This window comes from Triticum aestivum, chromosome 3B, assembly GCF_018294505.1.
Source record: "Triticum aestivum cultivar Chinese Spring chromosome 3B, IWGSC CS RefSeq v2.1, whole genome shotgun sequence".
Classification (NCBI taxonomy): Eukaryota; Viridiplantae; Streptophyta; class Magnoliopsida; order Poales; family Poaceae; genus Triticum; species Triticum aestivum.
In genome coordinates, this window is record NC_057801.1 from 14,876,727 (window position 1) to 14,948,815 (window position 72,089).

At 47.2% G+C, this 72,089-nt stretch overlaps 2 protein-coding genes across 3 annotated transcripts; both read left to right on the plus strand.

Moving 5' to 3' along the window:
• The first annotated feature begins 20,643 nt into the window (after positions 1-20,643).
• LOC123068274 (glycine-rich domain-containing protein 1) lies at positions 20,644-26,012 on the plus strand. Of its 2 annotated transcripts, XM_044490804.1 has the most exons (10): positions 20,645-20,883; positions 20,993-21,178; positions 21,712-21,832; positions 22,033-22,287; positions 22,408-22,863; positions 23,104-23,651; positions 24,028-24,223; positions 24,364-24,519; positions 24,616-25,453; positions 25,556-26,012. In XM_044490804.1, the coding sequence occupies exons 2-10, from the start codon at positions 21,021-21,023 to the stop codon at positions 25,831-25,833; spliced, it is 3,006 nt and encodes a 1,001-aa protein (XP_044346739.1). In that variant the 5' UTR covers positions 20,645-20,883; positions 20,993-21,020; the 3' UTR covers positions 25,834-26,012. The 2 variants fall into 2 exon arrangements, with proteins under 2 accessions (XP_044346737.1, XP_044346739.1); XM_044490802.1 differs by having other exon boundaries at positions 20,644-20,883; positions 24,616-26,012.
• A 362-nt stretch (positions 26,013-26,374) lies between these two features.
• LOC123068275 (loricrin) lies at positions 26,375-28,057 on the plus strand. The gene is made up of 2 exons (XM_044490805.1): positions 26,375-26,699; positions 26,809-28,057. Exon 2 carries the CDS (start codon positions 26,905-26,907, stop codon positions 27,658-27,660), a length of 756 nt encoding a protein of 251 aa, XP_044346740.1. The 5' UTR covers positions 26,375-26,699; positions 26,809-26,904; the 3' UTR covers positions 27,661-28,057.
• Positions 28,058-72,089: the final 44,032 nt, after the last annotated feature.

The following is a 72,089-nucleotide window of genomic DNA, read 5'->3' on the forward strand; positions in this document are numbered from 1 at the left end:
GGCGTCAGGGATACCCAGTCAAAGGCAAAGAGATGAAGTCATCGGCCGAGAGGCTTAGTTACCGTGATGCCGTCGAGCTCGGCTAATGTCGAGGTACCGCCAACAGCGGGCGTGCAACTGACGGAGGGGGCGCTTGCTGGCGAGGTGCCGGCCGGCGTACACCCGGGTGCATTAAGCTCCAATGCCCGTGCCGGCGCCGGAGACACGAATACCGCCTCCGTCGGAGACACCAATGGCGCTGCCGCCGGAGACACCAATGGCGCTGCCTGCACGCTGTGCGAGTTGCTGGCCGTGAAGCTGGGAACAGGGGGAGGCCCCTGTTGGCCGCCCGCAATCCACTTCGTCAGCCCATGAATCAACGCAGGCACCATGGTGTTGAGCTTCGTTCCCAGTTGTTGTTCCACTTGCTCTTGGACAAGCTCCGGAATCCGCGCCACTTGTGCCTTGAGTTCTTCAACCTCGCGCGTCTGGCTTTCCGAGCTGGTCTTTTTCTCCTTTCGCACACCAGCGGTATAGTATGACCCCCATTTTGTGGACAAGCCTTTGCCGGCCACATGACCAGCTGACGTCGGCTTAGTGAGCTTATCCTTGTTTTTGATTATGTTCAACGCCCTATTTAAAGGGGTGTCGAAAGGGGAGCTCTGAGACGACCCCGCGCTACTGCTTTCAGTGTCCTGCGAAAGGAACGTGAACCATTTAGAAATATTGGGGATTAATTAGAGTGCAACCATATGGAGCTAATTACGTGGGGGTGTATTCCTTACCAGAACAAGCTCAAGCGCCCTGGTCTTCGGATCCGTGGTAAGCTCCTTTGTTATCGGGTCCTCCTTGTACCGGGCCCTGACATAGTTCCTAGTCTGCTTGTTACCGCTGTATTTCTCGAAGCGGGGCGGTAGGCCTTGCTCGGCACGCTCCGCGTCCTCCTTGTCCCATATAGGCTCTGCCACTCTGTAACCGTCGGGACCGAGTTTGTGTTCCCCTAAGTTCAACTCCCGCATTTCTTTCCCCCACTGACTTGATTCGGAGGTTGCACTGCTCTCGCACTTGATCTTGAACTCCATGTACTCATCTTCGCTCATCAAAGGATATTTCTCCTTGATCTTCTCATAACTATCACCTTTATCAATCATTCTCTTCACCACGCTTCTCCAAGTAGATAGGGCCGTGCTCATCTTCGTGAGGGCGGCACTGTTCACTTTATTCCTTGAGAGGCGTGTGTTTTCAAATATGGCGGGGAACTTGTATCGTTCGTGCAGCTTCGTGAAGAGGAGGTTGCGCAAATTCCCTCGGTCCTTATGCCTAAGGTTCTCGGTGTTGATTGAGACGGTGCTCCGAAGAATGCACCCGAGCTGAACCGAGTACCCCTTGACTATATGTTTGGGCTCCGTTGGATTCCCGTCGGAGTCCACTTGAGTGAATTCCTCCTTGAGGGTGCAGAGCGCATTCAGGCGCCGGTCCTTCCTTTGCTTCTTTGGTTGGCTGCCATCTGTGTGTGCGCCGCCATCATCAGTGGTGGCATCCTCGGCGGCACCATCAGTGGTGTCATCCCCGGCGCCACTAGGGGTTGTGTAATCAGGATCAGTGTCTTCCGCGGCGTCCTCATAGCGGTGAGGTTGTTCCTCCATCTCCTGGGACAGCTCCCAGAATTGCTTGCCGCCCGAACCACCGGCCTCATCGTTGTGGGCCATGTTTCGCTCTAAATAGGAAAAAAGTTTGGTCAAAAAGTTGGTTATTGTCAAGGAACAAGATCATGGTCTCATCATTTAGGGTTTGTCGACACCGAGGCACCCTAAAAGCCTAAGCTTTCATCATTTAGGGTTTGTCGACGCCGAGGCACCCTAAAAGCCTAAGCATACATCATTTAGGTTCTCATCGACACCGAGGCATCCGGGGCAGCCAAGTTAAGTTTTCATCATTTAGGGTTTATCGATGCCGAGGCACCCTAGGTTGGGCCTAATCACTTGGCACTAATCACTTGGCTCTATTGCCACCTATGTTGGGTTTATCATCTAGGGTTTATCGATGCTAAGGAGAATTCTAAGTTGGGCCTAATCACTTGGCTCTATTGCCACCTATGGTTTAATGCAGCAAGAATAAAGGGGCAGTTGATCCTACTTAATTAAGTACTAAGATACCCCGGCCCATGCATTAGTCGCAAGTACCCCATATGTCCTATTTTTAGCAAAGTCATGCTAAAATTCACGGAAAATTTCAGCATGACCTTTGCTGAAAATAGGACATATGGAGTACCCGAATTTGCCGGAACGGAAGTTAATCAACATTCCGGCAAACTCAAGGGCTCTCGGGGTACCTGCAAATTCATCACGACACGATGGTCGGAGACAAAACCCAGCAAACTAGCACCACAATGTGCCTCTACTTTCATATGGATGAAAAGGCCACAGACCATATGGTCCTCTACTTTCATATGGACAAAAATCAGCTCAACTTATGTGAGCTTCCATTCCAGATCTAATAGCAGCAAGTTGTTCACTTGTAGCTGAACTTATGTGAGCTGCCTTCAAGAAAAGAAATCTGCAGTGGCACATCTGCTCTCTGAATACATTGGCAAGAAACAAAACAACACCTAGTACCATCCATATGCTATGGCCGTATCATGCAGTTTAACTAAGTACTAACAGGTAATTATATAACAAAAAACTTGGCGCGTACGTGTCACTTAGCTTGGGTAAGCAACATACCTCATCCTCTTGGTTAGTCCAAACAAGCTGTATGCTGAGCCTCAACTCACCACCTGCACATTTTACAGCACCCATGAAATGGAAAACTAAACATAATTGTCAACCAACAAAACCAAAACACAAACTGGACTTCAAATTTTCACGACCAGGAAGAAAAACAGGGTTTTCAACTACTATATTCAGTTTCATGGCATCAGTTGAACAGTTGAAAAAGAACAAGCTTCATTTAAATATCTTGTTGCTAACAAACATAACTAATGCCAGTACTCAAAAAATAGAGTGACCACATAGGGAACAAACAAACTATTCACTTTTTATTTCTTTGGAATTGGACCAGACAGAGAACAACTCCTTGGAAGCAAACTGAAACCATGCTGAAACTATACTAAAACCATGCTGAAACTTTACTGAAACTACTCCTTGCAAGCAAACTGAAACTACTCCTTGGAAGCAAATTGTCTTGGAAGGAGTATTGTGTGCACAAATCTACTCCAACTAGTTGCTTTCACTTAGAGATTGTTAGCACAAACAGCATGTGTCATTCTTCAGACCGTTACAAATAGAAACAATGGCAACCAAGGTTAAAAACCAACAATCCTATATATTATTCTGAAACTTGATATATTGAAATCACTTAGCACTCTCTTTATTGGCACACTATGGGTGACCCTATATGCACTAAAACCAACAAAATTTCAATATATCAACAATGCACTAAAACTGACAGCCACATACATAGTTTACTCAATATATCAACAATTCTATATGTTATTCTGAAACTTGATATATTTAAAACCAACAATGCACTAAAACTAATTCAAATAATTTCAATATATCAACAACCCTATATGCACTAAAACCAACAAAATTTCAATATATCAACAATGCACTAAAACTGACAGCCACATACATAGTTTATTCAATATATCAACAATCCTATATATTATTCTGAAACTTGATATATTTAAAACCAACAATGCACTAAAACTAATTCAACAAAATTTCAATATATCAACAATCCTATATATTATTCTGAAACTTGATATATTTAAAACCAACAATGCACTAAAACTAATTCAAATAATTTTTATAAAATTGCCACAAATTTTTTGGGAGACCCTATAATTCCTATAAATCATTTTTGAACAAAGAGGGTTGAGGCAGCCACATACATAGCAAGGCAAGTTAGTAAGTAGTAGCAGGTGATTAGCTGAAAAACACACTATGGGTGCTTTGTAAGGATAACAAATGTAGCATGGTTTTAAATTGACAGAGGTGCATTGCACAGGCACAGAGAGGGTTGTGGAAAGAAGGGGGGCGACTGAGCTTGGTCGTTGGAGAGCAGGGCGAGGATCCTATCGACGAGCTCCTACAACAACAAACAAATACCCTCGGAAAACTGATTAAACTGTTCCCTCGGAAAACTTAAAATCACGCTGCAAGCAAGAAATAACTATCATTATATTCCCATAGTATCGAATCTACATCAAGTACTCATCCACTAAAAAAATCAGGAAAAAAATTGAACAAAGGATGCAAGAGGAAGGAGGGAGGGGGGATGAGGGAAGAGGGAGGGGGGAGTGGTGGCTACCTGCCTACGGACTGGTCGCCGGCGTAGCTCCGGGCGGCAGCGTTGCTGGGCAGGAGCGCCTGCTCCAGGGAGGGGGCACCGCTGGTGGGAGCGGCGGGCCGGCAGCGGTGGCGGCGGCTAGGAACCCTAGCTGTCGCGCTCGGGAGGGAGGTTGACGCAGGCGGGGCCGCGGGGGGAGGGGGACGGCGAGGGCGCGGGCGCGGGGGGAGGGGGATGGTGAGGGAGGTGGCGCTCGGCTCGAGGAGGGGGGACGGTGAGGGAGGACAGTGAGCACGTCGAGGGCGCACGCGGGGCCACGGGGGGAGGGGGCGCTTGGGCGGGAGGACGTCGAGGGCACTCGGCTCGGGGACGGCGAGGGAGGCGGCGCTCGGCTCGGGGACGGTGAAGGAGGCGAGGGGGACGGCGAACACGGGGGGCAGCGAGTGAGATCGATGAGGCAGGGGAGAGATTAGAGAGATTGGGGATTTAGTGTGGGGGGGAAGCTTTCTAATGGCGCACCACCCTCTCGTGCGCCATAAGTACGACTATTCTAATGGCGCACCAGCGCTCGGTGCGCCATTAGAATTTTGTTTTAATCTAGCCCACTAGCCCTATCTACCACCTAACCCTATCTACAACATAACCCACCCACTAGCCCGACTGGTCAGCACGCAGCACACACACCAGGAGGTCCTGGGTTCGATTCCCAGGCTCCCCAATATTTTTTTATGCATTTTAAATGCTGTTTTTTATATTTATTTGTGTTTAAATATGTTCAAACTTGTTTAAATCATAACAGTAATATTTTTTTATAAAAATAGTAATAATTTTTTAAAAAATATGTTCAAATTTGTTACTTGAAAATATCATCGGCGGCGGCGGTGGAGCGGGGGAGGGTGCGGGGGGTGCCCGTTGGCGGCGGTGGAGCGGGGGAGGGTGCGGGGGGCCGGGTGCTCGTCGGCGGTGGTGGAGCGGGGGAGGGTTGCGGTGGGTCGTCGGCGGTGGTGGAGCTAGCGGGGGAGGGTGCGGGTGGGATCGAAATGGAGGGGGATCGAGATTGAGATGGAGGGGGAATCGAGATCGAGATGGAGGGGGATCGAGATCAAGTGTCCTCATGAATTCAAAAAGTGCCCATGAAATTTAAAAATATTCATGATATCAGAAAGTGCCCATGAAATACAATCGAGAAATGAAGACTACGATTTAAATACAATCGATCTTAGCTAGCTATCTATTCACAATCTTCTTGCGCTTCTTTTTCGCAAATGGAGTTCTTCTGTGGAAGGACGTCCTTTAGGTAGGGTGGTCCTGCTTCTTCTTGTGGTGTGTGCTGCTACTTCATCGTCGTCGTCATGTTCGATCTTCGGGTCGCCGTACTTGTCAAAGTCTTGCTCATTGGCTACTCCATCCATTCCAATGATCTTCCTTTTACCTCTCCTCACGACAACACGACTGGGCTTTGGCGGGTCGGTAATGAAGAAGCATTGGTCCACTTGGGAAGCCAGTACCCATGGCTCATTTTTCGCGGTGACGTTTGCGCCCGCGGTCGATTTGGCTTCGGGTATAACCATGGTGGTGAAATACCAGTCTTCTTTTAGGACGCTCTTGGCCCATCTGACACGGAACATCGGGGCCTGCTCTCCAGCGTAGCTCAGCTCCCAGATCTCCCCGATCCTTCCGTAGTATCTGTCCTTGTCGTTGCCGGTGTAGGATTCCATCGTTACCCCGGAGTTCTGATAACCATCGCTCTTCATGTCCTTGTTCTCGGTGTAGAATGTGTAGTCGTTGATATCGTACGCCTCATAGGTCATCAGGTTGTGCTCGGCGCCCTGTGACAAGGCGAATATGAGTTGTTCTTCCGCGGAAGAATCCTCATGTAAAGGGTACGACAGAAGCTTCTGCTTGAACCAACGCGTGAAACATGAGTTGTGCTCTTTGATTATATCTCCGTCCGTCCTCTGTTGGCCTCGGTCATTGTACGTCTTCTCAATAAAGGTTTTGTGCTCTACCACCCAAGGATCGACCACGTCTATGTGTTGTAGCGCGACTAGGTTTGCTCTTTCAAAGTCGGCGAGTCGACCCTCGAAGTCGACATGCATTTCGCGGCGACCCTCACGGTGACCCCATCCAGCGAGCCTGCCGAGGTGCCTGTTGACGGGAAGACCAACGGGGTTCTCGATGCCTAGATAATTCGTGCAGTAGGAGATGCACTCTTCGGTCAGAAAGCCCCTGGCTATACTTCCCTCTGGACGTGACATGTTTCGAACGTATCCTTTGATGACACCATTCATCCTTTCGAACGGCATCATGCTGTGCAGGAACGTCGGCCCGAGTTGGATGATATCCTCCACGATATGGACCAGCAGATGCACCATAACGTCAAAGAAGGCGGGCCGGAAGTACATCTCAAGCTCGCATAGTATCACCACGATCTCTTCCTGTAGCCTTCTAAGTTGCCTCACGCCAATGGACTTCCGAGAGATTACGTCGAAAAAGTTGCATAGGCCAAATAGCGTTTCACGGACGTGTGCATCCATGATCCCACGGATTGCAATTGGAAGTATCTGCGTCATCAGCACGTGACAGTCGTGAGACTTCATCCCGCTGAACTTCTGCTTCGCTGGGTCTAGGTATCTGCTTATCTTCCATGCGTAACCGTAAGGAAGTTTTACTCCTAGGAGGCAGGTGAAAAACTGCTCGATCTCCTCCTGACTTAGGTGAAGCACGCGGGAGGGTAGTCATTTCCGGTCTTCTTGGCCTTTTTGCCTTTGCGACGACTTTCTGTGTCCTGCTTCGCCTCATCATCATCATCATCATCATCATTAGCGTGAAGCTCCTGCCTGATGCCCATTGATTTCAAGTCTGCCCTTGCTTTCGGCCCATCTTTGGTCCTCTCTGGCATGTTGAGCAGGGTACCAAGCAGACTCTCGCACACGTTCTTCGTGATATGCATGACATCAAGGCTGTGAGGCACACGGTGGATCTTCCAGTACGGCAAGTCCCAGAAAACAGACCTCGTTTTCCATACCTTCAGCAGTGGCTCTGGCACCTTTCGCTTCTTTCCCGGCTCTGGCGCCTTTTGCTTCTTTCCCGGCAGTGGGCAGTCTTTCCAATTTTTCAACAGCTCGTCTATTTCCTCGCCGCTCCTCGTACATGGGCGTTTTCAGGGTTCGGTTTCACCATCGAACAGATCCTTGCGTTTCCTCCACGGGTCATTGTCGCGAAGCCACCTTCGATGTCCCATGAACATGGTTTTCGAAGACCCGGGATCTCTATCTAGCTGGTGATACGTTGTGTCATCCATGCACCTTACGCATCCAGAAAATCCGTGGACTACCTGCCCCGCGAGATATCCGTAACCGAGATAGTCGTGCACCGTCGTGAGCAGTGCGGCTCTCATAGGGAAATATTCTTTCTCTGCGGCGTCCCACGTATTGGCTGGCGTTTTCCACAGCGTGTATAGCTCCTCCCTCAGCAGCCCCAGATACATATTGATGTCGTTCCCTGGTTGTTTCGGCCCTTCAATTAGCATACTCATGTGAATGTACTTCCTCTTCATGCACAACCAGGGGGGAAGGTTATACATCCACACAAACACAGGCCAGGTGCTATGTGTGCTTCTCTGGCTGCCAAACGGATTGAATCCATCGGTGCTCGCGCCCAGCACGATGTTCCTTGGATCCTTCCCAAATTCTAGGTATTCGAAGTTCAACGCTTGCCACTGGCTCGCATCCTTAGGATGACTCGGCATCTTGTCTTTTTTATTTATCTCCGGATCATTTCCGTCATCTTCCCGCTTCTTCTCCTCCCTATCCGCGTGCCAACGTAGGAGCTTTGCTACCTTAGGGTCTGCGAAATACCGCTGCAGACAAGGAGTGATCGGAAAGTACCACACCGATTTTCGAGGAGCTTTCTTCCTCTTCTTGTATCGAGTGACGCTGCACACCGGACATATGGTGGACTTCGCGTGCTCGTCCCGATAAATGATGCAATTGTTCATGCACACATGGTATTTCACGTGCGATAAATCCAGAGGACACACGATTTTCTTCGCCTCCTCGTAACTGGTCGGGCACTTGTTCCCCTTGGGAAAACGTTCGTGCCAGAATGACATGTTCTCGTCGAAGCATGCATCGGTCATTTTGTGTTTTACCTTCATCTCCAGAGCCATGAGCGTTACTTTCAGGCGGGTATCCTCGGGCCTGCATCCTTCATACAATGGAGTAACCGCGTCTATCTCCAGTTGATCCAGCTTGGCTTTCTCTCGGGGTGCAGCTCTTGCGTTATCCGTCTGCTTGAGAAGCAGCTCTTGAATATGAGGGTCCTGCACCCAGCCTCCATCGTCGTCTGCTCCGGCATCTTCATCTTCATGATCATGCCCTTCGTCTTGTTCTTCCTCATCATCATGTACGACATCTTCTACATGATGACTGTGTACAGCATCACCGCCGTGATCATGTCCTGGAGATTCTTCGTCTTCTCGCCCGCCCTCGCCGCGGTGGTACTTGTCTTGTTTCCCTTCCTCATTTCTTGCCCGACCCCCATGGACGACTTCATAGTCATCTTCATCACCTTGCCACCGATAGCCATCCATGAAACCATGCAAGAGCAGGTGGTCTTGCACCTGCCCGGAATCCGGGTCCGCAATAAGGCTCTTCAGCTTGCATCTTCGACACGGACATCTTATCTCCGTCTCCTTCTTTTGAAGCATCTCGGCCTTCGCGGAGCTCAAAAACCTATTCATGATGCCTTCGGTCATCGTGCGGACCATGGTGGCCTGTGGGGTAGAGCAAAACGATATTTTAGAACCAAGAAAAATTTGGCATGACCTTCCCTAAAAATAGGACCAAAAAGAATGCATAGTGCCAAAATTCTCGCCGAAACGGAAATGAATCAACATTTCGGCAAAATATTGGCAACTATTGCATTTCAAATACCGGTACCTGCAAACACAAACATATATGCAACACCACAAACACATGCAACACCACAAACATACATAGATCTAGCTAGGCCACAAAAAGTGCATGTGCACGTTGTTGGAGCGAGCTAGGGAGAAAAAAAGTAGATCTACATCATGAAGATAGCTTTCCCCTTAATTACCTATCAAAAAAGGTAATTTCACCACTTAATTTTGATGAATCTATGGTGGAAATGAGGTGAGGAGGAGGAGGCAGCCGAGACAAGCTTGGAGGAGGAGGTGGAGAGAATGAAGTGGGGAAAGTGTGTGGGTAGGTGGGCTGTCCAAAATATCTTGTTGGTCCCAGGTTACTAATGGCGCACCACCAGCAAAATGCGCCATTAGTAACCCTGGTTACTAATGGCGCACCTGCAGGTGGTGCGCCATTAGTACTTTTTGCAGAAAAGTAAAAAAAATATGTATACTAATGGCGCACTGTGCAAAAGTGCGCCATTAGTAGTTTAAACTAGTAATGGCGCACTTTGACACGGTGCGCCATTAGTAGGTTTGCAAAAGAGTAAAAAATATATATATATACTAATGGCGCACTGTCTGCGTGGTGCGCCATTACTAGTTCTAACTAGTAATGGCGCACCTTGACATCATGCGCCATTAATATGTACGGAAAAAATGGGAAAAAATCAATAGTAGTGGCGCACCGTGTGTCTGGTGCGCCATTAGTGTCTTCCACACTAATGGCGCACCCCCAACCGGTGCGCCATTAGTATATAGTAGTGGCGCACTATTTACCCGGTGCGCCATTAGTATCAGTCCTATCTATAGCCCTTTTCCTAGTAGTGTTACCTCCTACTTTTTTAATTATGCTCCCTCCTTCTTCCTTTCTCGATCTTTTTCCCTTCACACAAAGTATTTAATACAGTACGGACTTCCGGATTACTTCGGACGCACTATGTGTGTAAGCAATACCTAGGGGCTTCCTATACGGAAGCTAAACATAACTTACTCTGAAAGGCTTTTCGCCCATCACACATGCGTTTTTCATGTGTGCCGTTTCTTCACCATTATATGCATCGATATGACTTCAGATATGGCCAAGCTGGGTTGCCTGGCTCCTGTGTTTATGCCCTACGTTCCCGTTAATTCGGCTAGGGCATAAGGGGAGCACCTCTGCGATTGTTACTGCCGGTTCAGCCAGATGTGTACCTCAGACTGGGTGAAGCCAAAAGCTAGTTTCCTTAAGAGAATATTCGGTCGGTGAACAAAAGATGTCTTCATTTATCATAACATAAATCCCCAGAAGTTGTGTATCCTGCGCCACGGTTCGCAGTTCGGACATGTGCCTTGTCGCATGTCTACCCAGGGAAAGGAACCCTTAACGAAACTATTCTCCCTGGAAGATGTTTCTTACTATCCATGTAATATAACATAACTAGTTGGGTACTTGTCTGTTCAAGCACTTATAACCCCTACGCCTGGTTTCCACGCATACCCCGGTTTTGTATAACCGAGCGGTTATTCGGACACACACCAGACTATAGGATCCGGGGGCTGAAGCGAAAGGGTCCACCATGACAAATGATTTTAATCTGGCTAGGGGCTATTTACGTCCATTGAATTACACAGTCACTTGGACTGACTATATTCCTCCCTATACCATCCAATAGGCTATCTAGCTTACAATCCTATTGAGAATACTTTGCGGCTAACGCCACCTGGTCATATACCAGACTCACAGGAATTTCTTGCCCATCTGGCCCTGCCGGTTCGACTTCGGCCATATGGTTCGGGTCCAGCTTGGTGTAGCGCATCTTCACCATAGCCCATGCTTCCCTTGCACCCTGCCGGCAGGCTGACATCTTCCACAGTCTGAAGCGCCGCTGTGCTCCTTGAAGCATGTCCACAAGCTCCCCCATGCCATTCGGAAGGAAGCTTGATGGCCACAAGGCCTGCGCAACGCCCTGCATCGCCTGCCAAGCTCGCTCGTGTAGCTGTGAGAGGTCTTGCAGTAAATCGCCTGCAGATGCGGGCATCTCCTCCTCAGGGCGACCCGTCAGCATTCCTACAAGCAAAACTCTTTCAATATACTTCCTCGCCGAACTATGCTACAGTTCGTCTAGGCACTTACCATAAATTCTGCGGTGAAGCCTTTTTGTTCTCCTTCATGGAGTCCGCCAGCTGCGCACGGACGTCTTTCAATTCCACGTCCAGCCGAACATTGGCATCTTGGAGAGTATTCTTCTCCTGCCTCACTTGCGTAAGAATGCGCTCGCCAGCCTTTAGTTGCCCTTGGAGATGCGACTCAACATCCCTCCCGCCCTCTGGATTTACTCCGGGGTTATCTGCAGAATTCTCTGTTAAACTCGTCATACCAGACAGTTGCTAACTGGTACATTTTCGTACAATCGAGATAAATGTTACCAGATGAGGCCTTCTGGGATTCCTCTAGCTTGGCAACTGTGGCCCTCAGTTGGGTCTTGCACTCCTCTAGCTCCCGAGACAATTGCTCATTCTTATCTATAAGAACCTGCGCATAAATTGATACTTAAAACCGTTGTTCCAACCGTTTCAAGTCTCAGGGGCTACTACTATACATGCTTATCAAACTTTCTTACCCGTATATCTTTGGTATACTGGTCCGTCGCCCGGGCGAGCCCGCCTTGAGCAGCTCGGATGTATGCGTCTCCCGAATTGAAAGCATTAAATGCCTCTTCGAAAGAGATGTTGTTGCGAAGCACGGCCCGTCGACGCCGTGATTCATGGTGCTCTCTACTTCGGAATTCATGGCAGAGAGCATGTCTGCGTCCTCTGTCGGAGGACTATACGGCATCGGCCCTACGTTTGCCTCCTCTCTCGAAGTCGGTTCTTGAGCTCGACTGGTGGAGGCGTGGTTTGCAGGGTCCCCAGATATAGTCCGGATACTCCTCTTCCTGCCAGGATGTAAAGGGCGCTGTTATACTTCAAATAACAATAATTACATGACAGGTTGTTTCCTTACCTCTATAGAGGCGCGTCGGACCTAACCGCCTTCCTCTTGAGCCTGCCCAATCTGGACGCCTGTGGCTGACGGGTCCCTAGGGGCTCGGCCCTGCGCTCCGAACGTCGCCTCTGCAAAAACATGACACTTCAGGGATAAGGCGTGACATCAGGAAAGAGTCCTCTTCGAAGGATCGAGTCTTCGGCTTGGCTTACACGCGACGAAGGTAGCAGTCCGGGATAATCAGCAGTAATAGCCATTGAGGCGCTGTCACAGCTCGCCCGATAAAATATCCCGTCGACAAGTTCCACGGCCGCATCCGGGTCTTCTTTCAGTCCTGGATCTGGGGACCTTTCGGCGTCCTCTAGCTGCGGGGAAGGGCTGGAGATTCCTTCTACGGCCCTCCTCAGTTCCTGCTCGGAAATATCGAGGCAGGTAACCTTAGCAAAGAATGCCACAATAAGTGAAGCGAGAAAATAAATGATGACTTACCCAGTTTGGGGGATTGTACATGGAGAATCCGTCCCGCGGTTTGATATGAAGGAAGTCTTCCTCTTCTTCTTTGTATAGATCGGACAGTATCCTTGCCAGAGCAGTGGCGGAGTCCGGACCCTTACGGCCACAACGGGTGGCATCGTCTTCCTCGTTGAAATGCCACATGGGATTGCCCCGATATTGGAGCGGTTGCACTCCCCGCATTACGCATATTGCCATGACCTCGAATATCGTCAGTCCGGACTTGGCCAATAACTTTATCGTGCTCATCAAGAAATGTATTTCCCTGGTATCCTCTTCTTGGGAGCCTCGGGGGCGCCAGCTTAGATGTGCCCTCGGCGGGGTGTTACTGAACTTGGGGAGTCCTGTCCGGACTGGATCCGGAAGGGGGACATCGTCAATATAAGACCACTCTGAAGCCCAGTTCTCTTGTGCCTTCTTGGGAGTGCTGGATAGGTATCCGGTCTCGGTGATACGCCATACTTCGGCCCCGCCCACTTGACATAGGGACTCTCCCTGGTTGCGGGGGACAAGGCAGAACATCTTCTTCCATAAACCGAAATGGGCCTCGCAGCCTAGAAATAGCTCACAAAGGGCGACATATCCTGCTATATGTAGTACGGAGGCTGGGGTAAAGTTGTGCAATTGGAGGCCGTAGAACTCCAGGAGCCCACGAAGGAATGGATGAATAGGAAACCCAATGCCCCTTAATAGATGCGGAATGAGGCATATTCGCTCCTCTGGAGACGGATTAGGGGATCTCTCCGCTTGTTCTCCGCCGTTATAGGTGTCTATTCCGGCTCGAACGGGGACCGCGAACGCCGGTGGGAGAAGCCCTTGGGTTTGTAACTTTATCAAACGGCTATGAGAAACTGAGCACTCTCCCCAGTCCCCCGGCTTGGGGCAAGGGGAGCGAGCAGAAGAGCTGCGACGACCGGCCATGTTGGAATGGTTTTTTCGGGGCGCTCTCTTGGATGCTTGCTCGAGGGGGAAGAGTGAGGTTTGGATCTGGGAATCCCCGTCTCTTCAAATAGACGGTTAGCCCGAAGGATCGGGGGTGGCAAATGCAAAAATACCTTGACTCCTCGCATTCGCTCGACACGTGGAAATGGCCATTATTAAGGCAATGAAGCCGAGGAGTACAATGTTGATGAGAAGGCGGGCACTGTTCGTCGTAATAGGTACATTGGAGTATTCGGAGATGGAACCCGCCTTGCAATGTCACAAGACTGCGTGCCAGACTCACCATCATTGAAGCCAGGTTCAGGGGCTACTGAGGGAGTCCTGGATTAGGGGGTATCCGGACAACCGGACTATATACATCGTCCGGACTATTGAAGCGTGGAGATACAAGACTCAAGACTCTGGCCCGTGTCCGGATGGGACTCTCCTTTGCGTGGAAGACAAGCTTGGCGATCCGGATATCATATTTCCTTCCTTGTAACTGACTCCATGTAAACCCTGGCTCTCTCTGGTGTCTATATAAACCGGAGAGGATGCTCCTTAGAAGGCCGATCACAATTACAATCATACCATCATAAGCTAGCTCTTAGGGTTTAGCCTCTACGATCTCGTGGTAGATCTACTCTTGTACTTCTCATATCTACAATATTAATCAAGAAGGAAGTAGGGTTTTACCCCCATCGAGAGGGCCCGAACCTGGGTAAACATTGTGTCATTTGCTTCCTGTTACCTTCAGCCTAAGACGCACAGATCGGGACCCCCTACCCGAGATCCGCCGGTTTTGACACCGATAGCGGTGGATGCATAACCTCTCCGAGAGGTACGAGTGTAGGAACCTGCTGACAAACTAGTGCGCAGAGTAACTACGGCGTGATACTCATACACGAAGTCGGCTAGACGCTCCCGGTACACCGGATACGCTGGATCGTCACTGTGAGGGTACAATCGACGCCACATGCTACGAAGGAGATGCAGAGAAGTGTAGGGCATCAGCTACAACTGACACAGATACAGCACCAGAGCCATCTACACTCACAACCATTAACCGGTTCAAAATAACAATAAGTCTAATGCATGCAATGCAACATCCAGGTGCAAACACTAACATCACTCAATTAGCAAACTAACTAACGTTTACTTCATGTGTCTGGGTCTAGCGTGTCCTACAATCAGCGTCGCTCTGGTACCAAGCGTTGTGACACCCCAACTCAGAGCGACCGGATTACCTTGTATTGCCAACCCAGAAATCATGTTTTCTGGCAACACACAACATCTTGGTACATAAATCACCGCTTTATTGAAACTAGCGGAAGCATAGTGTGACATTACGTCAGATAGTGAGGCCAAGTGGCACACTCGGTGCGGCTGAACAATGTACACATTATTTAGTGAAGATAAAGACGCCTCGAGCACAACATCTACACGGCAGCGGAACAACGACGTAACAGGACTCCATAGCACAGGGACACCGATGTGGACACGATCTAAACACGGCAGCACTCTAATCCAGTTAGACTTTCCTGAAATCTGGCATAACACGCCAGGTCAGTACATTGAATGTACTTGCAAGCTCATAGCAAACATAACCATAATGACAAACAATATCATGACATTTAATCAAGTTAAATGCAAACGACAACATACTACTCATGCAGTGAAACCAAACTTGTGCATTGAGTCCCTCAGACTCTCTCTTACCAACAAGTTGCCTCGCAACCAAGCAATGATCACGACGGACCAAGAACAGAACCATACTTGGTTCAACGGGTTACCTCGTAACTAAACAGTGATCACTCCCGAATCACAAGTGATACCCCAACAGTCAGTCTAACTGACTTCATCATGATTCAACCAGTGCAATGCAAATAACCTAGTGTGCAAGATTTCTTTATGAAAGTTGATCCATGGTGTGACTTACTTACGAACTAGGCCCTTATCCGCGAGCGCGGCTATTGATAGATTAATACACTCTGCAAAGGTAGCACACTTTACCCACACCACAGAACCCATGGCCTTGAACAACCATTCGGGTGGACCAACGACATTCCGACAGAACTCTCCCATTGCCATGGCACTCTTATGGCCACTCCGACCAACTCCCCACTGGCAACAGTCATGGGTGACCTAGCCTACCAAAGGCAAAACGGCCACCGTCGTGGCAAATAAACGGTCCCAAACGGGGACAAGGTACCATAACAACAACAGGTCCACAAGGTTATGTCTGCTTTACCGGGCCAGGGTAACGCACGCCCATAACCTACCCTTGTTGGAGGCACCGACAAAAGGCATGACAACGGGACGACTAACGGCCTCCCCATACTAAGGCAAATGTGGTTTCACTTGTCATCCCGATTCAGTGGCACCATGACCCGACCAACTTTATGTTCAAGTTCAATTATCATCAGGTTTAACTTGAAAATAAAATTAAATGCTCGAGTCACTATATGCCATGCTTATGCAACCAAATATCACGCATCACATATCACTTAGAAGCAACATATCAACCTTATTCAAAGTTCTACTGCACCAACTCAACTTTCAACATTTCTGGTTCTTGCTTATTGGTTATTTATACTTAACACTTTAGTTGGCATTTATCAAATAAAACTTATTATGCATATAGGAAAAATAATACCGATGATCATACTATCATAGCCATGACAAATTTACTTAGTTCAACTACTCAAGCTATATCTCACTAGTTCAAGCATTTGTTTCTGTTAACTAAGTATTTTGATCATGACAAACTAAATAACACAAGCATTATTTATTTTAATACTATATGCAATGAATATCATATAAATTCAAGTAGAAAATCATGGATATTGCAAAGACACCATGACCATGTTGTTGTGGCTTGCCTTAGTGCAGAGGAGCTTCACACTCCTCCTGGATGCCTTCAAGACAAGCTTCGCCTTCTGAAAATAAATATAATGACCAAAAGAAAATATCAAGAACACTTCTGAAAATTACCAGAAATTCTAGGAAGGAGAGAAAAATCCCATTTTGGGTGTGCTGCTAGGATTTTCCAGTAAGAACACAATGCAAAATAGAGAAGTTATAGAATAAAAGTTATAGCATTTCAAAGTTTCTGCTATATTCTGAAAATAGAAAAGAAAAAGAAACCACTCATACCGCTTCGGGTTCGTCCTGAGTGGCTGACAGTGGGCCCTAGTGGTCAAGCTGGAGGGGGGAGAGAAGCAGAGTCGGGCGGCGCGATGACGGCGCTTTCTCCGGCGAGGAGTGCCCGGTGACGAGATCTGAGAGGATAGGATTGTAGAGGGGATCGAGGCATACCTGCCCGTACCCGTAGCGTGGCTAGGGGTTGTCGGACGGGGTCGGAACGAAGCTCTCCAGCGGCGGCAGCGGGCCGAGCTCGTCGGAGATGGCGGTTCCGGCGAAGCGGGGCCAGTCCAGCAGCTCCAACGGCACCAGCACGCACCAGTGGACCACCACGAACACGCCCTAGAGTGGTCAGTGGAGCTTGAGCGACTCTGGAGAGGGAGGGGGCAGAAGACGGGGATCGTCGGCGAGCTCAGGGCGGGGACGGCAGCCAGAGGCCTGCCCGACCAGGCTATGGCTTCCTACGGTGGTGTGGAGGTGTGCTGAGTGTGTGTACGGAGAGAAACGAGCTCAGGAGATCTCTATTTATAGGCGAGGCCGAGGTGGGGATGGAGATCTCGCCGGAGCTCTCTGGAGCGTCGCCCGACGACGAATGGCGTCAGTGAGAGGGGGAGAAGATGCCGGAGATCACGCGGGGGCTGTAGACGAGCAGCTCCAAGCACAGAAGCGCGGTACGCGACGAGCACAGGGGCACGGGTGCACTGTGGCCTTGGCCGCGTCGTGCCTGTGCTTGCTGCGGCGAGCTCCGGCATCGGCGAGCGCCAGGGCAGAGTTAAGGGGGTGCAAACAAGGATGGTGGCGTGGTTTGGCAAGGTGCTGCAGCCGGGGCAGCGAGCACGCGCGGAACAGAGGCTCTAGCGCACCGCAGAGCGCAGAGCGCGTCGGCCGCATGCCAACCCCCCTGGACGAACGTCGTCACCGCGTGAACTTTGGCATCGGGCTAAGCTAAGCGCAAACAACATGTCTGGCATGTAGTCCTTATTGGTTTTGGTTGTGTTGTACGGTTGGCTGGGTCACAGGTGAACTATGGGAGTGGTTTTCTTCCTGGCAAGTTTCTGGACAGAAACTTGTGAGCTTCACTGAGAAAAATCTAATGAGAACTGAAGGATGTGCTTTGAGGTTTAGCAATCACTTAGAAGGGTAATCAAGCTCAGAAAAGATCAGCCCCAAAAGATCAAGCAAAAATATACTTGTTGTGCAAAGTGATCATTCTGTCCAGAACAGAAATGATTTTCTGTAGCAAAAATATTCCAAAAAGTTATGTAATATTTTTGCTCAGGAAGGTGCGCTAGGGTTCAAAGAATATTTGTGAATTTATTCAGGATTTTTGGAGCAAGAAAACCAGGGGTTGCTTTTGAGCATACTTCTCTGAAGTGATTTTCAGGGAGGAAAATGAATATTTTTCTTTTATGAAAAATATCCCTTGGGCTTTTGTTGGAGTTTTCAAAGAAGGAAAGGTGGATGGGTCACTTGGGTGAAAATCAAGGGTAGGCCCAAGTGTTCAAGTCCATTTGTATTGATTCAAAACTCCAAATCCAAAGCAAAGGCAAAAGAAAGTCCGGAAAAAGAGAGAAGTCAAAATCCAGGCTGTCACAAAGAGACCATAAGAATCTCCCGTATGTGTACCATTTTTGGGTGAGCATGCACACTTATGTGATGGTTCTCCTACATAATTCGGTAAGTTGTTGATTCAGCCCTATCTCCACTTACTCTACCTTGGCATTAGATACAACACAAGCATCATGAATTAGGTTACCAATTTTAGCATATCCCTCTAGATTATATAATTTTTGCTCGATCTTGGTCACCGTCACTCTGCCTCAAAACCTACATCAAAATAGGCAAAAGTGAAATGATATTATTTTGCTTTTGCCACGGAATAAAAATTTTGTTGTATTGTCAAAAGCTAAGAGTGGGAAAGGTGAAATGTCAAAAGCTAGAGTTATACTAGTATGTATGCACGTGCAATGCACGTCTTAATATAACGGGGTGATTTTGGAGTGTGAGTCAAATCAAATCAAATAAATAAATAACAGAGTGATTTTCATAAGAGGAATAAAAGGTTCAAAGATTTGCTAATAGATAGAGCCAAAAGAAACATTACGAATGAAGATATTCATGGTTGAGACTTGAGACCCTCTTGCTTCCATTTATCCATCCAAAGCACTCTTTTATCATCCAATGAAATTGTCCAACCACCGGTGACTAATTCTCAAGTCATTCCCTGGATCAGTATCTTGCACTATAGATCGCTTCCATTTCTCCATTAAGAACCTCTCGTCAACGCGATTACCGCGCGCGCTGCCGGCCCTCACAGATTGGATGCGTATGCCATGAGAGGCACGCACACGGACGTAGTGGAGAACAGCAGTAAGCAGCTGAACATTTTCTGCATGGGTAAAATGTCGATGGTTCTAGAAGGCAGCAGTATCTTCGCTGCTACTGTAGCATGTACTGTTGATGCGAATCCCAGCATTTTGAACCATTGGATGGACTATATCAACCGCTAGGGTTGATTCCTGGTCTTGAAGTTTAAAAGTTTCAAACTGGTACACTATATAGTAGTATAGATATAGATAAGGAAAATGGGCAAAACTAAAGTGGCAAAAACAAAAATTTCACTTTTAAAAGAGGGCCAAATACTAGTTTGATAGGAGGGGACACTCCATTCTTATAAGTTGTCTTCTGCCTCCTCCGATAACCAACGTGAGCCTTGATCTTATTTCTAGCTTTTGCACTGGATTATAAGCAAAAAAATGACCTACTTACAGGCTTTTGACTTATGACTCAGTATTGTTACATGATGATATAAGCCAAAGCCAAAGCCGAAGCTCATAAATAGATGATTTTTTAGTATATAAGCCAACGGTTCCTGTAAAAAACTCTCCGTAGAAGTGGTTTTATGAGGTACCCATATAACTTAGAGGAAGTTCTCAGGTGAGGGCTTCTTTCGGTTCCAGTGAAAACTTTCTCTAAGAGTGGTTTTTGGCGGTGGCGCAACGCCAACTAACATCGGACGGTGGTATTCGACTGCGGCAGGTGGGCGGCACGGTGGTTGGCTGACATCATGACTGTGTTCAGCGACGGCGAGCGAGCTGCACAGTGTGGACTCCAGTGGCGTTTAGTTCGCGTGGCAATTTTACGGAAAGGACCATGTTCCCATAGATGAATGAAATTTTTCGAAGATTATATGGGATTCATAATTTTTTGCGTGTTTACGGAAATGGTTGAAGAGCTTTTTTTCCCCCAACTTCACCTAAACTGTAATTATTTTACGGAACTGTTGGAGATGCTCTGTACTACTGCAGTACGTGTGTGACGTACCGTACGATCAAACGCCTTGAGCCCTGTACTACTGCAGTACGTGTGTACTACAGCACTATGGTGCATGCTGCGCATGCTCCGGAAGTGGCATGATCCGCACAGCCAGAGAGAGCATCTCCAATATTGAATAATCCAAGTGGGATGTGCAGTACATGGTTTTCTAAGTTTGCAAGCAACAATATTTTTTGCAAGGACTAGCTAGGGTCCTCCTGAATTATTGCCACAGTTTGGTGATGGGTCTATTCAATTTCAGACTAAATTAAAGTTGTACTCCCTTCGTTCACAAAAAATACAAAATGTGCTATACCATTTTCTGAATCAGATGTATATACATGCGTTTTAGTGTGTCCGTGCATTCGTTTCAGTCGGTATGCGGTCCGTATTGAAATATCCAAAACATGTTATATTTGTGAATGGATGGAGTGCTTGTAATGGTGCATCTCTTTTCTGCATTTCAAAGTGTCATTATTTTTAGGAGTAGTGTAGTACACCCATGCTCGTACAGTACTCCTCTGGCTCCGTAGTACAGAGTGTGCAGAGTTGGCAAGAAAGATCCTTCATGGATATGGGCTCAGAAAGTGTGCAGAGGCTGCGCAACACACGCTATGGGTGCCGACCGGCCCGCCCTTAACTGAAAGCAGCTCATACATTATCGGTATCGCGCCGCGTCGCTGTGGATAGCGATCGATGCCAGTATTTCAGTTCGTCAACAATTTATCTCCATCCTCTCCCCGCATCACTGTATAAATAGGGAGCGCGCGAAGGACAGGAGCCGTGGTGACAGAGTCTGTAGCGCAGCAATCTCCCTCAGGTTCTTGTTCTAGTTTGATAATCTTTTGCGTCGCCCATGATCGCCGTCTCGTGATCGTTCCCTTCCCGTGGTTCATTTGATTTAACCCAATCTATTACCCCAACTGCAGGTGGGTCAGAGCAAGGGGGAGAAGAAAGATGGACGCGGAGCAGGAGTCGCGGTGGGCGGCGGCGCAGGGGATCGGCATCGGCGAGGACCTCGTCCCGGCCGCGCTGCGCCACCTGGAGTTCCTAGCCGCGGTCGACCGCCGCCGGTGGCTCTACGACGGCCCGCTGCTCCACAGGGCCATACGCAGGTATCCATCGCCATCCATCTTGTTGCCTCTTCAGCAACACAAGAGACCATTGCGTCTGGGAATTAGCTTATTTTCTGATGAGGTGTTTCATTCTTCTTCTGTCGGGGTCGTGTTGGGGATAAAATTTCTCTCAGTAATCGTTGCCATGTTTCGAACTTTCGATAAACTCTTGGTGAATCACCTGACAAACACCTGCTTGAGCAAAATTAGACAAAACCACTAATTCAGTTAACCTTGGTATAAGCTGGTGGAAGAGTTGAACTGAGAATGCATGTTTGGTTTTTCAGTTTTAATAAGGCATCGATCGCCAGTAATTTTTCTGAAACCGTCCTCTGATCTGTGCTTTCAGTTACAATTTGGTGCTACACTTCTAGCCTTATCTACAAATTTTGGCATGAAATTAAATCTGCCTGCTTATTTACGTTCAGAGTGCCTATATATCATGCTGAAACTATGTAAAAGAAATTCACTGATACTAAATTAATTATGTTCTCTGTGTCATATAGACTTTGAAGACTTTGTTCTTGTGCTAGGTACAAAGCTTGCTGGCTTCCCCTTCTTGCCAAGCACACCGAGGCCACTGTTGCAGATGATGAGCCTTTGGTTGTTCCGCTTGACTGTGAATGGATATGGCACTGCCATCGGCTTAACCCGGTATGCATATTAACTCCCAGATGCTCGCGTGTCGCTGTTCAAATTCTGTCAACACCAGAGAGAGCTAGTATTTGTCTATTTGCACGTCTTGGCATAAAAGAGAGAGAAACACTAGTGAACATGATTGGAAATGTCTAAATCAAAATCATCTTGTATTGTTTCTGGTTAGTTTTGCTCTGCTAACAACAGATATCTTTCAGACTCGATATATAAAGGACTGCAAGAGATTATATGGCAGGATACTGGACTGTAAGAATGTCAGGTCCTCCATTCAAGCAAAGTCCAAGGATCGGTCCGAGAAAGTTTGGACTGAGTTATATCCTGGAGAGCCTTTTGACTTGGAGTACAGTGGCAGCCCTTCCGACGATTCTGTTTACGTGGGTGATGAAACCGCAGGAGGCATTTCCTATGATCTGGTCTCAGCTGTTAAGAGACAGTCTTCTTTCGTCTACCAGGTAGTTACACTACTAACCTTTGCTCTGATGTACTACTAACCTTTCTGTAAAAGAAAAAGATATGCAAGAACTATAAATAAACATGTGCAGAAAGTCAGTGAGTTCCTTTGTTTCTGTCAGGTTGGAACACCAAACATGCATGATCAGCGTTTTCTTGAAGACGCTTTAGCTCGGTACAAAGGTTTTTTGTATCTGATCAAGATGAACCAGGAGAAAGGAATGAACCTTTTTCGTGTGCCAACCTACGATGTGGATCTAATGTGGCACACTCACCAACTGAATTCTGTTGCCTACTGCAATGACATGCTGTGTCTCCTTGGGAGAGTTCTGGAGCATGATGACACGGATGACGATCGAGCTGAAGGAAAGAAGCTCGACACCGGATTTTCAGGGACCACCGAGCAGTTTGAGAATAGCTTTGGTGTGAGGTATTGGAAGGCTGGCGCTATGTACCGTGGAAGCTTGCCATCTCCTGTGACATCCGTTCCTCAGATTTTCAGTGGTGAGGGCGATAGTGTTTTTGGTGTCGGTGAAGCAGAGAAGCATCTTGCTATTCTTGAAACAAACGTTGTGGAGGTATGCTTGACACCCTTTTTACATCTTATTGTTATCCATGAAGCAACATTTACACGAGTACTTTGCAAAGATTTTTGTGATCTAATAAAATAACCCAGAATGTGGTATGTTGTACTATTAATATTATTATTGATTTGGAAGCACGTCTGATATTGGTTATCTAAAAACATGATTGACCGCTTCTTTTGTCAAGAGACAATTACTGAATTTACTAACTCAAAATATTTTCATTCTTTGCAGTTGTATTTACAGATTGTGGACATCAAGAATTTACCATCTGCAATTCCTGAGAAAAGCGTTTATGTATGGTACACCAAGACTAAACCAGATGCATTCATCCGTGATGGCGGCAGGTTGGATATTTCATCGAAAACAGGGAAGAGTATCGGAGCAGGTTTCCAATGCGAACCGACTGGCGAAATCATTCTTACAGTAATGGTTGATCAGGCCTGTTTTGGGGCATCATCATCATCGAAGAAACCAGAACCGTTGGGGAAGGTTTCGATCTCTCTTCAAGAGGTTACAGGGCATGATTCTAGTCTCTCCTTTGAGAGGTGGTTTGAACTGAAAACTTGTGGTGCGTATGCCGGTTCCCCTCCTGTCAGTCTTCGTGTTGCCGCATCTTGTACTGTCCCAAGGCAGGCTCCACAGGTCCTTAGCATGGTCAATGTAAAGCCTTGCTCTCTGAGGGCCTGTCTATTGCCACATTCCATCGAGGATCAAAATATGAGCTCCTGGACTCGCTTCGTGTATGATTGTGGTACTGAACTCATTCGTCTTCAGATAAGGTATTCTTTTTTCCGTGGTATGAATCGATACATATATGTGAGGAACTGTACATTGATTCTAGATACGCATTTGTTTGCTGATTAGTAAGTCCTGCATGATACTTAGTGGTATTTTTTTTGCAGAAACGAATAAAAAGTTACTATATGATACATTGATTGCTAATAACATATGGTGTTGTTACATATTCATTTCAAACTGCAAAATCGGCATTTGCGGCAGGAATTAATATTCAATTTATATAGCAGTCTTTGTATTTTGCGTTCAAACCAGATCCAAATTTATTCCAGTGGACACTGGAAAGTTCTATTTACCATGTTTAAGAAAAAAATATCAGTTTCTTCTGGTCTAATGAGAAATTCCTCCCCTTTACTTCAGGGAGCACAAGGCCAAGAGTGGCATGGCTCTCGTTCGAGAATTGGTCGGAGTAACAAAGTCATCAGAGCAGCCATTGCAGCTTGCACAATTCACGGAAAACAAATGGTCTTTTAACAACTCCAACTCATCCATCACTCTTGACCTGAAACCAAGCAAGGATGGCTGCATAAATGAGCTCAAATACGACAGCAAACTGGTAAGGGCAACTGCATTCTACAGCTCATATACATGCAGTGTGTTCGCTCAGAAGATAGTGATTACAATAAGTCATATGTATATAAAAACGTCTATGCATTTAGCATACTCACAGATCTGGTACTTCTTTGAACAAAGCAGATCAAACTATACAGGGGAAGGAGACTAGCATATGAACTCAAATGCTGCAGTCAGCATGCTGAAGATACTGCAGCCGTTACTGCGGTGAAGTTCTCTGCTGAACACCCCTATGGCAAAGCAGTCGCACTAGTTGACGCTGAATCAGAGTTTATCACGGTACAATGCTCAGTTCTGATGACATATCCTTCTAAGTGGTTAAAATTAATTTTCTTGCATCTCAGATATACTCATGGTGTTCTTACTGAAATTTAGGTGGATGAGGATTGGTTCCTGCTTCCCTGGATCGCAATATCATTCTTATTCCTGAATTCCATTGGCAAAGATGGTGCAAAGCTCATCGAAGGTGCCATGGTACAGAAGGGTGAAAGAGTTAAGCCTGATACTACAGTGGCTTCTGAAATGGTGAAAGGTGGAGCAGCAGGCGCCACTGCTGGTCCGGCGCAATGTGGAGCTTGTGGCACGGCTGGTGGCGGTGACAAGGTCATGGCAAGTGACAAGGCCGGTCATGCTAGCTATGGCAGCTCAGTCACTGCAAGCGGCAAGGTGGCTGATTCTAAGTGTGGTGGTTGTGGATCAGGCTGTGGTGGTGGATGCGGTGTCTCTGTGGTCACCATGAGCTACAAGAAAGGTCACGCGAGCTGTGGCATCGTTGCAGGTGGCGAGAATGGCCATATTGAGTCTGCTGGGTGTGGATCAGGATGCGGTGGTTCCTGCGGTGGCAACATGGTTATTGAAAGTTCCCATGAGGGGAACACCAAGTCAGGTGGCTGCGGTTCAGGTTGTGGTGGCAGTTGCAGCGGTATGGTGGTCGAAGGCTCCAAAATTGGCCATGCCAAGTCAGGCGGGTGTGGCTCGGGTTGTGGTGGTGGTTGCGGCGGCATGCTGATTGAACACTCCAAGACAAGTTGCACCAAGTCTAGCGGTTGTGGCTCAGGCTGCGGTGGTGGTTGCGGCAGCATGGTCATGGAAGGCTCCAAGACTGGCTTCACCAAGTCAGGCGGTTGCGGTTCGGGTTGTGGCGGTGGTTGCGGAAATATGGCCAGTGAAGGCTCCAAGAGTGGTTTCGCCAAGTCAGGCGGTTGCGGTTCAGGCTGTGGCGGTGGTTGCGGCAGCATGGTCATTGAAGGCTCCAAGACTACCTTCACCAAGTCAGGCAGTTGTGGTTCGGGCTGTGGCGGCGGTTGCGCTTCAGGCTGTGGCGGTGGTTGCGGCAACATGGTCATTGAAGGCTCCAAGACTACCTTCACCAAGTCAGGCGGTTGTGGTTCGGGTTGTGGCGGCGGTTGCGGTTCAGGCTGTGGCGGTGGTTGCGGCAGCATGGTCATTGAAGGCTCCAAGACTGCCTTCACCAAGTCAGGTGGTTGCGGTTCAGGCTGTGGCGGTGGTTGCGGCAGCATGGTCATTGGCTCCAGGACTGCCTTCACCAGGTCAGGCGGTTGCGGTTCGGGCTGCGGCGGCGGTTGCGGTTGAGGCTGTGGTGATGATTGTGGTAGCATGTGATGGAAATATGCCCTAGAAGCAATAATAAAATTGTTATTATTATATTTCAGCTCAATATAATTAAGTTGGTGGAAAAGTTGAACTGAGATTTAATGTTTGGGTTTTCAGTTTTAAGGAATGAATGGCATCCATTGCCAGTGTTTTTTTTCCGAAACAATCCTTTGATATGTGCTTTCAGTTAAGATTTGGTGCTACAGTTCTGGCCTTATCTAGAAATTTTGGCATGAAAATCTTGCTGCTTGTTTATGTTCAAAGTCCCTATATATCATGCTGAAATCACTGATACTCCCTCCGTCCGTAAAAGTTTGTCTCTCAAGTGGATGTATTTAGCACCGTTCAAAGTCCCTATACGCAGGTAGTATCTGTCGCCATCCATCTTGTTTGTCTCTTCAACAACACAAGAGACCACTATGTTTGGGAATTAGTTTATTTTCCGATTCTGATGAGGCGTTTCATTCTTCTTCTGTCAGGGTATTGTTGATCGACAGTCTCTACCCTCTCTAGTGTGTCTTGTGTTGGGAATACAAAATTTCAGTAATTAATCCTTGCCATTTATGAATTCATGCATACATGCAGGGTGTTCGCTCAAAATATAGTGATTGCATTAAGTCATATGTAAATAAATAAATGTTTATGCATTTAGCATACTCACAGTTTTTGTATTTTTTTGAACAAAGCAGATCAAACTATGCAGGGGAAGGAAACTAGCATATGAACTCAAATGCTACAGTCAGTATGCTGAAGATACTGCAGTAGTTACCGCTCTGAAGTTCTCTTTTGAACACCCCTATAGCAAAGCAGTCGCGCTGGTTGACACTGAATCGGAATTTATCACGGTACAGTGCTCAGCTCTAATGACATATCCTTCTAAGTAGTTAAAAACTTCAAATAAATTCTCTTGCATCTGAGATATACTCATGCACGGTACGTTCTTACTTAAATTAGGTGGATGAGGATTGGTTTCTGCTTCCCTGGATCGCAATATCATTCTTGTTTTTGAATTCCATTGGCAAAGATGGTGCGAAGCTCATCGAAGGTGCCATGGTACCGAAGGATGAAACCGTTGAGCCTGATACTACAGTGGTTTCTCAAACGATGAAAGGTGAAGCAGCAGGCGCCACTGCTGGTCCGGGGCAATGTGGCGCTTGTGGCACGCATGGTGGCAGTGACATGGTCATGGCAAGTGACAAGGCTGGGCATGCTAGCTATGGTGGCTCAGTCACTGCAAGCGCGAAGGTGGCTGATTCTAAGTGTGGTGGTTGTGGATCAGGCTGTGGTGGTGGATGCGGTGTCTCTGTGGTCACCATGAGCTACAAGAATGGTCGTGCGAGTTGTGGCATCATTGCAGGCAGCAAGAATGGCCATATTGAGTCTGCTGGGTGTAGATCGGGATGCAGCAGTTCCTGCGGTGGCAACATGATTATTGAAAGCTCCAAAGAGGGGAACACCAAGTCAGGTGGCTGTGGTTCAGGATGTGGTGGTGGAGGTTGCGGCGGCATGGCCATTGAAGGCTCCAAGGCTGGCATTGCCAAGTCTAGCGGTTGCGGTTCAGGTTGTGGTCGCAGTTGCAGCGGTATGGTGGTTGAAGGCTCCAAAACTGGCCATGCCAAGTCAGGCGGTTGTGGCTCGGTCTATGGTGGTGGTTGCGGCGTCATGTTGATCGAACACTCCAAGACTAGCTGCACCAAGTCTAGCGGTTGTGGCTCAGGTTGCGGCGGTGGTTGCAGCAGCATGGTCATGGACAGTGGCGAATCTAGCACTAAATTGAAGGGTAGGCTCAGAACATCAAGTTTCTAAGTCTAATTAGCAAATGCATTACAATTTACATGTTAAACACCTTACTAAAATTGTCAACTAGTATGTTTAGTTGAAATAGGGTATTTGGAGGGTAGGCTTCAGCCTATTGAAGCCCCCCTAATGGAATAGCCACTGGTCATGGAAGGCTCCAAGATTGGCTTCGCCAAGTCAGGTGGTTGCGGTTCGGGCTGTGGCGGCGGTTGCGGTTCAGGCTGTGGGGGTGGCTGTGGCAGCATGGTCATTGAAGGCCCAAAGACCGCCTTCACCAAGTCAGGCGGTTGCGGTTCGTGTTGTGGCAGCGGTTGCGGTTCCGGCTATGGCGGTGGCTGGGGCGCAATGGTCATTGAAGGATCCAAGATTGGCTTTGCCAAGTCAGGTGGTTGCGGTTCAGGCTGTGGCGGTGGTTGCGGTTCAGGCTGTGGCGGTGGTTGCGGCAGCATGGTCATCGAAGGCTCCAAAATTGGCTTCGCCAAGTCAGGCTGTTGCGGTTCGGGTTGTGGCGGTGGTTGCGGTGGCTTGGTCATCGAAGGCTCCAAGATTGGCTTCGCCAAGTCAGGCGGTAGCGGTTCAGGTTGTGGCGGTGGTTGCAGTGTCATCGTCATGGAAGGCTCCAAGACCATCCATGCCATGTCTGGGGGCTGCGGTTCAGCCTGTGGTGCTGGCTGCGGTGGCGGTGCTTGCGGCGGCATTGTCATTGAAGGCTCCAAGACTGGTTTCGCCAAGTCAGCTGGTTGCGGTTCCGACTGTGGTGGCGGTTGTGGCAGCATGGTCGTGGAAGGCTCCAAGATGAGCCATGCCATGTCTAGGGGTCGCGGTTCAGGCTGTGGTGCCGGCTGCGGCGGCGGTTGTGGCGGCATGGTCATGAAAGGCTCCAAGATGAGCCATGCCAAGTCAGGGGCTGCGGTTTAGGTCGTGGCGCCGGCTACGGTGGCGGTTGTGGCGGCATGATCATGGAAGGCTCCAAGATTAGCCATGCCATGTCTGGGGGTTGCGGTTCAGGCTGTGGCGCTGGCTGCGGCAGCGGATGTGGCGGCATGGTCATGGAAGGCTCCAAGATGAGCCATGCCAAGTCAGGGGGCTGCGGTTCAGGCTGTGGCGCTGGCTGCGACAGCGGATGTGGCGGCATGGTCATGGAAGGCTCCAAGATGAGCCATGCCCACTAGTAGAAAACAGGGCTATGGTTCTGGGCCGAATTTCACATTAGTCTCGGTTCAATCACGAACCGGGACTAATGTGAGCATTTATCCCGGTTTGTGCGGCTAAGGCATTAGTCCCGGTTCACCTGTGCCCTTTAGTCCCGTTTTGTGCCTCAAACCGGGACTAAAAGGTGCGATGCACATTAGTCCCGGTTCATGCCACAAACCGGGACTAAAGAGTAGACCTTTAGTCCCGGTTTGAGGCACGAACCGGGACTAATGGGGTTGAGACCTTTAGTCCCGGTTCGTGGCACGAACCGGGACTAAAGGTCCCATTTTCAAATTCTACCCCTCCCCCCAGGATCGCCTTTTCAATTTTTTAAAAAAATAAAAGAAAATGATGGAAATGTCAAAAAAAAAGAAAATAAGTTTCCCATGTGATATGTGGTCTAGTTGTTGGGAAAATTTGCAAATGTGAATTTCGACTTTATTTGTAAAATCTCTCTGGAATTTGTAAATATGGGCATAACTTTTGCATACTAACTCGGATGAAAAAGTTTTTTATATGAAAAATCATCTACTCGAAAAGTTACATCCAAATTTAACGGGGGAACCCCGTTAAACATTTTCAAAATCCTCAAAAACCTAACAGAAAAAAAGTTACGGGGGTTTTAATATCTAGAGTGGAAAAAATCGAAATAATTTCAAACTGTGGTCAAACAATGGTCAAACCATGGTCAAACTAATTATTCTAGAATATTAGTGTTACTAAATAATTTGTTCAGTTATTTTGAATTTTGGTCAAAACTGGTCAAACTGTGGTCAAACTATGGTCAAACAATGGTCAAACCATGGTCAAACTAATTATTCTAGAATATTAGTGTTACTAAATAATTTGTTCAGTTATTTTGAATTTTGGTCAAATCTGGTCAAACTGTGGTCAAACTATGGTCAAACAATGGTCAAACTATGGTCAAACCATGGTCAAACTAATTATTCTAGAATATTAGTGTTAGTAAATAATTTGTTCAGTTATTTTGAATTTTGGTCAAATCTGGTCAAACTGTGGTCAAACTATGGTCAAACTGTGGTCAAACTATGGTCAAACCATGGTCAAATAAATTATTCAAAATAACTATTGTTTTATAAATAATTATTGTTTTTGAAAACAATAGTTTGAAACTCAAACAGTGAAATGTGTCAATTCATGCTCAAGCAAAATTCCTGAGGGTTAATAGGATTGACATCTTACTATTGTTAGGAAAACAACAAGTGCAGACTTGGAAACGAGGGAGAATAGAACCCGGAAGTTAAGCGTGCTCAGGCTGGGGGAGTGGGAGGATGGGTGACCGTTCGGGAAGTTAGGTGATTTGGAATGATGAGGATGATTAGAGAAGAAGATAAATTGAGCAGTGATGAGGGGTGCTGATTAGAGATTAGGGGTTAAAATAATTCAGAAATGTGAAAATAAAAAATTATTCAAAAAAAAATTTCAAAAAAAAATTCATAAAATTTCCATTACCCCTTCCACGTGGTCGCGGCCTTTAGTCCCGGTTCTGGATTGAACCGGGACTAAAGCGGGGAGGCATTAGTACCGACCCTTTAGTCCCGGTTCACCAACCGGGACAATAGCCCCTTTTTCTACTAGTGGCCAAGTCAGGGGGCTGCGGTTCAGGCTGTGGCGCCGGCTGCGGTGGCATGCTCAACACATCCTCGTAAGCATGCCTATGCTTGAGGTGGCCCGTGTCCGCGCGGTGACTGCTCGTGATGGCATGCCGCACGCTCTAGTCGGAGACGAAGACGAGTAAAAACTACACTGTCCTGTGGAGTTTGCCATGCCTCTACTCGTGGTTCGCAATGCGTTGTGGTGAATATATTATGTTGTACTTGTGGTATGTACGATGTACTATATGATTTGTGATTATCGGGTACTTCTTCGCATATGCGTAATTATCGTGGCACCACATGGTTCAGCAATCTTAAATTTGACCCTGGAGTGTCGGTTGTTGATATTGAGGATTAGCATGGGCTTGAGTGTATTCTTCGTATTGATGCTCCTGCAACCAATCATGCAATTTTATACGATCATGTTTAACTGGAAAGGGAAAGATTAGAGAAAAAAATGGATCTTGAGCGAACTATTCAATGCTGACTCGTGCGATGAATAAACTAACTCAGGCTATTACCCGCAAAAAAAAAAACTCAGGCTATGAATTCATCATAAAAGTCTAACAAGATGTGTATATTTACAAATCATCCATCTGCATTGTTTCATCAGCGTTGGCAAAAAGCCGACATGGGAAAAAAATTCACTCTCCCGTTGTTTATATGACGTTGCAGAGGATGTTTTCGTCACATTTTACTAGGTGGTAAATGTTTCGTTTGATTTATCAGCAGGTGGTGATTGAAAATGTCAGGCTCCGAATTTCGTACTACTAGCTGATATACCTTGCACAATGCATCTGATCTGCTACATCTTTGCACGATGCTTGTCTAGATATGTCCTTTTTTTGCAAGAATAGAGGCAAGACGATGTGGAGCAGGAGTGTCGTCGACCAAGAAAAGAAATGTGGCCCGAACCTGGGACCCGACGGTCAGTGTTCAAGGTATGGGGAACTGGAGGATTCGTTTCCTGCTACAGTCCGGTGTACAAAAAGACAGATCGTGGCGTTGGCTGTTGCACTCGCACCATCTGAAATTCTGAATGACGCGGCAGTACGTACGGCACATACACACCGTGCCGTTCATTGTCTCGTGGCCGTTCAAAGTAACTGAATTATTCACAAGCAGAGCCAAGACTCTGCTATCGTAAAGTTAGGTGAAAAAGCAACATAAGGCACAGGGGAAAAAGAGAGCATATACTACTGCGAAAATGTTTGTTCATATAGAAAACAAAAGGATCCAAGCTTGCGGGCGCGGGCACGTCTCCCAAAGCAGAGCCCAAATTGTCAAACTTGGACCCGGTCAGCTTGTTACGGCGACCAATATGGGCACCCGCCGCTCGTCTTCTCGGTAGCAAAAAGGAGTAGGTGTGCGGGAGCAGGTACCCGCTGTATTGTGAGTGTGACAACCAAATTCCACCCGAAGATACTGTCACATCCCTAGCTTTGCTATGCATTTGCACTAGCTTGGTTGTTGCATCATGTCTAAATTTATTGAAAGTTGAAATGGGGATTGCTCAAACCCTAGCACCAGATCAAATCAACTAGGTTCAAATAAAAAGATTCTCAATGAACCCAAAATGCCCTTCAGAAAAATTCATCATTTTTGGATTGGTTTAAAACCTCTGCCAAAAATGGTGCACATATTTCTAGGTCCTTTTTGGATTTTCGAATTAATTCATAAAGTATTTGAATTTGGGCATTTAAATGCTATAACTAATTTAAATGCTCAAATAATTCTGAAACTAAATGAGGGTTGTTGCATATATTTCAAATAGTGCCCAAAATTATTTTCAAGATTTTACAAAATGAGTTAGTATTTTTACTAATTCAAAACAGATCAAAATAAATAGAAAACAAAAACAAATTAGCAGAGAGAGAGAGAGAGAGAGCTACCTGGCGCTTACCTACAGCCCAGGGCCCCTGCACTGTGCAGCCCAGGAGCTGGCCCAGCCCACCACCGCTGCCAGTCATCCCCCTCCTCTTACCAGAAGGCAGAGGAGAAGCGGAGCACGCCCCCGCGTGAGCGCGCCACGCCGACAGCAGCCTGCCAGCCTCCCCAGCTCTCTAGTCGCATCGCGGAGCTGCCACGGACCCCTCTGCCTCTTCCCCTCTCTCCCTGGTTCCTCTCTCCCCCTAGTATTCGCGCGCGCAGCCACCGAGCGCCTCGCGGCGCGCCGACGAGCACCACCACGGCCACCGGCCTCCACACGCCTCCCCGACGCGCCAAGAAGCTCCGCCGTAGACCTCTACGCCGCCTCCGCCAAGCCACGCGAGCGGAAGCGCCCTGCAGCATCGTCCCCGGCCTCATCTTCAACCTCTGGCCACCGGCAACCTCGTCGTGGATTCGCGAGCTCCAGACCCTCCCCGACCTCGCCGTTGCCTCTGACGGTTTCGCTGTGAGCTCCTAATCCTCCCCCCTTGCTTAGCCCCCCTTCCTTTCCCTTTCGCTAGTTGCTGTCACCACGAACCCGAGCTCCGGCCGCCGCCATGGACGGTGAGCTTCGTGCTCCCGAGCCCCTCCACCTGCGCTCGTTGCTTCCGCGTGTTCCTGGTGATCCCAGCAACCCGTAGAGCCCATCGGCCGCGCCCGCCGTGCCCCGTAACGCCTAAAGCTTGGATGCCCGAACTCTGGCGGCCGCCCGGCTCGTCGCCGCCGCCGCTACACACACCCCCAACACACCACGCGGCCACCACCGGATGCGCCGCACTGCCAGCAACTCATAGCCGCAAACCGCGCTCGAAACCATCCCCTGTAGCGCCTTCCCGCAGTGTCTCCGTCGTCGGTTTTGGTCGCCGCCCGCCGAACTCCGGCGATGTCGACGTGGCCCATCATTAGCCTCTAATGACCCTGCTAATTAACCCTAGAGCCACTTACAGACGGGTCCCACTTCCTAATTAACCCTGGTTAAGTTTTGTCTAGATTAAACTAACCCTGCAGGGCCCACAGGTCAGTTTGACCTGGCCACATCACCTGTTGATCGACCCCACAGGTCAGCATTGACCTGCTGACATGGCTGTTAACCTGATGTAAACATCCCAAATTTTCAATTTGGAATGTTATACATTAGATCATCTATGCATATCATATTTTATTGCTTTTTGGCTCGATCCTCAAAATTTTACGCAACTCAAGGGCCCACGGAGAGAGTTGAGAATTCCTTTATTTTCATATTTGAGTTTTCTCAAAATTTTAAAATAGGATCATTTTATTTTATTTATTTTATCTTCAATTATTTCTATTATAAAAATATGAGAGAGAGAATAAAATGACTTTCCCAAAATAAAGAAATATTGAGGATTTAATAATAAAATCAAATAAGTTTTTATTTCGGAGTTTTTCGCCATTTTATTTGAATTTAGGAAAATTGCACGTTTTTCAAAGCTGCATATTAGGGCCAAGAAAATGTCCATCTTGTTCTAAATATTTTCTTTAGACGGTGAAAATTTCTTTTGGCATTTTTTTGAATTTATTTTATTTTCTAGAATTTTTCTTAGTTTCGGCGGATTTTTTTTTTCAAAAAAAGGTTCCGCGCCCGACTAGGCCGAAGGCCTAGCCGAGCCAGGCCAGGCCCGCGCCGCTGCCGCCTTCCCTCGTGGGAGTCCGACCCGCCGCCGCCGCCGAGTCCGGCCGGGGCACGCCTCCCGAGGCCGACCCCGACCCGGCGCCCCCTTCCCCAAGCCGGACGCCGCCCCCGCTCCTATAAATACCGTCGCTGCCCGCCCCACCCCGCCACCCAACCCGCCTTGCCTCCCGCCACTACCGTTCGCGCCGCCGCCGCCGTTCGCCGCTGTAGCCACCGCCTCCCGCCGCCGCTCGGAGCCCCGCCGCCCACCGGAGCCTCGCCGGAGCTACCGGACCTCGCCGGAGCCCCGAGCCAAGTAGCCGCCCGCCTCCCCGGTTTTCTAAAGAAAACCGTTTCGGTTTTTGTAGGACCTTGAAGTATGTCTAGAGGGGGGGGGGGGTGATTAGACTACTTAACCAATTAAAAACTTAACCTTTTCCCAATTTTAGAGTTTGGCAGATTTTAGCTATCTTGGGACAAGTCAAGCAATCATCACACAATTCAAGCAAGCATGCAAAGAGTATATAGGCAGCGGAAATTAAAGCATGCAACTTGCAAGAAAGTAATGGGAAGGGTTTGGAGGATTCAAACGCAATTGGAGACACGGATGTTTTTGGCGCGGTTCCGATAGGTGGTGCTATCTTACATCCACGTTGATGGAGACTTCAACCCACGAAGGATAACGGTTGCGCGAGTCCATGGAGGGCTCCACCCACGAAGGCTCCACGAAGAAGAAACCTTGTCTATCCCACCATGGCCGTCGCCCACGAAGGACTTGCCTCACTAGCGGTAGATCTTCACGAAGTAGGCGATCTCCTTGCCCTTACAAACTCCTTGGTTCAACTCCACAATCTTGTCGGAGGCTCCCAAGTGACACCTAGCCAATCTAGGAGACACCACTCTCCAAGAAGTAACAAATGGTGCATTGATGATGAACTCCTTGCTCTTGTGCTTTCAAATGATAGTCTCCCCAACACTCAACTCTCTCTCATAGGATTTGGATCTGGTGGAAAGAGGGTTTGAGTGGAAAGCAACTTGGGAAAGGCTAGAGATCAAGATTCATATGGTAGGAATGGAATATCTTGGCCTCAACACATGAGTAGGTGGTTCTCTCTCAGAAATGGTAAGTTGGAAGTGTAGGTTTAGTCTGATGGCTCGCTCCACGAATGAAGAGGAGGTGGAGGGTATATATAGCTGAGGGAGTCCTGGACTAGGGGGTGTCCGGATAGCGGAACTATCATCATCGGCCGGACTCCAAGACTATGAAGATACAAGATTGAAGACTTCGTCCCGTGTCCGGATGGGACTTTCCTTGGCGTGGAAGGCAAGCTTGGCGATACGGATATGTAGATCTCCTACCATTGTAACCGACTCTGTGTAACCCTAGCCCTCTCCGGTGTCTATATAAACCGGATGGCTTTAGTCCGTAGGACGAACAACAATCATACCATAGGCTAGCTTCTAGGGTTTAGCCTCCTTGATCTCGTGGTAGATCTACTCTTCTAATACCCACATCATCAATATCAATCAAGCAGGACGTAGGGTTTTACCTCCATCAAGAGGGCCCGAACCTGGGTAAAACACCGTGTCCCTTGTCTCCTGTTACCATCCGCCTAGACGCACAGTTCGGGACCCCCTACCCGAGATCCACCGGTTTTGACACCGACATTGGTGCTTTCATTGAGAGTTCCTCTGTGCCGTCGCAATCAGGAAGGATGCCTCTTCCCGTCTTTAAAGACGGTACCATTGCCAAAGGAGCTTTGGCCGCCGGTCAAGCTATCCGGCTGGGTGGTTTTCTTATAATTGCCTGTCCGGCCACCACTTCGACGATGACCTCTCGGGTCATCAAAAGCGATCTTCGCATTAACTCAGAATTCGCCGAGCAGCTGGATCCGATGGAGCTCTCTTCCATAAACGAGCTCTTGGATCGCATCACCGCCCTGGAAGTCGCTACAGACTACGATCAGATTGGGCTTAAAACCGATCTGAGAGAAATTAACTCTCCCCAGGCTACCCACCATGTTGCTGTGGTAGAAGAACAACACGGCGACTCTTCCCCCATGTTAAGAACCAGTTATGTCCGGATCCCTGATCCCTCCATGACGGATTCCCGCGGAGGGACGGACGTCAATCGAGTACTGAACCTAAAGCCAGGCAGCGGACTAGATTCGTTGGGCGACCTCCAGCAATCCAAGCTTCCAAATCCGGAAATTCCTCGGCCTTTGAGCCTCAGATTGGGCGGGGCTCCGAATTTAGTTCCACCCGCCCACCCAAACACAAGCGATCTATCTCAAATACGGCAAGAGCCCGATGAAACAGTACATCATTACTGGGCCAGATTCCTCCTGGTTATGGACATGATAAAGGACTGCCATGAGGAAAGCGCAATCTCTATTTTCTGCAATAATTGCACGGACAAGGGAATCATGAACGCCATAAGTCGTCGTGAGGTCACGCGCTTCGCCGACCTGGCGACCGTAGTACGAAAATACTGTGCGATGGAGAGTGCCTGGAAAACCGAAACTAGATTTTGGGACAATCCGGCCCTGAACACAACCTTAGTCCGGAATAAAAGGGTGCACAACGCTAAAGCACCTGGGTCAAAAACCAAAAAGCAAAAACCCCCCAAAGGGTACGGAACCGTACTGGAAGAATGGCTCAGTGGACCCTACAAAATCCATAATGCAGAAGGCGCCACTCCAACACATAGCCTTCGGGCATGTTGGATACTACGACAGGTGGCCAAAAGTGGCGAAGGGCTTCTAGCCCCGGACAACCAGCCCAACAGCACCAGTACGGTATCAACAGTCTTCGAGACTTTTGCATCAAATAATATGCGGAAACGAACAATCCGCAGGCTTGCCGAAGTCTACCAAGTAGAAACAACAAATCCATGGAGCGACATGGCTATCACCTTCAATGCCAGCGACGAACCTAAATTCCGAACAGCCCGAGCACCAGCCGCATTGGTCCTCAGTCCCATAATGGACGGCTTTCGTCTTACCAAGGTACTCATGGATGGCGGCAGCGGATTAAACCTCATCTACGAGGAAACTCTCCAAAAAATGGAAATAGACTGGAGCCGCATTGAGCGAAGTAGCACAACCTTTAGAGGAATAATCCCTAGTTGGGAAGTATGCTGCACAGGAAAAATCACACTAGATGTGGTGTTCGGCTCGCCAGACAACTACAGGTCCGAGGAAGTCACGTTCCAAGTGGCCCCGTTCAGCAGCGGATATGACGCTCTATTACGACGAGAGGCATTCACAATTTTCCAAGCCATACCCCATTACGGGTACATGAAGCTCAAAATGCCCGGGCCCAATGGAATCATCACTCTGATCAGTGATCCGGACATAGCACTCCGCGCCGAAAACAAGACAGCCGCACTAGCCCTAGAGGCACTATCTGAAGCACTAGCGGCAGAAGAACTCACGGCACTACGCTCCATGGTGAATAGGGACGATGTGATACTCGACAAGAGACCTAAGTCCATGTCTTTCAAACCAGCAGATGAAATAGTCAAATTCCAGGTCCATCCTACGGACCCCACAAAGACGGCCTCCATTGGGGCACAATTAAACCCTCATGTAGAAGCCGCACTATGAGAATTCCTTCGGGAAAATTGGGACATTTTTGCCTGGCACCCTTCAAATATGCCAGGGATCCCACGCAGGCTGGCAGAGCACAGCCTAAATATCCTAAAAGGATTCAAGCCAGTCAAACAGGCTCTTCGACGATTTTCCGAACCCAAAAGACAGGCAATGGGAGAGGAGCTAGCCAAACTATTGGAAGCCGGATTCATGAGAGATATAAAACATCCGTACTGGCTAGCAAACCTGGTAATGGTACCAAAAAAGGACAAATCCTGGCGCCTTTGTGTGGATTTTAAAGACATTAATAAGGCCTGTCCAAAGGATCCTTTCCCTCTCCCCCGCATCGACCAAATCATCGATGCTACTGCGAGGCACGATTCATTGTGTTTCCTCGACGCCTACTCTGGATACCATCAAATCAAGATGGCGGAAACAGACCAGGCCGCAACGGCATTCATTACTCCATACGGACCATTCTGCTTCAATACAATTCCCTTCAGACTTAAAAACGCCGGCGCAACATATCAGCGCATGATTCAGACATGTCTGGCTACCCAGATCGGCAAAACAGTGGAGGCATACGTAGACGATGTGGTCGTCAAAACCAAACACGTCGAAACTCTAATAGACGATTTGAGGCTCACACTCGACAACCTCCGAGCATATGACATTAAGCTTAACCCGGAAAAATGTGTTTTCGGCGTACCAGTCGGAAAGCTCTTGGGCTTCATTGTATCCGGTAGAGGAATTGAAGCAAACCCAGCCAAGATCCGAGCTCTGTCACAATTGGACATCCCAAAAGACCTCAAACAAATACAAAAATTGACTGGATGCGTGGCGGCCCTAAGCCGCTTCATCTCCCGTTTGGGAGAAAAGGCATTGCCCCTGTACCGCCTCCTCAGGCACACCGAACACTTCGAATGGACGGATGCTGCCACAGCCGGACTCGAAGACATAAAGGCCATACTGGCAACAAATCCGGTCCTGGCCGTGCTCAACTTGGGCGAACCAATGTTGTTATCTATCGCGGCAACACATCAAGTTGTAAGCGCGGTGCTCGTCGTCGAACGAGAAACAGAAGGGCACAAATTCCCTCTTCAAAAACCAGTGTACTACGTATCCACTGTCCTAACTCCATGTAAGTCCCGGTACCCACATTATTAAAAGATAGCGTACACAGTGTTCATGGCATCCCGGAAGGTGTGACACTACTTTCAAGAGTGTTCGATAACAGTGGCCTCCGAAGTACCTCTCAATGGCATCATAAACAATCGCGATGCGACGGGCAGGATTGCAAAATGGGCCATTGAGCTTTTACCATTCGATATAACCTACAAACCGCGGCGAGCTATAAAGTCGCAAGTTTTGGCTGACTTCGTCACCGAATGGACTGAAGCCGAACTCCCTAAAGAGTACGACGCATACTCCAATTGGATTATGCACTTCGACGGATCTAAAATGTTGGCCGGCTTGGGGGCTGGCGTCGTCTTGACGCCCCAACCGGAGATACAGTCCAATACGCACTTCAAATAATGTACACAGACTCCAACAACGCATCCGAATACGAGGCCCTTCTACATGGTCTCCGGATGGCCATCTCCATGGGCATTCAACGCCTAGAGGTCCGCAAGGATTCAAACCTCGTAATATCCCAGGTAAATGGAGACTTTGACGCCAAGGATCCGAAAATGGCAGCCTACCGTAACGCCGTCTTAAAAATGTCAGCTCGGTTCAAAGGACCGAATTCCACCACGTAGCCCGGGACAACAACCAGGCAGCCGACGTGTTGGCACGCATCAGCGCAAAACGCGACGCCGTCCCTCCAAACATCTTCCTGGAGCGGCTCTTTAAGCCATCCGTACTATGGGAAGAGGAGTCCGGAAATAGCAACCCGGAACCAACCGCGCCACCCAACACGGAACATTCTGACACAATCGGTGGCTTAGCAAATGAAATAACACCCTCAGCCCATGAAATAATGGCAGTAATCGCCCCGTGGACGGAACCATTCCTAGCCTACTTAACTAGGCAGGAACTCCCCAAAGACCAAAATGATGCCCGCTGCATAGTTCGGCGATCTAAAGCCTACAAGGTCCATGAGGGAGAACTTTATAAGAAAAGCACAATCGGAGTCCTTCAAAGGTGTATCTCCGAAGAGGAAGGGCGAAATCTCCTGGCTGAAATTCACGCCGGACTCGGTGGGCACCACGCCGCAGCCCGGGCCCTTGTAGGCAAGGCCTTCCGTACAGGATTTTATTGGCCAACTGCCCGGGCAGATGCTCAGGACTTAGTCCAACGATGCGTCGGTTGCCAGCTCTTTGCTAATCAAAGCCACATGCCACCCACCGCCCTCAAAACTATACCCATCACCTGGCCGTTCGCGGTCTGGGGGCTTGAAATGGTTGGACCCCTTAAAGGGGGAACCCACAAGCAGAAATACCTATTGGTCATGGTGGACAAATTCACCAAATGGATAGAGGCCAAGCCAGTTAAAACGGCCGAATCCGGGCCCGTGATAGACTTCATATCCGAGGTAGTACACCGTTATGGTGTCCCCCACAGCATCATCACTGATAATGGCACGGCCGACGAGGTTAAACTCCGGTGCAAAAATATGGGCATCAAGCTCGACTACGCTTCAGTCTATCACCCCCAAACTAACGGTCAAGTCGAGCGAGGAAATGGTCTAATCATGTGCGGCATCAAACCCAGACTAGTGCGGTCCCTCAAGGAATCTAACACGCACTAGGTAGAGGAGGCTCGACTCCGTACTCTGGGGGCTGCGGACCACGCCAAACCGCACTACCGGATTCACACCATTTTCTATGGTGTACGGCGCAGAGGCAGTTCTGCCCTGCGATATAATTCATGACTCACCTCGCGTGCGCATGTACGAAGAAAGAGAAGCCAAGTTGGATCGGCAGGACAGTTTGGACGCCTTAGAGGAGGAGCGGTACGTGGCAAAAGCTCGTTCCGCATTCTATCAGCAGCAGGCTCGAAGATATCAAAGCAGAGAAGTACGGGCCAAAACTTACAATGTTGGCGAACTTGTTCTACGCCTGCCGGACAAGAAAAAGGACAAACTTAAGCCCAAGTGGGAAGGTCCCTTCATCATCGACCAAGTCCTGACCGGCGGAGCATACCGTCTACGTAACGCATCTGACAACCGACTCGAGCTGAACCCATGGAACGCAGCCCGTCTCCGAAGATTCTACGCCTAATGCCGGACTCAGAGTTCGTCTCCCTCCTCCGTCCACCTTTTACATTTTCACCGTCTCTTGTCCCCCTCCTTCTTCCCACTTTTTTTTTCAATGCCTTTGATAGGCTGATTTGTGCATTGTTCGCACACACTTGATGTGCTCCTAGCACTCATTATACCTGGGGGCTTCTTTAACAGAAGCTTATTTATACGGGCTTCATGCCCAACACATGTGTCATACTTCCGCATGTACCTTTTATTCACCATTATATGCATCGACATGACTTAAGTTTTGGCCAAGCTGGGTTGCCTGGCTCCTGTGCTTACCCCTACGTTCCTGATTGTTCGGCTAGGAGGTAAAGGGAGCACCTCTGCGATTGTTACTGCCGGGTCAGCCGGATGTGTACCTCAGACTGGGTGAAGCCGAAAGCTAGCGTTCTTAAGAGAATATTCGGTCGGTGACTTGAAAGATGATTTATTACTTATTTAACTTATCTACCCCCAGATGCTTTTTCTGCTCTTTTCGCAGTGTGGGCATGCACTTTAGGGCATGCCTCCCAGGGAAAGGAACCCCTAACTGAACTATTCTCCCTGGAAGATGTTTCTTACTAACCATGTAATATAACATAACTAGTTGGGCACTTGTCTGATAAAGCACTAATGACCCCTACGCCTGGTCTCCACGCATGCCTCGGTTTTTTCATAACTGAGAAGGTATTCGGACACACTCCGGACTCTAGGGTCCCGAGGTTGAAGCGAAAAGGTCGGCAAAGACAAACGATCTACAATCCGGCTAGAAGGCATTTTACATGTCATTTTAAAATACATCATCAAATTGACTGATTGTACTCCTCTTCGATCCCGTCTAGCAGGCGGTCTAATTTACAGTCCTGTTGGGAATATTTAGCGGCCAACTCTACTTGGCCATACATCAAGCTCACAGGGATCTCCTTCCCATCGGGCCCCACAGGCCCGACCTCGGCCATGTGGTTCGGATCCGCCTTCTTGTACCACGTCTTCACCATGGCCCAGGCCTCCCTGGCGCCTTGACGGCAGGCCGATATCTTCCACAGACGGAAGCGCTGCCGTGCTCCCTGAAGCTTCTCGGCAAGCCCTTCAAGGCTTTCGGGTAGGGAGACGGACGGCCATAAGGCCTGAGCGACGCCACTCATCGCTTGCCGAACACGTTCGTGCAGTTGCATCAGCTCGGGGAGTTGGTCACCCGTTGAACCGGGCATTCCCTCCGCAGGGCGACCTGTGAGCACACCTAAAGACACATTTCTGTCAATCGACTTCCTCGCAGAATTCTTCTTTTCAAAGGAATTTGCTCAAGCACTTACTATAAATGCCATGACGAAGCCGCTGATTCTCCTTCACGGAGCCAGACAGCTGGGCCCGAACATCTTTCAGCTCTTCTCCTAGCTGGGTGTGGGCATCTTGGAGCTTGTTCCTCTCCTGCTGCACCTTCATAAGCACCCTCTCGCCGGCCTTCAGCTGACGCAGTAGCTGTTGCTTGTCCGGATCTAGTCCGGCGCCCTCTGCAATATTATTGTCAGATTTACGCACGCGCCGCACTTTGTTAACTACTTATCTTTTCGAAGAATGTATTACCAGCGGGGGTCTCTGTGGCTCCCCATGTGGCGGCCAGTGCGGCCTCAAGTTGGGCCTTGCACTCTTGAAGCTCCTGGGACAAGTAGGTATTCTTCTCTGTAAGATCCTGCATAATAAATGATCCTTAAATCAGTTATTTTAACTATTTTAAGTCTCGGGGGCTACTGGCATATATAACTATTAAAATTACTTACCCGTATGTCCTTCACATACTGCTCCGTGGCTCTGGTTAAACCATCTTGAGCGACACGGAGGTGCGCGTCTCCCGCATCAAAGGCATTCAATGCCTCCGGGGAGAAACACGCGTCACGAAGAACTGTCCGGCGACGCCTGTGATTCATGGCGCTCTCCACCTCAGACCGGGTGGCGGACAACCTGTCGACATCCTCTGTTGGAGGAGCATCCGGCTCATGCCTTGTGTTCGCCTCCCCTTCCGGACCACGCGTTGGAGCATGGCTGGCGGAGGCTTGATTGGCAACCTCTCCGGACACTATCCGGCGAGCGCTCTTTCTCCTGGAAAAGTTATGAGCATTAATATACCTCCTAGGGATCCTTCCCTTAAAAACAGCGGTGCGCTGTACCGTTGCGGCGACGTTTCGATTCGCGTCGCACTCCTCTTCCGCCTGCTGGGCTGAACTGACCCTTGCTGGTCAGCCGCCGCGGGTTCGGCTTCCCGCCTTAAAGGCGCCTCCTGCGATGCACCATCAGTATAGGATGGTCAAAAATGAGCATGGATCAAATGATGGTGTCAATACCTCGGTCGTAGTCACCTGGGATGCCGGAAATAAACCGGGGTAGTCAGCCGTAATGGCGACTAGAGCATTGTCCATGCTAAGTTGGTGGAACACCCCGTCAATTAGCTCCACCTTTATGTCCGGATCCTCTTCGGAGGCCGGATCAAGGGATCGTTCCGGATCCTCGGGCTGTGGAGTTAGGCTTTGTATGCCCTCCATGTCCTGGCACAGCTCCTGCATCGAAATCACAAAGTAAGATACTTGACTTTGGAAATATGGATCGGATAGATAAACGTCCGCTTACCCAGCTCCGAGGGTTATTCATGGAGAATCCATTCAATGGACTCGTGCGGAGGAAATCCTCCTCCTCCCCCTTGTACAAGCCGGACAGGATCTTTACCAGATCGGCGGCCGAGCCCGGCCCTCTGCGGCCATGACGGGTGGCGTCATCTTCCCCGTTGAAATCCCACATAGGGTGGCCCCTATATTGGAGTGGCTGCACCCCTCGCATAATGCACATAGCCATGATTCCAATCATGGTCAATCCGGAGTGGGCCAGTAACCTAATCTGGCCCATCAGATAATGGACGCTCCCATCATCCTCCCGTTGAGGGCTCCGCGGGCGCCAACTCAGGCGTTTCTTCAAGGGAGCATTGCTGAACTCTGGGAGGCCGATCCGAACTGGATCCGGCAGAGGGGCGTCCTCCATGTAGAACCATTCCGAAGGCCAGTCTTCGGACGCCTTCTTCGGGGTGCCGGATAAATATCCGGTCCCGGCGACGCGCCATATTTCGGCTCCGCCCACTTGATATATCGACCCCTCGTGAGAATGGGGTACGAGGCAAAACAATCTCTTCCACAGCGCAAAATGGGGCTCGATGCCCAAGAACAGCTCGCAAAGAGCTACAAAGCCCGTGATGTGCAAAATGGAGGCAGGTGTAAGGTGGTGAAGCTGGAGTCCGTAGAACTCCAGGAGCCCACAGAGAAACGGATGTATGGGAAATCCAAGTCCCCTTATTAGATAAGGGACGAAGCATACCCGCTCTCCTTTGGAAGGGTTGGGGACGCTCTCCGCCTGCTTTCCACCCCTGAAGGTGGCCAGTCCGGCTCGAACCGGAACCATGAAGGCTGGGGGAAGATATCCCTCGGTTTGGAGCGCCACTAGCTCGCTGTGTGGAACTGAGCATCTCCCCCAATCTCCTGGCTGAGGGCTGGGAGCACGAGAGGAGGTGTCGCGTCGACTATCCATGATAGAATGGATTTTTGTCAGAGGCGCTTCGATGAGTACTTGCGGAAGGAGGATGGTGTGAGTTGGATCTAGATCCTCTCCTCTCTTATAGGCGGCTCGTTCGCACGGCTAGGGGGTAAAATGTAAAAATACCCTAGCTTTTCGCATTCATACGACACGTGGAAGAGGGCCATTATTGGGCGTAGAAGCCAAGGAGCGCAACATTTATAAGGAAGCCGGACACTATTCTACAGGAACATGAAGTTTGAAGGAGAACCCGCCTTGCAACGCCGAAGATAATGTACGCGCCGGACTCATCGTCGCCGAAGCCTGGTTCGGGGGCTACTGAGGGAGTCCTGGACTAGGGGGTGTCCAGATAGCCGAACTATCATCATCGGCCGGACTCCAAGACTATGAAGATACAAGATTGAAGACTTCGTCTCGTGTCCGGATGGGACTTTCCTTGGCGTGGAAGGCAAGCTTGGCGATACGGATATGTAGATCTCCTACCATTGTAACCGACTCTGTGTAACCCTAGCCCTCTCCGGTGTCTATATAAACCGGATGGTTTTAGTCCGTAGGACAACAACAATAACAACAATCATACCATAGGCTAGCTTCTAGGGTTTAGCCTCCTTGATCTCGTGGTAGATCTACTCTTGTAATACCCACATCATCAATATCAATCAAGCAGGACGTAAGGTCTTACCTCCATCAAGAGGGCCCGAACCTGGGTAAAACACCGTGTCCCTTGTCTCCTGTTACCATCCGCCTAGACGCACAGTTCGGGACTCCCTACCCGAGATCCGCCGGTTTTGACACCGACAGTAGGAATGGAATATCTTGGCCTCAACACAAGAGTAGGTGGTTCTCTCTCAGAAATAGTAAGTTGGAAGTGTAGGTTTTTTTGATGGCTCTCTCCACGAATGAAGAGGAGGTGGAAGGGTATATATAGCCTCCACACAACATCTAACCGTTACACACAATTTACCAAACTCGGTGGGACCGATTCAACAGACTCAGTTGGACCGATTTAGTAAACCTAGTGACTGTTAGTATTTTCGGTGGGACCGACATGCAACTCGGTAAGACCGATTTGGTCAGGGTTAGGGAATAACGTAATCTCGGTAAGACCGATCACACAAACTCGGTGAGACCGATTTTGATAATAAGCTTTCTAGAGAGTTGGTCAGGTAAACTCGGTGGGACCGATTTGCTCTTTTCGGTAAGACCGAAATGTTACAAAAGGGAAACAGAGAGTTTACATTGCAATCTCGGTGGGACCGATCGCTCACCTCGGTTAGACCGAAATGTTGCGAAGGGAAACAGAGAGATTACAATCCCATCTCGGTGAGACCGAGATCCCTATCGGTAGGACCGATTTGCCTAGGGTTTGTGGCAGTGGCTTTGACATTAGAACTCAGTGGCGCCGGATAGAAAGAATCGGTGTGACCGATTTTGGCTTTAGGTTTAGGTCATTTGTGGATGTGAGAAAGTAGTTGAGGGTTTTTGGAGCATATCACCAAGCACATGAAGCAAGAGGCTCATTAAGCAACACCTCATCCCTCCTTGATAGTATTGGCTTTTCCTATAGGCTCAATGTGATCTTGGATCACTAAAATGTAAAATGAGGAGTCTTGAGCTTTTGAGGTTGAGCCAATCCTTTGTCATTAGTATTTTGAGGGATCCACTTTCATCATCCATGCCATGCCATTCATTGAGCTTTCCTGAAATAATAGTCTTGGAATAGCATTAGCTCAATGAGCTATATGTTGTTATGAATTACCAAAACCACCTAGGGATAGTTGCACTTTCAATCTCCCCCTTTTTGGTAATTGATGACAACATATAGATCAAAGCTTCGACAAATGATAATAAGATTGAAAAACATCGTTGCTTTGAAAAGTATGTGATAAGTAAGAGCTCCCCCTAAATTTGTGCATAGTTTAAGATTTGCTTTGGACTACAAATGCACAAGGAATTAGGCTCATGGGTTACTCTTCCATGTCACATACATCTTGGTGGAGCGCTCAAAACGATAAAGATTGAATACATGCACTCATCACCAAGCAAAGTGAATGATCATATAAGGATAAGATAAGATAATATCATCAAACATGCATAAGTGTAGCTTATGATCAAACACATGATCATCAATGTCTCACAAAAACAGCATAGTATCTCAAGCAATCAAAAGCAAACAAAGTTTAACCACCAAAGCAAGAGAGAACAAAAGCAACACCATCTCTCTCTCGAAGCCTATGATCTATACATTTTTCTCCCCTTTTGGCAACAAGTTACCAAAAAGTTCATAAAAAATGCATAGTGCTAGATCGACTCTCAGGCTTGATCTTCAGGTGGTGGTGTAGAGATGGCTCCTTGGACAAAGGCTTCAGTTGAAGTGGATGGAGCTGGAGGAGTTGGTGCTGGAGCTGGTTGCACTGGAGTTGTAGGAGCTGTAGCTGGTGCAGATGATGTGGCTCTGGTGTCTGTCATAGGCACTGCAGCTGACCTCTGAGCTCTAGGCACTCTGGCAAATACATTAGTGGTAGTCTTGCCCTTCCTCTCCTGCATGTCATCATGTAGCTGCTCCACAACTGACTAAATCTCAGCTACTTTGACATCTAGATCATAGAATTTTTGTTCCATGATTCTTTCCAAGCTCTCCTGATTTTGAGTGAGGGTGGCCAATCCCTTCTCAATCCTCAGTGTTGATGCTATCAAGTAACCAAGCTGCTCCTGCTTGTTCTTCAAAAAGTACTCAGATGCCTCCTCTTGAGTTGGCATCTTGGCAGCCTTCTCTTTCCTTGCCTTCTCCTTCTTCTCTTGAGCTTGTACTGATGATGGCTCATTCTCATTCATGACAACCTGATTGTCCCCAAAGTATGGACAGAGAGCAAAATGTTCCTTATCCAATATATATTTTCCTGTGCCCATCTTTGAGTTAATCAACTCCTGAATCTGAGGGGCATATCCACAACTTCTCTTTTGGTCTGCTGCAGTCCTCTTAATGGTCTCTACCATAAGGCTCATGACCTTGAATTTATGTGGCACATCAAACAAATGCAACATGTTGATTGCATGCCCTCTAATCATGTTGTGGTCACCAGACTTAGGCAACAGAGTGTGCCTTAGGATCCAGTTGATTGTTGGCAGCCCTGACAGAAGAAAGTGGACTGACCCAAACTTATGTGTCTCAATAGCTTTGTCTGGGATCTCCTTGTACATGTGTGCCATGAAATTGTGGTCCATCTTCTTCTTGGCATAGACATCCAAGTCATCTTCACTCTCCTTTGGGGCATTGATCAGTTTTGCCCATTCCTCAACGGTTGACTGGTACCTTGTTCCTTCAGACATCCAAACTATCCTCCCATCTGGATAGAAGTGTGATGTGGAGTAGAATTGCATAATGAGTTCATCATTCCAGTTGGTGAGTTTTTGCCCAACAAAATCTGCAACTCCACAAGTAAAAAAACTATCTTGCACTCCAGGATAGTGTTCTTCATTTTCTTCCATGTAGGTCCAGTCGACCCACCTCATATCACACACTATGGGCTTCTTGTCCAAGAAGATTGTCTCATAGAAGTCCTGTTGTTCCTTTGTATGGAACCTGTAATCAACAGCAGTCCTTCTCCTTGTGGCATATGGATCTGTCATCCTCCATAGCCTCAACCCTGAGTCTCTTCTGATGTTCATGTCCTCAGCCACAGGATGAGCATCATTGTGGTCTGGTATCTTGGGCTTGAGCTTCCTCAGGACTTGTCCTTCTTCATCTTCCTCATCAGCAACTTCAGGCACTGGGGCCTTGTTCTTCTCAGCAGCTGGAATACTCATGGTATTCCTTTTTGGTGCAAGCTTGGGCTTGGGGGCAGCTTTGGGTGCTTCCTTGGGCTTTGATGTTGCAGCCCCTGACTTAATAGCATCACCCATAAGCTTTTGTGCCTTGGGTGCTGGTGCAGCAACCTCTTCTTCCTCTTCAGAGTCTCTCCTCATTGAGGGATTTCCAAGAACCTGGGCAGTAGTGGTTCTGGCTCTCTTCTTCTTCTTATCCTGAGCAGCAGCTTCATCTTCTGATTCAATGGTAAACTTCATGGTTTCTCCAGTGGGAACTTTCTTGGGTTTGGCGGTTGTGACTCACTTTGCAGGTGCCTCTTTGGGTTCAGTCTTTTTAGGCACTTGAGTAGATCCTCTGACCTTCAGCATAGGTGTCCTCTTGGCAGGAACCTTCCTATTGAGTCCAGGTTTAGTGTTCTTTGCTGAGGCATACTCCTTTTTGAGCATTAGCTTCTTGGAGGTAGCCTCATCCTCTTCTGCTCTATAATCCTCATCCTCAGAATCTGAGGTTCTCTTCTTCCTTGTCCTGGTGGCAGCTTTAGGCAGATTGCTTGGGGTGCTCCTGCTGCCTTCATCTGAAGTGCTAGAGGGACTAGTGCCCTCACTCATGTGATTGTGCTCTTCTGACCTGTTCTGACTATCACTTTGGTCTGACATGTTGCAAGTCACTGACTGCTGACCCTGTGAAGAGTTATAGATGAGATAGAGTGGATGAGCATCACAAAATGCAGAGATTTTTGCAAAAGAATGATTCAAAAATTCAGTTTTAGTTTTCCACAGAAAGCATTTCGGATCAACCGATTTTCAAACTCGGTGATACCGAAGCAGTTTTGGAATCTAAACTGATGAACTCGGTTGGATGGAGTCACAGTTCGGTGGCACCAAAAGTCCTAAAATCGGTCTCACCTATTAGCAATTCTCGGTCAGACCGAGAGTTACTAGTGCAATGGCGTTAGCCAAATCGGTGGGACCGAGTTTTTCAACTCGGTGGGTCCGAGATGGTTTCGGCGGAAATCTAACCCTAAATTTTTGAATCCCATCTAATATAAGGATTGCATTGACTGGATAGGAGTGTCTCAATCGTGGCAAGAATCATTAAGAACACAATGTGCTAGGAATTGGACGAGGATGGCACTGTGATCGAGTCCATACCCTAGCTTGGCGATGAACTCGCTACGGCGGCAACGGCGGGGGTGAATTCCGTTGACGGCAGCGGAGACCAACGACAGGAGGCGGCTGGCAACAAGGAGACGATCCGGAGACCCTATTGGCAGAGCGAGCTATTGCGCGGGGGAAGAGGTTCGGAGAAATTTCCAAATTTTTGCCCGTGAGTATATACAGCCCGACCCTATCGGTGTGACCGAGTGGAACAACTCGGTGGCACCGAGATGCATAACTGTGTATAGTTACAGCAACTCGGCGTGACCGAAAAGTTCAAATCGGTTGCACCGAGATTGAAAACGTAGATCGACTTAGTGATCTCGGTAGGACCAAAATGGAGGAATCAGTCAGACCGAGAATCACAAAGAAGTTTTGGAAGTTTAAGTCTATGACGAATCGGGGACTCTGAGTGCTCCTCACACAAAGTGGTTCGAATCTGACTTGATCAAATTTTTTGATGCAGCATGAATAGAGTTTGAGACGAGAAAAACATAGTTAGCTAGAGAAGGTTCTTTGGCATTCTTGTCCATCCACTTGGCAAAAAGAAAAGGAAGCCAATCACTCAAAACAACAAGTGGATGTTCTTGAATGAGTAAAATATGCACCAACATGCTCACACAATAAGATGGCAAATGAAATATGTGGCAAAACATGCACAACCAATTCTAGCATCTATCAAACAATTGGCGATGACTAGGTCATCTATATATGAGTATATTGACTTAGGAGTCAAATGAAAAAAAATTGATCATAGGTCATACTCATCGTTTAAGCTCAAGTGGGGTTACCACTTTTACATAATGCATTCATGTGTTCACACCATTAGAGTTGCTTTGACTCAATTCTTAGAGTTAAGATCCCCCTAGATGTGAGATCCCCTTTTAGAGGGATTTACTAACCTTGGGTTTTGTCGATGATGACTTCATGTAGGTGTTGAAGATGTGGATGCTCAATGTTGATGTAGATCATTTGGAGCAATCCTTTGGAGCGAGTTGCACTTTCAACTTACCTACATGGGTTAGTCCCACAAGGAACAAACAAGAATATCCATAGACATAGAGTGAAGCATACACAAGATGATGTCCATGAGATCATTAGGTTACCTTGTCCCTTGCCTTACCAACATGAGGGTTTGTGACTCCTTGAACTAGTGCATGATGTGAAAGTTGATTGCACTTGTCGTTGCCAAAAAGATATGAGTGAAGAATGTTGGCGGAGTCACCCTCAAGAACTCTCTAGTTCTTCTTCTTCGGGATACACATCATCTTGATGGGAATCCTTGGAGTTGTAGTTGTACTTGATGAAGTAGAACTTGACGTAGTCTTGGGAACCCACTTGACCGAGGCCTTAGGTGCTTCTTCAAATGCATCAATCTCTTCTTGAAGCTTGTCCTTGCCTTTGTTCTTGTGGTCTTGTGGTGGAAGATCATCTTGTGGTTGTGTTCCTTTGAAGGAAGTAGGATCATACTTCTCTTGTTGAGGAACAAACATCGTCTTGGGGTATTGATCTTCTTCCCACTCAACTCCATTGGCATTGAAGTTTCGTTCAAAACCAACACCTTGATTCTTCCGGTGCCTTCCTTGCTTGCGTACAATTTCCTTGAATTGCTTACTCCCGGCAAGGCTCTTGTAAACACCTTTCTCTATAATTCCCTTCAATAAGCTATTTTCTTGCTCAAGTGTAACTTGGCTAAGAGAATCATTAGTGGAATCAAGAGAACTACTAGATGCAACAATATTGGATTTGACATTATTATTGTTACTACTAGAGGAAGGATCTTTCTTGTACTTGTTACTAGACTTGACTTGAGGCATGTAAGTAGGTAAGAGTAAACGCTTGGCAATGTAAGAAGAACTTTTCTTACCGAGATCATCATTGATTGCTTTTAAGAACTCATGCTCTTGCTCAAGATTGAGCTTTTCAAAGCGTAACTTCTCATGAGCCCTTAAAAGTTCTCGATGATCTTCGAAGATAGTTTCATGAGCTAAATTAAGAGTGTTTAGTTCTTTAGTTAGAAGCTCAATCTTCTCCTTATCATTGTCATTCATTTTTTCTTGATTAGCATGATTAATTGACGTTTCATCATAGTATTCATCACTAGAGTTGTCAACAGGTAAATCATCATCCACAAGTAAGTCATCTTCATCACTATTGAAATCAACATACTCAGGATGTGTTACCTTTGGACCTTCGGCCATGAAGCATCTTCCAATTCCTTCATTTGGTGAATCAAATATGATGTAGGAGTTGGTTGACACAAATGCTAGACCGGCAACACCTTCATCTTGAGTATATTCGGAGTCGGAGTGATAGCTTCTCTTGGAGTGATTGTCGGAGTCGGAGCCGGATACCCATTCACCAACAGGAGCTTGATGTCTTCGTTTTGTGTAGCTCCTTGATGACTTGTCCTTCCTTTCCGAATCCTTGCTTCTCCATGAGGGTCTTCGTTCATAACTATCATCTCTACTCCTCCTCTCTCTCGGTGGTGATTCTTCTCTTTTGCTTCTTCTTTTTGGAGAATCTTCTCTTCTTTTGTAGGGTGTCGTACACTCATTGGAATAGTGTCCGGGTCTCCCACAATTGTAGCAATTTCGCTCTCGACTAGAAGATCTTTTGTCATTGTAAGACCTTGACTTGGAGTTTCTTTCCTTGCTTCTACTCTTGTAGAATTTGTTGAAGTTCTTCACCATTAAGCTCAATTCTTCATTGAAGTTTTGTTTCTCACTTGATGATGTGGGGGCTTCACTTGAGGCTTTGTAAGCACCACTTTACTTGTTGTGAGGTTCCTCCTTATCCTTAAGTGACATCTCATAAGTAACAATTCTTCCAATGACTTCGGTTGGCTTGAGATCTTTGTAGTTTGGCATCATTTGGATCAATGTGCACACGGTATCATACTTTCCATCCAATGCTCTTAGGATCTTCTTGATGATGAATCTGTCGGTCATCTCTTTACTCCCTAAGCCGACAATCTCATTTGTGATAAGTGCAAGCCTAGAGTACATTTCAGCGACACCTTCACCAACCTTCATTTTGAACTTGTCAAACTGACTTTGGAGCACATCCAACTTGGATTCCTTGACGGACTCGGTACCTTCATGCATATCAATCAAAGTATCCCAAATTTCCTTTGCATTCTCAAGACGGTTGATTTTGTTGAATTCTTCGGGGCACAATCCGTTGAAGACGATATCCCAAGCTTGAGCGTTGTATTGTAGCATCTTCAATTCTTACGCATTAGCTTCACGGTTCGGCTCTCTCCCATCAAAGAATTCACCTTGCAAACCAATACAAATAATTTCCCAAACGGCGGGTTTATGTCCGAGAATATGCATTTTAATCATATGCTTCCAACTAGCAAAATTAGTACCATCAAAGTAAGGACCTCTACGGTGATAATTTCCCTCACTAGACGCCATACTCTCCTAGGTTGTGAAACCAAGGCTATGACCACCAAAATCTATGGAAATCAAAGCAAATGAAGACCAAAGATCTGATACCACTTGTAGGACCTTGAAGTATGTCTAGAGGGGGGGTGATTAGACTACTTGACCAATTAAAAACTTAACCTTTTCCCAATTTTAGAGTTTGGCAGATTTTAGCTATCTTGGGACAAGTCAAGCAATCATCACACAATTCAAGCAATCATGCAAAGAGTATATAAGCAGCAGAAATTAAAGCATGCAACTTGCAAGAAAGCAAAGGGAAGGGTTTGGAGGATTCAAACGCAATTGGAGACACGGATGTTTTTGGCGTGCTTCCGATAGGTGGTGCTATCGTACATCCACGTTGATGGAGACTTCAACCCATGAAAGGTAACGGTTGTGTGAGTCCACGGAGGGCTCCACCCACGAAGGCTCCACGAAGAAGCAAACTTGTCTATCCCACCATGGCCGTCGCCCATGAAGGACTTGCCTCACTAGCGGTAGATCTTCATGAAGTAGGCGATCTCCTTGCCCTTACAAACTCCTTGGTTCAACTCCACAATCTTGTCGGAGGCTCCCAAGTGACACCTAGCCAATCTAGGAGACACAACTCTCCAAGAAGTAACAAATGGTGTGTTGATGATGAACTCCTTGCTCTTGTGCTTCAAATGATAGTCTCCCCAAAACTCAACTCTCTCTCATAGGATTTGGATCTGGTGGAAAGAAGATTTGAGTGGAAAGAAACTGGGGAAGGCTAGAGATCAAGATTCATATGGTAGGAATGGAATATCTTGGCCTCAACACATGAGTAGGTGGTTCTCTCTCAGAAATGGTAAGTTGGAAGTGTAGGTTTGTTCTGATGGCACTCTCCACGAATGAAGAGGAGGTGGAGGGGTATATATAGCCTCCACACAATATCTAACCGTTACACACAATTTACCAAACTCGGTGGGACCGATTCAACAGACTCGGTCGGACCGATTTAGTAAACCTAGTGACCGTTAGGATTTTTGGTGGGACCGACATGCAACTCGGTAACACCGATTTGGTTAGGGTTAGGGCATAACGTAATCTCGGTAAGACCGATCACACAAACTCGGTGAGACCGACTTTGGTAATTAGCTTTCCAGAGAGTTGGTCAGCTAAACTCGGTGGGACCGATTTGCTCTTTTCAGTGAGACCGAAATGTTACAAAAGGGAAACAGAGAGTTTACATTGCAATCTCGGTGGGACCGGTCGCTCACTTCGGTTAGACCGAAACGTTACGAAGGGAAACAGAGAGATTACAATCCCATCTCGGTGAGAGCAAGATCCCTATCGGTAGGACCGATTTGCCTAGGGTTTGTGGCAGTGGCTATGACATTAGAACTCGGTGGCGCCGGATAGAAAGAATCGGTGTGACCGATTTTGGCTTTAGGTTTAGGTCATTTGTGGATGTGAGAAAGTAGTTGAGGGTTTTTGGAGCATATCACCAAGCACATGAAGCAAGAGGTTCATTAAGCAACACCTCATCCCTCCTTGATAGTATTGGCTTTTCCTATAGACTCAATGTGATCTTGGATCACTAAAATGTAAAATGAAGAGTCTTGAGCTTTTGAGCTTGAGCCAATCCTTTGTCATTGGTATTTTGAGGGATCCACTTTCATCATCGATGCCATGCCATTCATTGAGCTTTCCTGAAATAATAGTCTTGGAATAGCATTAGCTCAATGAGCTATATGTTGTTATGAATTACCAAAACCACCTAGGGATAGTTGCACTTTCAATCTCCCCCTTTTTGGTAATTGATGACAACATATAGATCAAAGCTTCGACAAATGATAATAAGATTGAAAAACATCGTCGCGTTGAAAAGTATGTGATAAGAAAGAGCTCCCCCTAAATTTGTCCATAGTTTAAGATTTGCTTTGGACTGCAAATGCACAAGGAATTAGGCTCATGGGTTACTCTTCCATGTCACATACATCTTGGTGAAGCGCTCAAAACGATAAAGATTGAATACATGCACTCATCACCAAGCAAAGTGAATGATCATATAAGGATAAGATTAGATAATATCATCAAACATGCATAAGTGTAGCTTATGATCAAACACATGATCATCAATGTCTCACAAAAACAGCATAGTATCTCAAGCAATCAAAAGCAAACAAAGTTTAACCACCAAAGCAAGAGAGAACAAAAGCAACACTCTCACTCTCTCTCGAAGCCTATGATCTATACATTTTTCTCCCCCTTTGGCAACAAGTTACCAAAAAGTTCATAAAAATGCATAGTGCTAGATCGACTCTCAGGCTTGATCTTCAGGTGGTGGTGTAGAGATGGCTCCTTGGACGAAGGCTTCAGTTGAAGTGGATGGAGCTGGAGGAGTTGGTGCTGGAGCTGGTTGCACTGGAGCTGTAGGAGCTGTAGCTGGTGCAGATGATGTGGCTCTGGTATCTATCACAGGCACTGCAGCTGACCTCTGAGCTCTAGGCACTCTGGCAAATACATTAGTGGTAGTCTTGCCCTTCCTCTCCTACATGTCATCCTGTAGCTGCTCCACAACTGACTGAATCTCAGCTACTTTGACATCTAGATCATAGATTTTTTGTTCCATGATTCTTTCCAAGCTCTCCTAATTTTGAGTGAGGGTGGCCAATCCCTTCTCAATCCTCAGTGTTGATGCTATCAAGTAACCAAGCTGCTCCTGCTTGTTCTTCAAAAAGTACTCAGATGCCTCCTCTTGAGTTGGCATCTTGGCAGCCTTCTCTTTCCTTGCCTTCTCCTTCTTCTCTTGAGCTTGTACTGATGATGGCTCATTCTCATTCATGACAACCTGATTGTCCTCAAAGTCTGGACAGAGAGCAAAATGTTCCTTATCCAATAGATATTTTCCTGTGCCCATCTTTGAGTTAATCAACTCCTGAATCTGAGGGGCATATCCACAACTTCTCTTTTGGTCTGCTGCAGTCCTCTTAATGGTCTCTACCATAAGGCTCATGACCTTGAATTTATGTGGCACATCAAACAAATGCAACATATTGATTGCATGCCCTCTAATCATGTTGTGCTCACCAGACTTAGGCAACAGAGTGTGCCTTAGGATCCAGTTGATTGTTGGCAGCCCGAACAGAAGAAAGTGGACTGACCCAAACTTTCAATCCTCAAACAATTGCATGACTAGGATCTGATTAATTTGTGGGTTTTGGGAAGTAGATGAGGTAGTACCACTAGTAGAAAAAGGGTCAAATGTGAGACACATTAGTCCCGGGTTGTAACAGAACCGGCACTAATGTGTCCATTAGTGCCGGTTCCAACGGCTAGGCGGGAGGAGCTCTTTAGTACCGGTTCGTGGCAAACCTTTAGCACCGGTTCGTGCCACGAACCGGTACTAAAGAAAGTGGTGGCAGGATGTTGTCAGAGTGGGGCCCTTCCAGCACCTTTAGTACCGGTTCGTGGCACGAACCGGTACTAAAGGTCGTCCTATATATACCCTTCGTCCACCCGCACTCTGTTCTTCCCCCTTTCCCCTCTCCCTCTCCTCTGTTCTTCCCTTCTTCCTCTCGAGTTCATCACAAAATTTGCCCCAAATTTGTCAAGATTTGCAGGCCCTCATCCATTCAAATGATCACCAAGGTTAGCAACTTTGTCCTTTCATCTCTCATTGCTAGATTAGCTCTTGCATTGGTTTATATAGTGATTAATTGTGGGTTTTAGTAATTTGGGAGGAATTATATGTGGTAGTATTTGATTTATATGCAATTTGAGGTCAAAATAACACTTAGTTTGCATATGTAGGTGTGGTTTACTTAGTGCCTTCTAAATCTCCGTCGTAACCACCGTCGATCGCCCGCACCGTCCCGTCGCCGGCACCACCTTGTGGTGAGCCTCTTGTTCATGAAATTTTATATAAAAAATTGATGTTTGTGTGATTTGGATATATAGTTACTCGTATAATAATTATCTTACCCGTACGTTGTTTGTTATACATAGTGCCATGGTTTTGATATCCGTCCCCGTCGGCCCTCGTCCTTGTTATGATTCGGATGTGGTATATTCTCTTTTAAAACTATTTGTTGCATTTCGTGTTTATGACAAATTATGCCCATCAAGTTGACATAGATATTTTTATCTAGGAGGTATGTGAACCGGAAATTCCAACCGACCCTATTGTCAAGAGGTTAAATTTAGTTGAAAGAGAAAACGAGTACTTGAAAGAAAAATTGAAAAGAATTGAGGGGGAGAAGATGGAATTGGAGTTGCATGTTGCCGATGTCGTTGATGATCACAAGATCAAGATGGAGAAAATGCGCTTGAAGATTAGAAAGATTAGAAAATATGCCATCGATAGTGAGGCTTGGTATCATTATGATGTTGGATCAATTGTTACCTTCGTTGCAATCTTGATCGCATTTGTTGTTGCATTTAAATGCTTTAGCTAGAGAGTTATTTGTTTGTTGCATTTAAGTGTTGTATGAACTTTATGTATGAACTCGTATTAATTTGGTCTATTCAGTGTTGTGTAATGAAGATGAGCCGACAATGGATGTACAATGACCGATGCTCTCCCCAGTTCGTTGAGGGCGTGCATACTTTTCTGCTTGCGGCTGAGGCAAACAAGCGGGCGGATGGTTTTATGCCTTGTCCATGTGCTGGCTGTAAGAATGGTCCCAATTACTCTACGTCAAGAACCATTCACGTCCACCTGTTTAAGTCCGGTTTCATGCCCCACTATAATGTTTGGACCAAGCACGGAGAAAGAGGGGTTATGATGGAAGACAATGAAGAAGAAGAGGACGACAACAGCTATCCTGGCCATGGGTTCCCTGAATACGATGATACAACAATGGGGGAAGAAGCTGAGCCGGCAATGCGGGAAGAAGCTGAAGAAGAGGCATCAGATGAGCCCATTGATGATCTAGGTCGGGCCATTGCCGATGCAAAGAGAAACTGCGCAAGTGATTTGGAGAAGAAGAAGTTGCAGCGCATGTTAGAGGATCACAAAAAATTGTTGTACCCGAATTGCGTAGGTGACAAGAAAAAGCTGGGCACCACACTGGAATTGCTGCAATGGAAGGCAGAGAATGGTGTATCTGACAAGGGATTTGGAAAGTTGCTGGTAATGATAAAGGATATGCTTCCAAAGGACAATGAATTTCCCGAGGGTACGTACGAAGCAAAGAAGGCTGTCTGCCCTCTAGGGTTAGAGGTGCAGAAGATACATGCATGCCCTAATGATTGCATCCTCTACTGCGGTGAGTACGAGGATTTGAACGCTTGCCCGGTATGTGGTGCATTGCGCTATAAGATCAACCGCGATGAGCATGGTGATGTCGAGGGCGAGCGCCCCAGGAAGAAGATTCCTGCCAAGGTGATGTGGTATTCTCCTATAATACCACGGTTGAAACGTTTGTTCCAAAACAAAGAGCATGCCAAGGCGATGCGATGGCACAGAGAAGACCGTAAGAAATACGGAAAGTTGAGAGTACCCGCTGACGGGTCGCAGTGGAGAAAAATCGAAAGAAAGTACGGGAAGGAGTTTGCAGATGACGCAAGGAGCGTATGGTTTGGTCTAAGCGCAGATGGCATTAATCCTTTTGGGGAGCAGAGCAGCAACCATAGCACCTGGCCTGTGACTCTATGTTTGTATAACCTTCCTCCTTGGTTGTGCATGAAGCGGAAGTTCATTATGATGCCAGTGCTCATCCAAGGCCCTAAGCAACCCGGCAACGACATTGATGTGTACCTAAGGCCATTAGTTGAAGAACTCTTACAACTGTGGAATGGAACAGGTGTACGTGCGTGGGATGAGCACATGGGGGAAGAATTTGACCTAAAGGCGTTGCTGTTCGTGACCATCAATGATTGGCCTGCTCTCATTAACCTTTCAGGACAGACAAACAAGGGATACCGCGGATGCACGCACTATTTGGATGATACCGACAGTATATATTTGAATAGTTGTAAGAAGAATGTGTACCTGGGACATCGTCGATTTCTTCCGAGCAGGCATCCCGTAAGAAAGAAAGGCAAGCATTTCAAAGGTGAGGCGGATCACCGGACGAAGCCTCGCCACCGTACTGGTGCTGATGTACATGATATGGTCAAGGATTTGAAGGTGATATTTGGAAAGGGTCCTGGCGGACAACCTGTTCCGAAGGACGCTGACAGACGCACACCCATGTGGAAGAAGAAATCTATATTTTGGGACCTGCCATATTGGAAAGACCTAGAGGTCCGCTCCGCAATCGACGTGATGCACGTGACGAAGAATCTTTGCGTGACCCTGCTTGGCTTCTTGGGCGTGTATGGGAAGACAAAAGATACACCTGAGGCACGGGAGGACCAGCAACGTATGCACGGAGAAGACGGCATACATCAGGGTCATGCAAGCTACGCTCTTACCAAAGAAGAGAAGGAAATCTTCTTTGAATGCCTGCTCAGTATTAAGGTACCGTCTGGCTTCTCGTCGAATATAAAGGGAATAATAAACATGGCAGAGAAAAAGTTCCAGAACCTAAAGTCTCATGACTGCCACGTGATTATGACGCAACTGCTTCCGGTTGCATTGAGGGGGCTTCTACCGGAAAATGTTCGATTAGCCATTGTGAAGCTATGTGCATTTCTCAATGCAATCTCTCAGAAGGTAATCGATCCAGAAATCATACCAAGGTTACAGAATGATTTGGTGCAATGTCTTGTCAGTTTCGAGTTGGTGTTCCCACCATCCTTCTTCAACATCATGACGCACGTCCTAGTTCACCTATGCGAAGAGATTAACGTTTTGGGTCCTGTATTTCTACACAATATGTTCCCCTTTGAGAGGTTCATGGGAGTCTTAAAGAAATATGTTCATAACCGTGCTAGGCCAGAAGGAAGCATCTCCAAGGGCCATCAAAATGAGGAGGTCATTGAGTTTTGTATTGACTTTATTCCTGACCTTAAGCCGATTGGTGTTCCTGAATCGCGGCATAAGGGCAGACTGGATGGAAAAGGCACGCTAGGAGGGGAACAAATAATATGTATGGACGGACATTCTCTCACTGAAGCACACTACACAGTTCTACAGAATTCCGCCTTGGTGGCTCCATATATGGATGAACACAAGAATTTGCTACGCTCCAAACACCCGGAGCGGTCTGATGACTGGATTACACATGAACAAACCAGGAGTTTTGCCAGCTGGTTGCCGACACGTACCATGCATGACACCTCTATTGAAGATGACCTGTACTTGCTGTCCCAGTTACCATCTTCGAATATAATGACTTTCAAAGGGTACGAGATAAACGGTAATACATTTTACACGATCGCCCAAGATAAGAAGAGCACCAACCAAAACAGTGGTGTCCGCTTTGATGCAGAAACCAAGACGGGAAAGGAAACATATTATGGTTATATACAGGACATAAGGGAACTTGACTATCAACGTGGTTTAAATGTCCCTTTGTTTCGGTGCAAATGGGTCAATATGACACGAGGCGTGGTAACGGAAGACCCGCAGTACGGAATGACAACAGTGGATCTCAACAATCTTGCATATGCAGACGAACCATTCGTCCTAGCCAATGATGTGGCACAGGTTTTCTATGTGAAGGACATGTCTACCAAGCCAAGAAAAAGAAAAGATAAGGAAGCGAATGCATCGTACGATGAGCCAAAGTGGCACATAGTTCTTTCTGGGAAGAGAAACATCGTGGGAGTGGATGACAAGACAGACAAGTTAGAAGATTATGAAAAGTTTGATGAAATTGCTCCATTCATAATGAATATTGACCCGAGCATCCCGTTAAATGATGAAGATTTTCCATGGTTATGGCGCAAAGGGACACACGCGAAGAAAAAGTTTCACACCCAAAGATCTGGGATGTGATCGGCTTCACTATCATCACTTTATTATGTGTTTCACACCCAGACGGGAATCTCTGTAATAGTTAGGGTAGTTATGTGTTTTGGCATTTGAAACGCGAAGAAATTTTATGTGCAAACAAATTCTTTCATGCCTTTACTGATTTTTAAAGTTAAGTTATTCACAAACTAGTGATTCACACTAATTTCAAATAATTCAAAATTTAAACTATTCAAATTTGAAAACTATGGGCACTAACAGAAAGTTTGTAATTTTTTGTACCTAAAGCAAAAATATTCACAAAGAAACTCTAAATACACAAAAAAAAACAACACAAAAAAAATAAAGCAAAAAAAATAAAAAAAAGCCCGCCTACTAGGCCAGAGCGGCCTGCATACGACTAGAAACCCAACCTGTTGTTGGGCCAGGATGCAGGCCCGCAAAGGCCAAGTGGGCCCACAGGGCAGCAAAGAACATGTAGGCCCAGTAGGCCTGCTTTGGAGAGGAGCTCGAGAGAGCGACCGCAAGGGGGTTTATAAACCAGTGCGGTCGCCCCTCGGCTAGCTAGGTGGGACTAAACTTGCCGCACCGCACCTGCGCCAGTGCACCCCCTTTAGTACCGGGTCGTGGCGAAGAGTCAAATGTGAAGCACAATCATGCCGGTTGGAATTTCAGCCGGCACTAATGTGTACACTAGTGCCGGTTCGTGGCGGCGATCAATAGCACCGGTTCGTGGCGAGCCTTTAGTACCGGTTCATGCCACGAACCGGTACTAAAGAGGCTGTGTCAGCCTCCGGTCAGGCTATGGCCCCACCATCACCATTTAGTGCCGGTTTGTACCACGAACCGGTACTAATGAGGTTGTGTCAGGTAAGGCTAGGGCCCCACGAGCACCTTTAGTACCGGTTCATGGATGAACCAGACGTAAGCTGTTTTTTAGTCCCACCTCGCGAAGTGAGAGGGACTAGGAGCGGCTTATAAGCCCTGAGTGCAGAGACGATGAAGAAGAGGCTCAATGCTCACGTTGCTTAGCTTCAAGCCTTCAGGAATACGGTAGACTGCACGGAGCTATGCGCAGTGCAGTTTACACTATTCCGAAAGGCTTGAAGCAAATTAACGAGCATTGCACCTCTTTTTTATTTTTAATAACTTATTACAACTCCGGACTTCTTCTGTTATGGCAAAAACTAATTGCACGTCGACATTTCTTTTTTTAAGTTATAACTCCAGACTTTGACCATCAAGTTTTGCAGAAAAGAAAAAATAGCAGAAAAGAAGAAAAACTATAGCTGAAAAGAATAAAACTATATAAAAAAACTACTCAGAAATAAATAGAAGAAAATAAATATAGCAGAAAAGAAAAAACTAATCAGAAATAAAAAGAAGAAAAAATAAAGCAGAAAAGAAAAAAAAATTATATTTGCTATTTTTCAATCGTTTACAAAATGACAGTGAAATTGAAAATCACTACAAAATGAACTCTGAAAATGTTGAATTTTGGCAAACTAGATAAAAACTACTCACAAATAAAGAGAAGAAAATAAATACAACAGAAAAGAAAAAACTATACAAAAATCTACGCAAAAATAAATAGAAGAAAATAAAGCAGAAAAGAAAAAAAAACTATAAAAAAAATTGGGGCGCTGCCCTGTGGGCCTGATAGGCCACAGGTGTGTAATTACAGGCCTTAAAGGCCCAGCAGACTCACAGGGCAGTGCGCAGAGTTTAGGCCCACAAGCCTACTATATAGAGGAGTTCGAAGTGGTAGCCGCGGCTGGGTTTATAAACCAGTGTGGCTGCCCTTCGCCCGGTGAGGTGGGACTAAACGTTGGGGTGGCAGCGCGAGGCCTTTAGTACCGGTTGGTGGCTCCAACCGGTACTAAAGGCCTCTCCTATATATACAACAGTTGCGCAAATTTCATTTCTTCCTCTGTTTCCCCATTCGATCGACGCCGTCGCCGTCGCCGCCCCCGTCCCCGTCGCCGCCACCGTCCCCGTCGCCGCCCTCGTCTCCGTCGCCGCCCCGGGCCCGTCCCCGTCGCGCCGTCCCCGCGTCGCCGCCCCCGCATCACGCCCCGGCCCGTCACTGCCCCCGGCCGTCGCCTCGCCGTCGCCGTCGCCCCGCTGTGAGCTCTCCCCCTCTAACCCCTCTCCCTCGCCCCCGGCGGCCACCATGGGTGCCGCCCCTCCCCGAGCCCATACACACACAAGCATGATGAACACACACACACACACGTACATATGTATGAATTAATGCATGTTAGATGGATATAATTATATATGTATGAATGCATGTTAGATGGATATAATTAGTGTTTAATTAGTATGGATTTTTTTATATAATGTTGTTTTTTCAGTTTTTAATGGATGTATAGAAGTTGTGTTTTCTGTTTTTAGTGTTAGATGCTTAATTAGTATGAAATAGTATATAGATTTTTGACATATGCAATGATAGCATAATTAGTGTTATATAGAAATGTTAGAAATTTTAGTTATCAAAATCCAATCATTAAAAAAATGTTACTTTTTGCGGGCATATAGCTAGTATTTGTTCTCGACGATGCCCGACCCGCATCCTCACCGTCGACCCATCCGCGACGATGTCCGGCTAACCCATGTCCGGGACTGGGCTCCGCCGGGCTGGCACTGGGAGGTGCTGCCTGGAGGGGCGCGTCGCTTGATGGGGAACCTGGCCCCGGGTCCCGTCGTCGACCCTGATCTCGTTTGGTGGCGTTCGCGTGGGCCAGTTTCGGTGCGGAGGGACCCGGCCCCGCCGGAGGTGGTACGTCACCGTGTCAGGGAGGAGGACGAGCACGTCCATCGCTACATGGTTGCGTTAGAAGGCGGCAGGTTCTCCAATACCTGGCAGTTTCTTCGGGGATCTCACTTCAGCTATGATCCTGTGAGGGTTCCTTCTCTTTGGGTGTCCACCGCCCGCGCCGTAGGAACCGCGAGTGTCCTAGATTCTTCTATAGTATTCGATCTTTAATTAGCTACCTAGCCAGTGATGTACTATTCAATATTATATATTATTCGAGACGATGTATTCGAGATTATATCTATTATTCTAGACGATGTATTCGAGATTATATCTATTATTCGAGACGATGTAATTTGAATACTAAATTGTTTTATATTTCTTTTGGATTAGTTAAATAAAAGCTATGGCAGACAATACCGACAGAGAGGGAGAACAAACCATGTTCGATATGATACACGGGCCAGATGATGATCAGAATGAAGAAGAAGATTATGACGGCTCCGAATTTCTAAACAACACCGGAGAGGGTGATATGATATTTGATCGCGACGACCGAATTGATGAAGTCATGAACTACGATTATGACACTGACGAAGAACATGTTGATCCTGAAACAACAAAGACCGGCGAGGTATATTTATATAAGCAGGCATCTGGTGATCATCACATGTTTTAAATGACTTGAAGATATATTAACGAATCGATCTTTGTTTTTCAGCCATCCGGATCGAGCAAATCTTCAGGCAAAAGGACGAAATGAGGCCCGAACAAAAAGTTGAAGGAGGGCGTAAAGTACAATATCGAGGCAGTCAGACCTAATGGCGAACCATTAGCACCTAAGAAGATTGCGGACAAGTTCGTTTGTCAGTGCGGAGTTCTTGTGAAGGACCAACTCCCGATCAAACTTCAAGAATGGAGACAGCCAGCAAAGCCACGTCCAGATGTTACTTTTGTCGACAAGAATCAAAAAGATCTGCTTTGGGATACTCTCATGGAACATTTCACCCTACCAGATCATTTCACAAAAGCAGATGTGGAGAAAGTCAAGGACGCTGCTCTTAGGAAGATGGCGGTTGCATTCAAGAACCACAAGAATCGTGAATGGGACAAGTACGTCAAGGGAGGAAGGAAGACTCCAGTATTCGAGGGAACACTAGAGAACCAACGTGCTCATTGGGACGATTTCGTGAAATTCAAGGATTCGGAATTAGCTAAGGAACTGTCGAGAATAAACAAGAAGAACGCCGAAAAAAGGATAAGTTCCATAAGCTGGGGCCAGGTGGCTATGCGGTGGCAATGCCTAAGTGGGATAAGTCTGAGAAAGAGATGGAGGATGCAGGTGTCACTCCGGTTACTAAGAGCTGGCCCCCAGGTGCAGGACTTGGTTCTATGCGCATGGGGGGGAGTTGGACCCGAAGACAGGCAATGTTTCGACGAAGGCAAGTCTGAAGGGAGCCGACGATGCAATACTTGTTGCAATAGAAGAGGCACGATCGGGGGTGTTCCATCCCAACAGAGAGAACGACGAGCTTACGCGTGCCCTAGGAAACCCTGAACACCCGAGAAGAACACGAGGCAAGGGCGCTATTCCGTCGTATGAGGGGTTTTCAGACTGGAACACCGACTACAGAACCCGTGTGAGAAAGAAGATTGCCGAGGAGAAGAAGAGGAAGATGGAGGAGGAGGAGAGGAAGCGGGACTAGGGCTGGAAAAAAAGCTTGAAGCTCGCGAGCTAAATGAGTAGCTCGTGACTCGGCTCGAATCGACTCGAGCTCGAAGAATAATGAGTCGAGTCGAGCTTTATTTTAAGATCGTTTATAGGCCAAGTTAAATGAGCCAATCTCATGAGTACTCGTGTAACTCATTAGGATCGTTACAAACGATCAGCCACTCCCAATACAAAAAAAGATCAGTCACTCAGCACCCTATGTCCCAAGCGCACAACACAAGGCCCAGCCATTGAAGGCCCAGCCGCCTCGGAGACTCATGCGTTACTAGGAAATTACAATTGTTTAGTGATATATGTGTTTAATATATACATAATAATGTTTATCATAATTGAGGGTTTTATGTTCATATCTTTAACGAGCTTAACAAGCTAAACGAGCCAGCTTGCGAGTTATACGAGTCGAGCCAATCTTGGGTTTGAGCTCGTTATAGTAACGAGTCGAGTCGAGCTAGCTCGTTAACGAAACAAGCTCTAGTGAGTCGAGCCGAGCTGGCTCGACTCGGCTCGAATTCCATCCCTAAGTGGGACTATGAATGCCTTCAAGGCCTAGAAGCAAGTCAAGCGGAATTGGCAGTCAAATTCTAGCGGCAGCAGGAGCAGATCGACTCACTTACCCAGCAAAGGGGGTCTTAGCAGCTGCAGCTTCTAGCGGATGATCCAGCATTGGATAGCACCGCCCCATCCATGCCGAGAAGCAGCATGGGTTCCGCCCTGGATGACGCAATGCTGGGTAGATACCCCATGGATGACATCACGGAGAACACTAAATGCGAGCTACACGTCAAAATAACGAACATATCCATGAAGGTGGCGGACGCCGTTGCTTTTACAAATCCCCCCGAGGCAACCTTCCATTGCAACCCGATTCCAGCGGGCTATGCTCGTGTCTTGGTTGATGAGGTGGTGGACCCACCATATTCGGAGCTACAGCTTGACATTCCTGGAGGTGATGACGAGCGCTTTCTCGGAGAGGCCAAACATCGTATCATCCTATGAAAAAAGGATTGCATCATCTTTCGACGGCCACCGACACCGCGTCAGCCAACTCCTCATCGAAGTCCGCCACTGAGTCAGCAGACTCCCGCTCCTGCAAGTCCACCAAGTCCGGCAAAGTGTCAGGCCACTCCTCCTCCAAGTCCGGCAAAGTGTCAGGCCACTCCTCCTCCTTCAAGTCCGCCACAGCGTCAGACGTCCACTCCTCCTCCAAGTCCGGCACAACCTCAGGCCACTCCTCCAAGTCCGGCACAGCTTTAGGCCACTCCTCCTCGTCCAACTCAGCCCCGTCAGCCGTCTCCGCTGCCTCAGCAATCGCAGAAGAGACACCCCGCAGCTATGGTGCATAGCGGTACGAGTCGAGGTAGTACAGGAAGTACAGGCGGAGGCAAGCGATATAAATATGGTCCAAGCCTCACGCCTCTTCCGCAGAGGGCTTATGACAAGTCCGAGGAGGAAAACGCAGCCATATCGAAGGCCGAGGTGGAAGCCCATTTTGCACCGAAACCGCCACCGCCGCCAAGGGAGAAAGTGCCTGAGGAAACGATTGACCACTTCATTCGTATGGCTCAACCACCAGCTCCCAAGCCTATTGACACAGACTATGAGCGCCACATCAGGAAGTTAAATCGAGCACGTCTACGTAAGGAGGCGAGCTCGGGATCGAGCAAACAACAAGCAGCTGTCAAAAAATGCGGGAAAACCATTCCCCAGCTGGGAGAACAGGCGGCGCAATCGATCCCCTCGCTTGTTGTGCCAACAACACGTGACAGTACGCGCGCCCAATATTATTGTGGGCAAACAGTTTATATTCCCGAGGTGGGCAATGTGGTAATAACCAAGGACCATATAATGCAGGCTGAAGTTCTCAACATCACTGTTGGACAACTCCTCGAGATCGAGCCCATGCCTGTGCTTAGAGAGGATGAAATAAAACGGAAATATGTCCGGGGCCAACCTTTGGTCGAGCTAGACAAGGTCAAGAACCTCCCAACGAGAATGTATGAATTGCATCAATGGTACATGAACATTACCAAGATTTCAGATCGATTGTCCCTCATGGTGAATGTCAAGGAGGAGCATTACTTCCATGAGAAAGCTCTGTCCGTTGAGTATTCTGAACTATTTCAGTTATACAATCAAGATGCACTCGACAAATCTATCGTCAGTTGCTATTGTCTGTAAGTGATTTCTTTCTGTAATTTAAGTCTCAAGCTAGCTGTAGTGATCCTTTTGATTAATCATTACCTGTAATTATCCTCACTATATTCTTTTCTGTGGTATTATGCAGGATGAAGATGTATGAAATGAGAAAAGGTGGACGCTATGGCATTGGGTTCATTGACCCAAACACCATTAATGAATACACATGGCGGATAAATCCACATCATCATAAGGACGTAGAGGACAACATGCTAGAGTTCTTGAAGCGCCTCAAATACAATGAAGATATACTACTTCCTTACAACTTCCAGTGAGTCACACTGTCTTGTACTACAAATTCTCTATTTTTGCCTACTAGCTAGCTACATGTTTTTGCTTACATGTGCCCGCTTAATTAAGACATGCAAACGTGTGTGCATGCAGATTTCACTGGGTCTTGTGTATCATTAAAGTTGACGCCAGAACAGTTGAAATACTGGACTCAATACTCAAAGTTAAAACTGACTATAACATCTTGTTTGGGATAGTCAACAGGTAATTTCAATCATTATTAACTATATATCTCGGCCTATTTAGTTCGTCATTTCATGATATGAACTATTTAATAACCCCTTTATTCATTTTCTTTGTCGGCGGGCAGGGCTTGGGCAAGGTTCATCAGCGTCACGGATGGCGAATGAAAAAAAAAGCTTCAATGGTTTCGACCCAAGGTAAGTAATTAAGTAGTACTAGCTAGCTAGCTAGCTGCCATCTCTTTAATTATCATGCTTGATTTATTATTATCTGATCAAATTCCATTCTCGTAAAGGCCCTGAAGCAGGCGCAGGAGACTGATCTGTGTGCATTCTGCGTTTGCGAGAACATTCACATGATGGCGTCCGAAAGGAGCAGATCTCAAAGACAGGAATGGGTACGCTTGTCAGAACACTATTCACAATTTTTACACCATTATTGATATCTAGTCACACAACTAATACACATGCATATTGATCTCCTTCTTAATAGTTCAGAGAGGTGCGGGAGAAGCTCCTAGAAACAGAGCGCGTAGAAGCACTTCAAGAGGAAATAGCGGGATTTTTGCTCGACCAGGTCATAAATCCTAAGGGGGAATACTATTACCCGCTACCGCCCCCATGAAAACCACTTCCAATTGTCATCGTGCTCCGAAGGCACCAATTAGGCTAATGCCACTGGCTCCGAAGGCAACATGCATATGTAGGAGAAATTGTATATAGCTATACATTTGTGTATGTGTGAATTAATTAATATGGTGGATTGTGAGACATTGATGATATATATATGCATGATTGGTTCTACTAGAAATTCTATTTATATATATATATATATATATATGCATAACATGTACAATGTGTAGTATCGTAAAATACCAGCAAACGAAAAAGAATTAAAATGGAAACACATAATTAAATGAAAAAGAAATCATAAAACTAAAAAAAACCTTATAGTACCGGTTGGTATTACCAACCGGTACTAAAGGGCTCCAGCCCCCCGGAGCTGGCTCGTGCCACGTGGTTGCCCTTTACCACCAGTTCGTGTTGAACCGGTACTAAAAGGGGGGGGCCTTTAGTGCCCACACTTTAGTGCCGGTTATGGAACCGGCACCAAAGGGCCTTACGAATCGGTGCTATTGCCCAGTTCTGCACTAGTGTACCTATTACCTGTTTTTATTATCAAGCCCCTCGGGGGTTACTTCTACGTTTTCTTATATTGCCATGCTATGCTAGTATACGTGGATTGGGTGAGTGTATCCATGACTGATGTGAGATTGTTAATTAATGGTTTAGTTAAGGTGGCAACTTTAATACACATCTGGGTGGATTGAGGCACCTGGGATTCTAGTGATTGCCTGTTTTTCTTTATGGACCGCCACCCACGCTCAAAGGGATCATGCGATTATTCATGCTAGAAACTTCCATGTGCAGCCACAAGCTACTATGGGCTCTAGCATAGTTGATTAAGTTGTGTGAACTCTTACAGTGGTAGACTAGCAGATGTTGGGGAAAGTAGGTGTAACTGTCTACCCTATCATAAGGTGCCAGCACTCCTGAAAGGCTATGTCTCGGTCATCCGTTTTCTCAAACACCATGTAGTGCGAAAATTCCAACAGAGGAGATCGAGTCTTGTGGGGAAAAGTGCGCAAACCTCTGCAGAGTGTATAAGCTAATCATGGTTAGCCGTGTCCCCGGTTATGGACGTTTTGAGTATCTAGTACTTGGATTATCATGTGAATCTCAACATGTTACTTTAATTTAATTTTGTTGGGTTTAAAGATGAAGCTTAATTGGGATTGAGTTGGGTGAACCTTCTCAATGTTTAACAACCACCATGATAGTTAAATAAAATTTATTCCTTTGCAGTAGGGAAAAATTGGCTTTATGCAAAATTGTAACCATAGAGCTTTCCACCAGCCTTATATGCATGTAGTATAACATATTTCTGTTCATTACTCTCTATGTGTTACATTGCCAGCATATTCCATGTGCTGACCCGTTTTCGGGCTGCAACATTCATGTTGCAGACATTTCAGACGACGAGTAAGGTGCCTTAGGTCGTGGTCTTATACTCAGTGATGCCGTTGGAGTTGATGGACTCGCTTATCTTCCAATCCTCCCGCTGTTATCATTTTAGATGGCTTAAGCCATATTTATTGTAATAAGTTCTCTTTTGAGACATTCGATGTAATAAGTGTGTGATTGCTACTCTGTTATAAATTCTTCCAAGTACTGTGTGTGTCAGCATTACTGATCCAGGGATGACACTAAAGCACAGAGATCAGGATGTTTGAGGCCTGGTCGCTACAAGATGGTATCAGAGCACACGCTGACTGTAGGACACGACCACTAAGCTAAAAGCCCTAGATCACTACTCACTCTTCTCATTTCTGACTCCTCATCTTTTCTACTCTTTTAGTTTGGCGGATGCAAGGAACAAGTTCACGCAACCGGATGAAGATACACCCTTTGAACGCCACTTGAAGGAAGTCACTAAGTACCTGAACATCAGAGTACCAAGTTTCACCGGGACCTACAACGCCACTTTACTAGAAGAGGAGCATTGGATGATTCAAGTTCAAGTACCAGGAAGGACGTTCATGCCCTTCACTAAGCCCATAGAGTTTTCCTTTGATGCACCAACCTGGAGTCTAGGAAAGAGAATGGCAGCTCACATCACCATGGAATGCATTGGAGAAGTTTACCAAAAGGATCTCCATGATACTATTTATCAGATTTGTGGGCACCGAGATGAGCAATGGGAGATGGTCAGCACAAGGAAGGGTAGATCAATTGCAGCTTCCATCCAGGAGTTAAACCAGCATATTCGTCGCCAGGAGAACCAGATGTGCGCAGGAATAATAGATCTGAAGAAGGCTATGACCAAGATCATGGAACTGGAGGAAGAACTCAAGTCTACACGCGGTGGATATGAGGAGGAAATAGCAACACTTGTCCAGAGAACTACATCATCGACGAGACTGACTCGGACCCCGACGATAGCGATGATGACTATGTTGACGAAGCTGGAGCAGATATCATGGAGTCTTCAACCGAGCAGTTTTTCTAGTCGACCACCATAACAGTAGTAGTATTTCCCCCATGTTATATTATAGTCCAAGCACTTTGGTAACGATAGTTAGACCGTTGTATGCCCTTATTTGAATTGAATGAAGTGATATTGTTTGCTTTTTGTCTCATGTGCATATGGGTAGTGTTTTCTCTCTAGACCTCACTCTATTCTGTATTCTCATCCTTTCTAAATCCTCAGATGCCTCCGAGACGTGACAATGGATTTGCTTTCCCACCGGAGCTCACTCAGTTGATCCAGCAGCAGAATGCATTGATGCAACTTCTAGTCCAGAATCAGAATCAGGGGAACAACAACAACAACAACAACAAAAACCCACCACCACCACCACTTGTTGATCACTTAACCCGTTTCCTTAGACTGAATCCGCCGGTGTTCTCCAGCAGCACCGAGCCGATAGTTGCAGATGATTGGCTCCGCAAGACGGGAAGGGAGTTGACCACTGCAGGATGCACAGATGCGGAGAAGGTGCGTTTTGCCGCACTTCATCTTGATGGACCCGCAGCATCATGGTGGGAGAATTTCACAGCCACTTATCCTATCGACACTGTCACATGGGACCAGTTTCAGCAGGCTTTCCGTACTGCCCATGTTTCAGCAGGAGCTATGGCCATGAAGAAGCGTGAGTTTTGCAACTTGCGCCAAGGAGGACGTACTGTTGGCCAGTACGTGGATGACTTTAGTAAGCTAGCACGTTATGCCCTAGATGACGTTGCTACGGATGCAGCTAAGCAGGAGAAGTTTCTGGAGGACTGAATGATGAACTGAGCATGCAGTTGATGGTAGCAACTTTCAACAACTACCAGGAGTTGGTAGATCGTGCTCTCATGATTGAAGGGAAGCAGCAGCGATTGATAACCGCAAGAGGAAGTATGGACAAGGGAAGTACAATTCCGGAGCTCAGCAGAAGCCCCATTTTACCCCGAATTCGGGAGGACATTTTCAGCATACCCATGGAGGAGGGAGCTCACACAATCATAGTGGCCCCAAGAATGGTAACGAGAATGGAGGAAGCAACGGCCAGAACTGTACCAACCCATCTACCCCAGCCAAGAGGGATCTGAGCCAAGTCACTTGCTACAAGTGTCAGAAGACTGGACATTATGCCAATGAATGTCCTGAAGCTAAGAAATGGCAATGGAAGCTCCGGGAAGAAGCCGAACCCTTTCAACAGGGGACAGGTGAACCACATTAACG

What these genes read in the sequence shown, in the direction of transcription:
- LOC123068275 (XM_044490805.1), top strand. Translation starts at nt 26,905, where the DNA reads ATGGTACCGAAGGATGAAACCGTTGAGCCTGATACTACAGTGGTTTCT.
- LOC123068274 (XM_044490802.1), top strand. Translation starts at nt 21,021, where the DNA reads ATGGACGCGGAGCAGGAGTCGCGGTGGGCGGCGGCGCAGGGGATCGGC. An exon ending in CTCCACAGGGCCATACGCAG is followed by an intron (nt 21,179 to 21,711) that starts GTATCCATCGCC and finishes TTCTTGTGCTAG; the next exon opens with GTACAAAGCTTGCTGGCTTC. An exon ending in CTGAATCAGAGTTTATCACG is followed by an intron (nt 24,520 to 24,615) that starts GTACAATGCTCA and finishes ACTGAAATTTAG; the next exon opens with GTGGATGAGGATTGGTTCCT.